Source organism: Pyxicephalus adspersus, chromosome Z, assembly GCF_032062135.1.
Source record: "Pyxicephalus adspersus chromosome Z, UCB_Pads_2.0, whole genome shotgun sequence".
NCBI classification, from domain to species: Eukaryota; Metazoa; Chordata; class Amphibia; order Anura; family Pyxicephalidae; genus Pyxicephalus; species Pyxicephalus adspersus.
Genome location: NC_092871.1, coordinates 52,694,553 through 52,766,641, shown reverse-complemented (window position 1 = coordinate 52,766,641; position 72,089 = coordinate 52,694,553). Strand labels below are relative to the sequence as shown.

Sequence of the window (72,089 nt, the reverse complement as noted above, 5' to 3'; positions counted from 1 at the left end):
CCTGGTAAGGCTCGGGCAGTTTTTTAAACACCTCAAGGGTCCGTACTGGCATTACTGGAGTCAGGCATCTAGCCTGACATTTGGTTCTCCACTGAATGATTTGACTTGACTCCCAATTAATGATAGGGTTATGGGATTTCAACCAAGGGAGGCCTAGAATCAGGGGGGGGTTTTACCATCCTGATCACAATAAGGTGGATCACTTCCTTATGGGAGGCCCCCACTGTTAGTTGCACTTCTGGGGTAATAGAGGGTGTAAGACCCTGTTGAAGAGGGATGCCATCAATGGCGGCAAAGGACAGTTCAGGCCCAAGAGGGGCGACTGGTATTCCCAGTTCAGAGGCAACATCTTGGTCCAGTAGGTTACCGTCTGCCCCGTAGTCAAGAAAGGCCATGACTTGGAGGGACTTCCCATCCCAGGATATGGTAGCCGGCAACAAGATTGGTCAAGTAGACTAGGCCAACGGGTCTGAGGGGCTCCCTTCTGCACCCCCGATACACTGGGACCTTTCAGGTCCTTTGCAAGGGCATGTCCTTGCCCTGTGACCAGGATCGCCACAGTAAAGACAAAGTCCACCTTGCAAACGCCGATTGCGCTTGACGGGGGCAAGTTTGGATGACCCAATCTCCATGGGTTCCCCCAGGTCAGGCATAGAGGATGGAAACTTTGCAGGTGGTGTGGCGTTGGAAGTATTCACCAGAGGTCTAGGTTTCTACTGAGGGGGAGAACGACTCCTGGTTCTACGGACAGCTTTTTCTAGACGGCGTTCCCGGATCCTCCGGTCAACACAGATGAACTGCTGTATCGCAAGATCCAGGGTGGATGGAGAAGGGAGACCCAACAGCAGGTCTTTGACTTGATCGCTGAGACCTTGATGGAAGCGATGGAGTAGAGCTGCGTCTCCCCAACGGCTACAGGTGGCCCAGCGCCGAAATTCTGCTGCATATTCTTCCACGGGACGTCTCCCCTGAGCAAGGTGTTCCAAATTTATCTCCGCTGTCCGGGTCAGGTCCGAGTCATCATAAATCACCCCCATAACAGCAAAGAAGTCAGTGATGGAACTGAATGCAGGATAAAATGGAGGCAAATTGAATGCCCTTCTCTGCGGCTCAACTTTCAGGATGACCACTCGAATGCGTTGGCGTGTTGTTCCTGAGGTAATAGGGCGAAGTTGGAAGTACAGAAGACAGGAGTCCCGGAAGTTGGGGAAGTCCTCTCTGTTCCCTGAAAATTTCTCTAGTAAAGGAATCGGGGGTTCCACTGGCACAGCTGGACTGGATACATTTGGACCCGAGTCTTGCGCTGGGAGTGACCGTAATTCACCTGCCATTTCCAGGAGGCGCTCACGAACCTTCGTGGGGTGACTGGTGGGAGCCCCTAATGCAAGCTCCTGTAGGTCCTGCTGGATTTCCTCCATTAGGGCTGGGTGGTGTGTGAGTGCCCCGCTATACTGTAATGCGCCTGGGCACACAACCACAGCCAACTCCAAAAGTCCTTTTATCGAGTTTTATTATAGTCATAAAACAAGACAGGGGTTATTTACAGATGTCAAGTCCGATAAGCGTAGTACAGGAGGGTAAGGCAAAGGCAGGTCAGGAACAATCTGAGGTCAGGGCAGGCAGCAGACAAGAGAGGTCACAAACAATCCGAGGTCAGGACAGGCAGAGTTCAGGCAAGAGTCAGGTATCAGACCAGGTCGCTATGATAATGACAAATTGGAGAAACATTAACCAACACAAAGAACGCACCCAAGCACACTGTGTACACAGAGGCTTATAGTGGGCAATGGTGTTCAGGACAGGTTCTCCTTAAATGGCCAGAGTGACCAATGACCTTGTGCCACCTGGCGCCATTTGATTGGAGGGTAACTGAATCGGTCGCAGGGAATTCAAACTACCTATGTCCCACCCCGCGGCGAGGCAGCCGAGTGCCATGCCCTCGGGGGGTACAAGAGGCACGCGTGGTAGCACGCGCACCTCTTCCCACAGCACCCCTGGGACGTGCCCTACTTTGCACTTCCTAAGGAGTGCTGAGAACAGGACTTTCTGTAATCACGTCCATAGAGATGCAAGGGATGCCGCCTGGCCGAACAGTAGTTTGGCCGGGACGGATCCCTCCGTCTGCAGAGAGGGACACGCTGCGAGCGGCAGAGTTCAGGCAAGAGTCAGGTATCAGACCAGGTCGCTATGATAATGACAAATTGGAGAAACATTAACCAACACAAAGACCACACCCAAGCACACTGTGTACACAGAGGCTTATAGTGGGCAATGGTGTTCAGGACAGGTTCTCCTTAAATGGCCAGAGTGACCAATGACCTTGTGCCACCTGGCGCCATTTGATTGGAGGGTAACTGAATCGGTCGCAGGGAATTCAAACTACCTATGTCCCACCCCGCGGCGAGGCAGCCGAGTGCCATGCCCTCGGGGGGTACAAGAGGCACGCGTGGTAGCACGCGCACCTCTTCCCACAGCACCCCTGGGACATGCCCTACTTTACACATCCTAAGGATGTGCTGAGAACAGGACTTTCTGTAATCACGTCCATAGAGATGCAAAGGATGCCGCCTGGCTGAACAGTAGTTTGGCCAGGATGGATCCCTCCACCTGCAGAGGGAGACACACTGGGAGCAGGGCAGCATCCTCGGCCATGCTGCCTGCTGCAGTAGCGTCTCCCTCAGCGGCTGGGATCACCAGGGACGCCGCGGGCTCGCAGGACAAGTACCGTATTTTTTGCCGTATAAGACGCACTTTTTCTTCCCCAAAACTTGGGGGGAAAAGTTAGTGCGTCCTATACGACAAATGTGTTAAAAAAAATATTTAAAATATTATACTCTACACATTTAAGTGTGTGTGTGTGCAGAATGCATACACATTTAAGTGTGTGTGTGTATGTGTGTGCACAATGCATGCATACACATTTAAGTGTGTATATGTGTGCACAATGTATGCATGCATGCATACACATTTAAGTGTGTGTGTGTGTGTGTGTGCAGAATGCATACACATTTAAGTGTGTGTGTGTATGTGTGTGCACAATGCATGCATGCATGCATACACATTTAAGTGTGTGCGTGTGCATAATGCATGCATGCGAAAGTGTGGGCACCCCTGTCCTAAAGCCTTGTTTGGAACAACTCAAAAATTACAGGGTACACAGAGTACCCTACTAGTTACTACTAATCAAAATTTCTTTGAGGTTGGTGCTGTTTCTAAAGCAAGTGCATCTATGAGCCCAAAGGTGAAAATGCACATTTCTCACCCTCTGGACCACTTACCTAGTAAGGATAATTGTGGTGGTGCCCCTACATTTATAACTCTATTTCAAGGTTTCATAATTTCTCTGGAATGGTGATGTGCATAAACCACAAAATGTAGGTTCAAGTTGGGGACCCTTGTTCCTTGCTATGTAAGTGTGCCCGGGGTGCCCCATTTTCCCTTACAGACTCCTTGGCCCACCTTGGCTTTGGAAAATGCATTCCCAATGTTGGATTTTCACAAGTGTTTTAGATTTTGATCCCCATATCTTAAAATGCTAGAAATCTGGTGGGCTGAGCTTTTTCAGATATTTTTTGGTATGAGGGTCCTCTGAACTTGTACACAAAGTTCGCCGCAGAATATGACATGCAGGATTCCCACACACAGCTATCACACTGTGCCATTGATGTCATTACAGATGCCTGCTGGGTGGCTATATTTTCCCTCTTTTTTGGGTGGTTTTTGGTTTAGATAGAATCTCATTCTAGCTGCAACTGGAATCCTCCGCATGGATGATAGCTGAGAATGGAACAATGTAACATTGGCGAATGGAACAAGGAACATTGTCCTTTCAATGGATTTGAGCTGGGTAGAGGAGGCATGGCAGCTGGGCGCTTCACCCACTAAAAGGTGGCTGGTGACATCATGCACATGTACATGCACATATTTAGATGTGTGTGTATCTGAATGGAAAAAATATTCATTATTCAACCCCACTAAGCTGAAGCCTAGCTAGATAATTTGAAGAACACTAATTAGCCTCCTAGCTATGCGGAGGGCAGTGGAAGCCTTCTGGGAGAATGTCCTCTCGATAGATGAGACCATCATTCAGTTTTTTGGGAAGGTACATTTTTTGACTGTCTCACATAGATAGATAGTGTGTTTGTTTATTATTTCTCCTTTTTTTTTGTTTGTTTTTGCAGTGTCCCAAAAATACGTAAATAAACATGTGCTGGATTTCCAGACATAATGCAACAGTGCCATTATTTTTGGCCTATATTGTTTGTATGTATGTCTGGCACTTCTGCTTCACTCAAACTGAAACAGGATGAAAAGAGTTTACATCTAGGAGACCAATTCTTGTTTTCCAATAATCTAGCTATGATATACCTTAGTGGGGTAGAATAATGAAGATTCAGTAATAGTATACACATACATATCTATACTAATGTCTCGGTCTGTATATACACACATTAATACCACTTTACAAATGCCATCAAACTATGTCAATTTGCACAACAAAATCAATCAATCATATGTTAGCTATATTTTTAAGGTTTAGAAGGTGTTTGAAAAATAGCTAATATTTGTTTTATCTTTTTCTTTAGAAACTGCTTTTTCGGCAGTACGATCAGTAGCCATTATTTATGCCAAGTGCCGGATTGTGGAAAGGCTGGCAGACAGGCTCGGGACCACTGCAGGTACGCGGCCAAGTGTGAGCCAAATCCATCATGTTTGCAGCGACCTGAAGCAGAGGAGACTGGATTTCCTCCGCAAAGTGGGGGACCGCATCCTGTCTGGTAAGTATTGCATTTTGTCTTCTCCTCTTGTTAAGGGGCGGGTTTTTCCAAGCTTTTTGATTGGGGAAAGTAGTATTGACTCCCCCTAGAACTGTTTATAACTCCCTCGATTTTAGGACCTTTATTAATTTAGGGTGTTTATAAGTTTCTTTTTTTTTAATACAGCCAACTCTTCATCACGCCGGTGGCTGCTGATCGTACAGCAGCCATCTAGACGTTTGGCCGTGTCACAGGAGGTGGAACAGGCGGGGTCTGCTGTTGAGGGCTCGCCCACCACGGAGGAGGAGCCCCAGTCCGAAGATGAGGGTGACCCCCAGTCCGAAGATGAGGGAGAGGAGACTGCTGGGGACACTGCCTGTAAGCTAACCTTTCAATCACCTTTTGGTCAAAATGTTTAAAGAAAACACATTCTCACACTACTTTCAGCATTTTTAGTTACAAATACACAGATTGAGCATGATTTCATGTAGCTTGTAGTCAATAATCAGGCGTCAAATGAAGGGTTTTTCTAGTTGTTGGCTAGCATTAATAAAAATAGACATAAGTTGTTCAATTGTACCTTACTGGTGTAGGCGACTGTCTTTTTCTATCTGGTAGCTGAGTTGTAACTTTATAAATTGCAAATAAAGTTGTTGAAGTGTTTCCTGCCCCTGATAGTGGCCTAAGAAACCCCACCAGGATATAAGGAAATGCAGGAAGTACAGGGGCAGAGATAAGAACATGTGCTCAGCCAGGGTAGGTGCCTGCATCCCTTCCAGAACACACTGACTGCTGTGTCTGTATGTAGTGCAGTGGTATAATATTTCCCTCTGTATTATTGGGGTGTATGTGATATCTGGTATCAGAGATCACTCTGGTAAATCCCTACTGTAAGTGTATGAGCTACATACACCAATATATATTTCCTATGCCCTTACAGTTTTCTTTGCTGATCTGCACCTTCTGTCTAGTTACATCTAGCATAGGTTAGGCATCCGATGGCCCATAGGTAGCAGAGGTCTGGTTGCATTGGCAGATTAGTGTGATTGCTAGGGTCTAAGTCAGGGGTGTCCAAACTTTTTTCAAAGAGGGCCAGATTGGATGAAGTGAACATGCCGGAGGGCCGAACATTTTTCTGAACATTCTTTGAACAATTACAATTAAATGCAAATGAATTATTTTATGCCAAGTTAATTGCAAATGGCATGCTTTTCATTTCATAACATTAAGATCAACTGACAGCTGAGTTTTCACAATGTATTTGAAAGGAGGACGACGCTGGAATGCGAAAACGACGCTGGATGAGCACAGGGGGACCAGGTAAGTAAGGATGGGAAAAATCTCGGGGTTAACCATCCTAGCCATTTTTTTTTGCCCGTACGAAGGTCGGGCTTAACAGCTAGGTGGTTAATACTATAGAAAAGGTTTAAAGCTAAATACGTCGTTTAAGCCTGGATAATGGTTGACTTTTAATAAAAAGATCCACTTCGTTTCTGCCTGTGATAGTTTTTTGTCCAAGGCTCCCCCTCTAGGATTCGGGGTTACTTTTTCTAACACTGCAAATGAAATACTATGTAGGTCAAAGGTATGTATTGTTCCTACGTGGTGTGACCATTTTACCGGTTTTGATCATGTATATATGTTCATAGATTGGTTTTCTCAGGGGTCTTTTTGTTTTACCAACATAAAATCTTTTACATGAGCACAAAATAATGTATGTTTCTCCTATTGCCCTAAATAAAGATTTGCGTATGATGGGGTACATTTGGTCCCCATAGGAACTCCTTGCGATTTTATGTAGTACTCATTGTTAAATGTAAATATATTACGCGTTAGAATATATTTGAGAAGTTTGACGATAAAGGTACTGTAAGAATGTAGAGTTAGATCGTTTGTTTGTAGGATAGATGAAATCGTTTCTAATCCCTTTGAGTGGGGAATACTGCTGTACAGAGCTTCAACGTCCACTGTGACTGGAGATGTGTTGGGGGGGACTATTTTGTTTTGTAGTATTTGGAGCAATTGAATTGTGTCCCTTAGATATGATGGTAATTGGGTCTTAAGGTATCAACTAATTCACTGGCTCTTGATGAAATGGTGTCTATGGTCGCCACAACTGGGCGACCCGGTGGGTTGATTGGATTTTTATGAATTTTGGGAAGACTGCAAAATGTGGGTATTACCGGATATTTAATCAATAAAAAGTCTTTAGTTTTAGAATCTATTGTTCCAGATGTGTGAGCCTCTCTAATGAGCGAATAGTATTCTTCATAGTAATTCTTGGCTTCTGCTTGATTGATGATACTATACCAACCTCTGTTCTGAAGTATGTTGAGACATTTGGACGTAGTTTTGATTGTCCATAATAACAATATTTCCGCCTTTATCAGCTGGTTTATTTGTACATGATTTATTTTTTTGCAAATTTCTCAGGGCCTGCTGTTGTAAAGTAGAAAAGTTAAGGGATGGTTGAGTGGTCATTTGATCTAGATCTAGAATATCTTTTGTAACTATGTTTACAAAGGTCTGTACATGCGTGTTTATGTAAGAGAGGGAAAAAACGTTGATTTATTCTGTTTTGTAGGTATGGTGGTTGTATTGGAGGTTGGAGGACGTTTGGGATTGTGTGGTGGTGATTGGTCACTAAGGTCACTTTTGTAACAGTTTTTGCCCTTTGCTATATTAATATGAGTACTAGGAGGGAAATGTTTGTGTTGATGTTGTAGTGGTGGTGGAAGATTCAGTGTGAGAAAGAGGTTCCTGGGTAATACTTCTACTTTTTTCCCAATTATAGGCTTTTTTTCTAATAAATGTCCACTTGTTGTTTTGGAATTTTTTGTCCTTTTTGTCATTTCATTCAATTTTGTTCAAATAGTAGATTTTGTTCAAAATAGTTTCTATTTCACAAAATTAATATACTATTGGCGTAATTCTCAAATAATTCTACTATATGAACAAAATTGAAAAAATATATAATTTTTGTAATTTTGAACATTGCAGTGTATTGAACCCTTACATTTATGTTTGCAAATTTAGATCACCTGAACCCCGTATGTATACATAGAGAACTTTTTATTGACCTATCACTACCCCTGAGGAAGCCCACTATGGCGAAACGTGTAGGGTACTACGATTGATATGAATGGGTTCATACCTATTTAACCATTGTATGATGATGTATATTTGTTTAATATTAGCTGAAACCTGTATAGTGCCACAGCAGGCCTGAAAAAAAGTTTGTATGTATCGCAAGAAACTATTGTGATATACAGAGAAAAGGTTGCAATTGTTTTTTGTAACTCTGTGAAAATTGATCAAATCCTGTAGTGGTCATAAGGGAATATTATGACTTATGGGTAAAAAGGATAAAATTCCTTAAATAATTTTGTATGTAAACTTGTACTACAAATTATATTTTCTATATTTGTGCCGAAAACTCTATCCTTCTCTGTCTTTTATTTAATTACCACAAACTCGTCCAGTTAATATATTCTTTGTTTTTTCTTCACCCACCAGGAAGTAAACGGGATAGTCTGTATTGGCTTCACAGGAAGATGTCTGCCATGGAGTGTCAGCTGAGGATGGCCCAGGCGGTACCGCTTTTAAAACTGGCCCAAAAAATATATTTTTTTTAAATTTGTAAATATGTTCTTAAAAATTTGTCATATTTTATATTTTTTATATTCATATTTAAATGTTGTTTGTTTAACAAAAGTCAGTTGGGGGGGAAGAATGTAAAATTATTTAAAAAAAAAAAACACACACACATTTACATAGCTCCACCCTGGTCTGCTGTGCCATCCATGGTTCTCTATTACAAAAGAAAAAAACAAAAGAAACCGTTAGATTTTACACAGTGGTTGTTTGAACAATAAATATCCAACACGCTCTTATCCTACACCGACCTGTTTGGAAGCTCGGCAGAGTTTCCACCATTCCTGCATTCCTCTCTGGTCATCTCTGTGGTCATCATGTGACGTTAAAAGTAACATAGTTGGGTATGTTAGATATGTCCTCTTCAAAATATATGTAATTGTAACATCAGTCAAGAATACATTTTGCATAGAATACACAGCTGAGCACGGTCGTATGTCAAATTAAACAACAGAAATGTAGCTGTCCAATTAGCAAGCACATTTATCTGTTAGGGGCAAGTGGTAGAGAAGTGAGGTGTGCCAGGTTTTGTCCCTGGACTTAACTAGATCTGTGCTCATTTAGTGAACAAAGTTTTAAGATCATTACAGCAATACTAGCAGAGTTGAGACTTCATACTTGAACAGAATCACTTTTCGACACATTTACAAACTTTAACATTCTTCTGGGATTAGATAGCAAAAATGAATTTGGAGCATACTTGGGCCACATACAAAAGAAATGTATATAGGTAAAGTGTCAAATAATTGTGAGGGACACTAGCCTGTGGACATTGGGCAAACGCAAAATAGAGATTAGGCCAGTTTATACAAACAAATGTCTTCACGCAGGATAACCCAAACACAGTAAGTGTCATGGAGACCTGAAAACATTTAGTGATGTTACTTTGTTGAAGAATAAGACAGTAATAATGTCTCACCTGGCACCAGCATCCACCTATCAAAGTCGCACAGACCAGGCATGGCTGCGGGCGAGGCACACATGAACAGCGTGGGTGAGGGCTATCTTAAGGAGCTGGGGAGCCTGCAGGAGCTGGTTGCCATAAAGGAGCCGGAGGGCCTACTGGAGCGGGTGGTCATGATGGAACCGGGGGCCTGCTGGAGATGGTGGGCATGAGGGAGCCGAGGAGCCTGGTGGAGTGGGTGGCCATGATGGGGCTTTTGGGATTTGCCAACCCAGCACGTGAAGTACCGCCTGATTTACTTGAGATTGTTGGCCAAGGAATACACTTAAAATGATACAGAGATGGTTAACTCGGAACATGTAGGCACCCAAAGTGACCAATTGTTGTTCGACTGATTCAATCAGACGCTGCATGGCCGCCAGATGTTGTTGGTTGATTTCTCGGTCCTGGCAATTCTGGTTTAGAGTTTCCTGTAGGAGTGTAAGGACCTGTCCCAAATTAGTGGAATTTGGGGCAGACATCCTTGACTCCGCCACTCTATCACAATGGCCAACCAGCCTCTGAGTGGGGCTTAGAAGCTGGTTGGCCACACTGGGTTCACCAAATCCACCTGCATCAACCAGGTGCTAAAAAGTGTGGAAAACAAAAAAATACAGATTAAAATAAATAACATAACTTTGGGGGTCACCATGACATTATGCAGAATCCAAAACATTCAACATGGTTTGCTTACAGAAACCTCAGGTGTTTCCTCTTCTGGTGATGAGCGGGATGAGCGAGAAGGACAGTCTCGCGAAAATGTCCTCGAACTTCCAATGGGTCCGCGAAATTTCGCCAAACCGATTTAGCCAATAAGTCAATAGGCCGACTAATAGCAAAGCCCCTGTACATGTTAGAACCAACAAAGTTTCTAGGTACATGTAGGAAAACAGTGGCAACAAGGGAAAAATACAAACATTCCAAAAGACCCTGTGGTTTTCTAGAAAATGGCTGGCAAAGGCGGTGAATAGGAGCAGGTATAAAAAACACTTAAAACATCTGTATTTATTTTACAGTAGCACAGAAATTTCACTGTGCCAAACGGTGTTTTTTGGTAAAAAAGAACAGGTATCAAACACTAAAATATCTGTATTTATTTTACAGTAGGCCAGAAATTTAACTGTACCAAACGATCTTCTTTGGTAAATTAGAACTGCAGTTGATTTTTTTTTAGCTTTAGTGAATGTACAGTGTGAAAAAAGATAACTAACAGTGTCTTCACTAATACACAATATAGATTACACTAAATGTGCTGACTGCTGACAGTTTAACAAAACTGACTAGTGATGTGTGGCACTACAAGTAGCTGCAACCACTATTGTACCTTCAGTCCATGTGCAGTCAGTAAACAGCACCTAAGAGTGTAATACACACAATATACATTGGACTAAATGTGCTGACTGCTGACAATTTAACAAAACTGACTAGCTAGTAGTTCATGTAAAAGAAAATGCCCTATAAAACACTGAACTATGCACCTAACAATAAACTAAGAAGGCTCCCACACTGTCCCTGTCACACTAAACGTCTCTCCCTGCGTCTATCCTCTACACAACTTGCATCTAAACTGGGTGTAGTACATTGTCAATGCCAAACCAAAGTGTATAATACAATTTAAGTGAACCGAGTACTGACAGGCGGCAGCAACAGCAGCAGGAGGAGGCGGTGGGCTCTGAGACGGAGCATAGACCGCATTGGTAACTGGCATCTAGAACTGGGTGTAGTGCATCATCAATGCCACCCAGAAGTGTACAATTTTAGTGAATGGAGTACTGATAGGCGGCAGCAGCAACAGCAGGAGGTGAAAGCGGTGGGCCCTGAGACGGAGCGTGGACCGCATTGGCAACTGACATCTAGAGCTGCGTGTAGTGCATCGTCAATGCCACCCTGAACTGTGAAATACAAGTTAAGTGAAAGTAGTACTCAGGCGGCAGCAACAGCAGGAGGAGGAGGTGGTGGGCCCTGAGATGGAGCGTGGACTGCATTGGTAACTGGCACCTAGAGCTGGGTGTAGTGAATAATCAATGCCACCCACCCAGAAGTGTGTAATACAATTCAAGTGAATGGAGTAGTGACAGGGAGCAGCAACAGAAGCAGGAGGGGGTGGTGGGCCCTGAGACGGATCGTGGACTGCATTGGTAACTGGCATCTAGGGCTGGGTGTAGTCCATCGTCAATGCCAGTGAGTGTGTAATACAATGCCATAAGTGTGTAATACAAATATCTGAAATTTGTAAAGGGCCAGATCAAGATGTTTTGTGCGCCAGCACTGTTGCTGTGGTCTGTGGTGCCGGAAGCCGTAGGAAGGTAGACGATATTGCTAGTTTGCATCATGAAGTGGATGACATGAATGCCAACCCTCAATCTTACAATACTTAACTGAAAAATTAGGCAAAGGCAATAGTACCTATCAGTGTGGCAGTACTGGGGGTCTTCATCTGCAGTTTGTTGGCCTCCCAGAAGCAGCAGAAATGTAAAGTATATTGCTAGCTGGCACAATGGCAGGCATGACACTGGCGATGAATGCCACTCCTGGACATTGCGATAACTAGTGGAAAATTGTAACCGAGGCAGGCTCAGCTGACAGGGTGTTGGTGATAGGCAGCCACAGACTCAGCACAGGAGCAGTGTGGGTTCACAGAGGCATCTTGGTTGGCCAGTGAGTCCTTTTGTCAGTCAATCAGTGACATCTGCAGTGGGGATATAATAGTTGTTAGTAACCCACCTTTCATTCATTTTCAAAAAGGTGAGGCGATTGACATTTTCTGGCGAGAGTGGTGATTGGTTGTCCGTGACCACTCCGCTAGCGGCACTAAAGGTTATTTCGGACAGAACACTGGATGCCGGACATGAATGAAGCTTGATGGAATACTGTGCCAACTACGGGCAGATTTCAAGCCTGTTGACCCAAAAATGAATGGAGTCACTACTGTCAGGACAGGCATCCTCCTCATAACTGCTGTCGTGAACACCACCACCACCAGCCAGAAAAGAGCCAACGTAATCATGCACTGTGCACTTCATCCATTCTCGATGGTTATGCCCCTGCACTTCACTTGTTTGAGGTGGCCCCATCAGGTTTCGCCAGGCATCCAGAGAATTCCCCCTGCCTTGGCCTAGACTTTTGGATGTGTGCGGCCTGCTGCTACTGCTGCTGCTGCTGCTGCCTGCCGCTGCTACAGGGGGATACGGTGGAGGCAGTGTCCACCTGAGCTCCTTGTGTGGAATGTGGTGCGTGGAACTACTCACACAGTCGGTCGCATAGTATTCTGCTCAGGCAGGTCACCTTTTCTTTCTCTTGTGCCAGGTTGGGTAGAACCTGTGACATTTTGTCTTTGTAGCGATGATCCAGAAGGGTGGCCAGCCAGTAATCATACCTTTTTTGATGTTCACGGGGCTCATCCTCCTCCTGTCCCTCAGTAGGCGCCAAAACATCTTTCTCCTCATCACCCACCTCCTCCTCTTCAAGCTGCAGCAGTTCCTGTTGTTCAATCGCCCGCTCAATGCCTGGTGTGTGACAGCACAAATGCGGGTTGGAGGGTCCAGCAGCCCCAACATGGTCTCCCTCATCATCATCATCATCATCTTCTTCCTCCTCCCCCTCCTCTTGAAATTCCTGATGCTGGCCAGTGTTCCTTCTTGCTCCTCCTGATGCTGGCTGTGCGCTATGGAGTGTAATGTCACCCTCATCCTCCTCTCCCATTTCTTCCAGCCTGACCGCTCCCAACTCACAATGTTTGTGGCCTGCTCAAAGGGGGCCAGTACCTTGCACAGCGTCTCCATCTGCAGCCACTGATCACTTGTAAAATAGCTCTGTACCAAGGGCCCCGCTGCCTCCATGCACCACGCTGACCAAGTAATGGGGGATAGCTAGCTTTTGCTCACCCAGACCCTGGAGCATGTGCAGGGAGGAGTTCCATCTAGTCACAGTGTCACAAATGAGTCTATGTGGTGGCACCCTCTGTTGGCGCAGTAGAGGATCGGCGTACATGGCTGCAGATATAATGTGTCTGTCTCAGTAAGTCCTGCAGTCCTGAGTACGTGCGGAGGAACTTCTGCACCACCAGGTTCAGTACATGCGCAAATTAGGACACATGTGTTATGCGGCCTATGCTCAGCACGGCCACAAGGTTGGCCCCGTTGTTGCACACTTTGTTGCCTGTTGTGAGCTGGGAGGGTGTCAGCCAAGCCTAATCCTCTCTGTGCAAAGCGGGCAAGAGTTCTCTGGCGGTGTGACTTTTCTCCCCCAAGGACACCAGTTTCAGCACTGCCTGGCAACACGTGTACTTGAGGGAGTGGTAGTGGCGTTCACTGCTGGCCTTTCAAGAGGAGTGTTGAAAAAGAGAGGGCTTGGCCCATTACATGTGCATGTAAACTGGGTACAGCTGTGCGGGGGAAGTAATGCCTGCTTGGTATAATTCACCGCCGCTCGGCCCAGGCCATCAGGTCATGTAAGGGAGCAGAGTTCACAATGCTGTACGGCAGTAGCTGCAAGGCCAATAGTTTGGCTAGACGCGAATTGGGCTCAAATACTCTTTTGTTGGTTGGGCCCATAGCCTGATGCCTTGCACAAAACTCCTGTAGAGTGGGCTGAAGGGACTGGGAGCTAGGGAAGCTGAAGGGGTCACTGGAGTACCCATCCTTCGGCGACAAACGTTGTCTGATGCCTGCGGTCAGAAGCTGATACTTCATCACCGCTAGAAGTCTGGCCGGCACCAACCTCCTGAGACGTAGTAGCAATGACAGTTGGAGGTAGGGAAGGAGACAGTGGAGGTGGAAGAAGAGACGATGACGTGGTTGCACCTCCTTCAAGAGAACGCAAGTACTGCTCCCACTTTTGTTTGTAGTTCTTGCACGTGGGAAAGCAGGAATGTTGTACCCAAATGTGTTCTGGCATGTCCTCTGCGGATCTGCCTGTGGCACAGGATGCAGATTGCTACACAGCCGTCATCGTCTTTCAGCGTGAAAAAGATCACACTGGAGAGGTGCAACAACTCTGCTGCTCTTTTTCTTTGCCTGCCACTGCATCCGCTGGGTGCCCTGCATCTGCTCCAGCTCCATCTTCCCCACGGTCACATCGTCCCTGACAGTTCCTCTGCTGGACTCACATGAGGCAGATTTGTGACCCCTTCTATCCCCAGTCCGTTGCTGCTGCCTTTCCTCTACGTCTGTTTCAGAACTGCTGCTAGCTGTTACACGCACTGGTGGTTCCCAGGTGACATCACGGTCATCATCATCCTCATTTTCATCTAAGACATCCTCTGAAAATGCAGCCACTGATCCAGAACCCTCACCCAGCAAGGTCTGACCACACTCTCCAAGGGTTTCAAAGTCTGTCAGATCCTCAAGCTGTTCATCAAACAACAAGGTAGAGTCATCGGGAGGTACAGGCACATTAGCCACGCTAACTTCTGTCTTTGCTCCTGTGACGGCTGTGCTGGTTGCTGCTGCTGTTGCTGCTTCCCCTGCGTCTACCGCTCATCTTTTACCTAGTCCTGCAAAAATGCACCTGTACTAAACTTCTAAAGTCTTCTTTGGTAAATAGCAAAAGGGATCAAACAAAATTTAATATCTGTATTTTTTTAGTGTAGGACAGAAATGTTTCTGTAGCAAACTGACTTCTTTGGTTAATACCAAGAGGTATTAAAAGACTGAAATATCTATATTTTTTTAGAGTAGGATAGAAATTTTTCTGCAGCAAACTGATTTTTTTTTTTTTTTGTAAATAGCAAGAGATATCAGACTGAAATATCTTTATTTTTTTAGAGTATGACATAATTTTTTCTACAGCAAACTTTTTTTTGGGAAAATAGCAAGAAGTATCAGACTGAAATATCTGTATTTTTTTTTAGAGTAGGACAGAAATTTTTCTTTAGCAAACTGGCTTTTTTTTTTGCTAAATAGCAAGGAGGTATCAGACTGAAATATCTGTAGTTTATTTAGAGTAGGACAGAATTTTTTTCTTCAGCAAAATGGCTTTTTTTTGGTAAATAGCAAGAGGTATCAGACTGAAATATCTGTAGTTTTTTAGAGTAGGACAGAAATTTTTCTGCACCCAATTGGCTTTTTTTAAGATAATAGCAAGCGGTATCAGACTGAAATATCTGTATTTTTTTTAGAATAGGACAGTAATTTTTTCTTCAGCAAAAATGGCTTTTTTTGGTAAATAGCCAGAGGTATCAGACTTAAATATCTGTAGTTTTTTAGAGAAGGACACAACATTTTCTGCAGCAAACTGGCTTTTTTTTGGTAAATAGCAAGAAGTATCAGACTAAAATATCTGTATTTTATTTTTTTGTAGGACAGGGTAGGACAGAAATTTTCCTGCATCAAAATAGCTTTTTCTGGTAAATAGCCAGAGGTGTCAGACCTAAATACCTGTAGTTTTTTGGAGTAGGACAGAAATTTTTCTGCAGCAACCTGGCTTTTTTTTGGTAAATAGCAAGAGGTATCAGAGTAAAATATCTGTATTTTTTAGAGGAGGATATACATTTTTCTTTAGCAAACTGGCTATAAAACTAAACTGGCTATAAAACTAAAATATCTGTATTTTATTTTTTTAGAGTAGGACAGAAATTTTTCTGTAGCAACCTGGCTGTTTTTGGTAAATAGCAAGAGGTATCAGACTAAAATATCTGTATTTTTTTATAGTAAGATAGAAATTTTTCTTTAGCAAACTGGCTTTTCTTTTGGTAAATAGCAAGAGGTATCAGACTGAATTATCTGTAATTTTTTAGAGTAGGACAGAAATTTTTCTGTAGCATACTGGCTTTTTTGGTAAAGAGCAAGGGGTATCAAACTGAAAAATTTGTATTTTTTTACAGTAGGACAGAATTTTTTCTGCAGTAAACTGGCTTTTTTTTGGTAAATAGCAAGAGGTATAAGACTAAAATATTTGTATTTTATCTTTTTAGAGTAAGACAGAAATTTTTCTGCAGCAAACTGGCTTTTTTGGTAAATAGCAAGAGGTATCAGACTGAAATAGCTGTAGTTGTTTTTAGAGTAGGTCAGAAATTTTTCTGCAGCAACGTGGCTTTTTTTTTGGTAAATAGCAAGAGGTATCCGACTAAAATACCTGTATTTTTTAGAGTAGGACAGAAATTTTTCTGCACCAAATTGGCTTTTTTTGGATAATAGCAAGCGGTATCAGATTGAAATATCTGTTTTTTTTTGAGAATAGGACAGAAATTTTTTCTTTAGCAAAATGGCTTTTTTGGTAAATACCATGAGGTATCAGACTGAAATATCTGTATTTTTTGAGTGAGACGTAAATTTTTCTTTAGCAAACTGGCTTTTTTTGGTAAATAGCAGGAGGTATCAGACTTAAATATCTGTATTTTTTTTTTGAGTAGGACAGATATATTTCTGCAGCAAACTGGCTTTTTTTTGGTAAATAGCAAGAGGTATCAGACTGAAATATCTGTATTTTTTAGAATAGGACAAACATTTTTTCCTCAGCAAACTGGCTTTTTTGGTAAATAGCAAGAGGTATCAGACTGAAATATCTGTATTTTTTTAGAATAGGATAAAAACATTTTCTTCAGCAAAATGGCTTTTTTGGTAAATAGCAAGAGGTATCAGACTAAAATATCTGTAGTTTTTTAGAGTAGGACAGAATTTTTTCTGCAGCAAAATGGCTGTAGTTTTCTACAAGAAACTTTTTTTTTCTGCCACATGGCTTATTTTGGTAAATAGCAGGAGGTATTAGACCTAAATATCTGTATTTTTTAGTAGTAGGACAGAATTTTTTTCTGCAGCAAACTGGCTTTTTTGGGGAAATAGCAAGAGGTATGGAACTGAAATATCTGTATTTTTTTGAGTAGGATAGAAATGTTTCTGCAGCAAAATGGCTTTTTTTTGGTAAATAGTAAGAGGTATTAGACTTAAATATCTGTATTTTTTGGAGTAGGACAGACAGCAAATGACCTGCCTGACTATAAAAGATCATTTGTATTGATCAGTTGCCCACAAAAGTACCCAAAAAACATAATACTCCCAGACAAACAAATGCGTGAAATTTAACATGTGGGGGAGCTGAAATATTACACATATGACTGAGGTTTTAAACATGATTAGAGACAGCTGCACAATGTCAAAAAATATATGCCATAAGGGTTCATCTTACCACGAGAAAGACCAGTGTCATCTTCTACATGCAAAGTGACATCTTCGTCATCCTCATCACTCCTAGCAGAGAGAGCAGGAGGGGACTGCTGCGTCTCAGGGCGTACTATTGACAAAAATTGCAGCATGGGAGGTCTGGGACTGCAAGCCCTCACGTAGTCAGGGAAAATGTTCTATGTAGGACTCCATGAGAGCTGCATTTTGCTCAGGAGTAAAGCTAGTTGCCTTGGAACCAAAATACCTGGGCTGGCTTAAACTGTCTGAGGTGCCAGGTTGAGGGCCCAGGGGCCTAGATGTTGCTTAGCCTGCTTCTCTAGGCATCCTAGCTTGCCTAAGGGAGCTGCCCGCTGGTCTATGGAATGTAGAATGGGGTGGTAGTGCCAGAAGTGGTGCTGGTGGTGGAGCTGGTGGTAGTGCCAGCAGTGGTGCTGGTGGTGTTGCCAGTAGTGGTGCTGGTGGTGGTGCTCCGCTTTAGGTCATACATGGTCCTAGAAGGAAAAAAGAAAACCAGTTATGGGACAACACACAAAACAAATTTTGTAGGAATAAAGTAAATGGTGGATTCTTACCTTATTTAAATCTTTTTTGGATTGTTTGCCACAAATCTTTTTTTTGGGGGGTTTACAGCTAAGGAAATGTTGTAAAACAGAAGGGCTAAGAAGTTCTCTGAAAATATATAGGGATGCAGTGCATGCGCATGTGCGGACCTAAATGTTACGCGCGGACATCAATATAACGTGTGCAATAGTACGCGCGGACTGTGGGTTTAGTAATTGTGGAGGACTTGGATGAAATTACATTACAGGCTAGTGCTGTTGTGGCAACAAATGCAACAATTTGGGTTGCTGCACAAGAGGAGCAGCAACAACCTCAGGAGCAGCCTTCCACTTCACTACAATTCCGGGAGCCAAGGGTTTTTACAGAGCGGAGCAACCTGGATGACATGGGGGACCAGGATGTCAAAAGGCAATTCCACCTGTCCCGTCATGTCATCCAGGACCTGTACAGTCTGCTTGATTATAAAAATTGCCCCTAAAACAAGGAGAAGCCAGGCTGTGCCGGGAATGGTGAGGCTACTTGCAACTCTGTATATATTAGGACGGGGCTCGTTCCAAACAACCTCAGCCTAAATTTGTGGACTGAGCCAGCCTACAGTTTCCAGAGTGTTTATGAAGGTCATAAATGTCAATGTGGACCTTGTCCCACTATAAATTTATTTCCCTCACACAGCTCAGCAGTGAAGGAATGTAAAGGTGGATTTCTTCAGGCGAGCAGGATTTCCTAATGTTTTGGGGGCCATCGATTGCACCCATGTGGCAATTCAGGGCCCTGCACGACAGGAAATATCATTTGGCAACCGGAAACAGTATCATTCGCTGAACGTGCAAGTAGTCTGTGATGCCAACAGGAAAATCATGAGTGCACGCACAGTGGTTTGCAGGATCATGCCATGATGCCTATATCCTGCGTCAGACAGGCCTCTACCAGAAATTCAACTTTGGACAAATGTCCGAGGGCTGGTTAATAGTTAATGTATAATGTCCTTACTGTAATACAACTAACAGTAGTTAAATCATAAAGACACCTATTATGTTGCTAAGTAGTTGCAGTCGTACAGTCAGTCCCCTTGCATTGTCTGAATGACAAGCTATTATCTATATTCTATATATGTAAAATGTTGTGCTAATATATAATTTAGAAAATAGTTTATAAATATTGTCCAATATTGTAACCATGGGGGAACCCTTGAACTAACTTTCAGATATTGTCGGAAGCCGTACCTTTTTTATGAAACTCTAGGGTTACACCCACAGAACACTTACTATTACAATAAACCTTTTTTTTAACTTTTTTTTACAGGCAGCTTCCATGGCTTATGACAACTGTGCGTCACCCCCGGACAGATGCAGAGCATAATTACAACAAGGCTCTGTATAAAACCCGAGGGGTTGTGAAGCACATAATCGGGCTGCTAAAAGCATGGTTTCTGTGCTTGGTGCGGCCCGGTGGTGAACTCCTCTACGCACCCTACATATGTTTACAATGTATGCATTACACATTTCAGCGCATCATGTTTGGGTTACAAAAAACCTGGGAGTAACTCGGGAAGTCATAACAAGCACACTTTAATCCTTTGGGAAATAAAATAGCAGACATATTTGTGTAAGAGATGGGCCTTTATGTGAAACTTTATAAAACACATTGCCAAACTGAGGCAGTGTGCAGTTTAGTGCAGATTTGGGCAAGCATTGTTTATGCAGCCAGAAAAGCATGAAAAATACCATCCAGCACCATCTAGTTGCAGACAAAACAAGATTTACCATGCTGCTTAACACATCCTAATAATGTAATCTATTTTTTAACAGGACAATAACATCCCTCTGCTGGGAATCTCTGCCAAGCCTCTGGAATGTCACATCACAGACTACTGTACATTCATGGATGACATTGCTTCCAGTTGAAGGAGGAGTGCACCTTTATGTGCTTCCACTACCAAGCTGATGTGAGGAAGTGAATATATAGTGGACCAAATTCTGAAAGGGCATTCAAACTTTCATAAACACCCTGGAAAGCTGTCAAAGCAATACAATCTGTTTTGCAGTAAGTAAATTTGTCCATGTAGGTGTTCTATACTAATATTATTTCAATTATGTAATCACCTAAATAATGCATACAGGTGCGCAGGGGAGTAACAGACAACAATTCACCTTGCCAAAAGTGAAACAACCCTTCCAATATCTATGCAATCGTGAAAAGAAACATTTACCTGTACATACACTTACAAATACACAAATACAATATATTTATAAAAATCACTTAAAAGCCTTTCAACTGCTGTTAATTTTTGTTTTATGTTTGGATTGAGTAGGGAGGAGCAAAAACTCACAGAGAGGTGCTAGACTGCCAATAATGAGCTGGGGGCTGGTATTTTTTTAATACCAAAGTGTAACAGCATGGTAAAAAATTCCAAGTTTTGATCCAAGGTCAGAATAGCTCCAATCTGAATCAAAATGATCAGAACTATACAACCACCCTTAAGTTTGTATTGGATGGGGCCCAAACATTTCTGATGGTGGCCCTGTGTCCAGTACCCATGTATTGTGACCCCTCTTCACATATTGTGTAAATTGTATATTCACTTGTAGTAGTGTAACAATTCATGGCATTTACCACTCCTGGATACCTACTGGCAAATGCTAAACTTTTTTCTGGCATTTGCAAAAGGTTGCAAAAATCTAGCAAAACAAATTGTATTTCCTCATTAAAATCTACTTGTATAGGACCCCAGGTCTAGGTTATGGGTGGCAAATCGCCCTTGGATGTTCCATGAGGCGTCTGAAAAAACATGCAGCAATTTTGTTGCTAAACTATTTATTCTAATGTTAATCATTAGATATTCGTGCCATTCAAACACTGACTGTTAGGGTAGGTACACACGTGCAATAATTGTCGCTAGAAAATGAACGACTAATTACAGATCAATGATTATTCACGATTATTTATAGCGATCGTATAGTGCGCGATTTTGTACATGCTGTAACAATACAATCCTTCAAATATAATCCAATAATATACACGCACTAGATATGATCGTTTGAACAATGCAGGAAGTGACTTGTTCTGCACAACAATCCACGATCACTACACGACCATACACACAATATATAGTGAACGATTGTCACCCAAACAGATCCGTCAGGGCGATCATTTGTATCCAGCGACATTCCTTGTTCATCGGTGTTGTTGGCTTGTCGTTGTGGATTTTTTGTGTAAACGACTATCGAATCTTTGGTTGTTAATTGTTTCTTTCCAACGACAATTATTGCAGGTGTGTACGTAGCCTTAGACTTTCTGATTGGCTGGCAGGGAAATCTAATGCAGAATACTGGATTTTAAAGGATTATTTTACTTTATAGAAATTCCAGACTTGCTGATAATTCATGGGCTGAGTAGCAATTTCACACATACTAATTTCCCCAAATATAATAATAATAACAACGATGATGATGATGCAGGGGTTGTACCTATGTGGGATATGGCGGCAAGCATGGCGTGTTAGTGCCATCTGCTGGTCAGAGATAAAAGTGCAGACAGCTGTAGAGGACATACACTAGGGATAGCTGGCGGTGAATGAAGTCTCCCTCCCCGCACTAGGTGAACGCTTCCTTGCCAGCAGGTGAGTGGGCAGTCATTGACTGCCAAGATGGCGGCACTTTGTTTCCTCTGCCCTGGTCAGCAGCACCGGCCTCCGCGTTCGTGCACCGCTCAGCTGGTCCAGGGGAGAAGTCGGCTGCTCGGCGCCTGGTTGGTGGAGACAACTCGCGGCTTCCAGCTGAACAGGCCGAAGCCTCGGACTTTCCTGAACTGCTGTACAGGCAGGGGGCACATGGAGTGGGAGGGAAGACATTCATAGAAGCACAAGAAACAAACTATGCCTGTGTGTTACTGAAACACGTGTATGGGGAATTGTCCTACTTCTGTCTCGTTTGGCATGTTAATGGTGTTTTAGATCATCAAGGTCAGTGCTGATCATAGATCAGAGACTTCTCTATGAAACACACAGCAAAAAAACTGTAGTTCTGTTGTATTGGTCTGCAGCAATCTTATAATGAGATCTTATAATGACATTTGTGATATTTTCTGATTTACACACATGCTATCCTCTTAATATTATTGCAGTGCAATGGCTATGGAAGCTGGTTTGTGAACCAGAATTAAGCTTCAAAAGAAAAGTAATGAGAATGTTATTAATAATAATAAACTAGATTTATATAGCATCAACATCTTGCGCAGCGCTGTACATTAAAAAGGGGTTGCAAATGACAGACAGATACAGACAGTGACACAGGAGGAGAGGACCCTGCCCCGAAGAGCTTACAATCTAGTAGGTGGGGGAATTTCACACACAATAGGATGGGCGATATGTAGTGGTGAGAAGTAGTGATGGTTTCAAAAGACAGAAGAAGACGAGTAGGCAAGTTTGAAAAAATTTTGGAATTTGAGGGGGGGATGATGATGAGTTCTGTTTTATCCAGATTGAGTTTCAGAAATCAGTCAGACATCCATGATGAGATGGCTGACAGGCAGCATGAGATCTTATCCAGGTCTGAGGGAGACAAGTCAGGGGTGGACAGATAAATTTGAGTGTCATCAGCATATGGATGGTACTGTAAGCCAAAGGAGGATATGAGACTACCGAGAGAGGAGGTGTACAGAGAGAAGAGAACCGGTCCAAGAACTGACCCTTGGGGAACACCAACAGGGAGGAGAGTGGGTGAGGCGGAATTACCATTGAAAGAAACTTGAAAGGTGCGGTCAGACAGATAGGAAGCAAACCAAGAGAGAGCAGTGTCACTGATACCAATGGTTGTATTAGAAGGGGATGATCAACAGTGTCAAAAGCAGAGGAAAGATCAAGGAGAAGGAGCACGGAAAAGTTGCCTTGAGACTTAGCTCTGAGGAGGCCAAGGGCTGTTTTGGTGGAATGGGAGGGATGAAAACCAGACTGGTGAGGGTCAAGGAGAGAGCTGGTGCTCAGGTAATAGGTGAACCTGTCTTTTATAGGCAAGGCGCTTAAAAAGTTTGGAGACATGGGGGAAGGGAGATAGAACGGTAGGTAGAAGGTAGAGAGGGGTCCAGTGAGGGTTTCTTTAGGATAGGGGCAATTATGGCATGTTTGAAAGCTGAGGGGTATTTACCAGTAGAAAGAGAGAGGTTGAATAGTTCGTTTAGGGCGGGGTCCAGAGTGGAGGAGTGGGCACGGAATAGATCAGAGGGAATCGGGTCAAGCAGACAGGTAGTAGATGGAGATGATGAGAGAAGAGGAGACTTTATCCACTGTAACAGGGCTGAGTTAGGCCGATGATGATTTACAGGTTGAAAGAGTGGATATGGTTGGAGTGGCCTGGTGAGCAGAGACATCATGCCTGATTTTGACAATTTTATCTCTTAGGCTTAGTTTACAGGGACGTTTTCCCCAGCGTTTAACCTGAGGCTTTTAAAGCCCATGTTTGAAATCCCTATGCATTCCAATGGGCTAATCTATACCAGGACGTTTCCTTGAGGCACGTTTATGAGCTTTATCTTAAAAGTTGCTTGCAACATTTAAGAAAATAAAAAGCAGGGTAAAGCTGGAAAACGCCCACAAACGCGGGTAAATGTTTCCATTGATTTCAATGTTAAAAACGCGTCGTAGACGTTTTCCAGTGTTCTAAGGGCCAGCTTTAAAACCCTAATAAAAAAGTGCATAAAAAACGCAAAAGGAAGGTTTACATGTGTTTTTTTTTTTTTTTACAAACATCCTTCTAGACCCAGCCCAAAGTAGGTGGCAATGTATTGGGCTGTGATAGTTGTTGTGGGGGGAGCAGGTGTGGGGTTTAGGAGGGAGTCAAATGTTAAGAGGCTTCATTGGTTGGAAGCTTGAGACGAAATGACAGCGGATAAATAATTTTGCTTGGTGACAGTGAGCTCTGTGTTAAAGTGTTGTAGTTTGGCTTTGTAGTCCATGAAGTCCCCGCTGAGGCTAGATTGCCTCCACTTACACTGCAGGATCTGTCTTCTGTAGATGTTTGGTGTGATTGTGCCAGGGTTGGGGGTAGCGGAAGGTGGCAGGGGAAGTGGGGGTGATGATACAATTTTAAGCAGACCTAAACTCAAATTTTTTTTTTTTTTTTTACTTTACATGAAAGGGTCTTTACTTTAGTTCCGCTTTAATGGTAAACCTGGTTTCTTGGGGATAATGAAAGGGGTGCAGTAAAAAGTCACAATGTATTCATTTTCTTTGTGTAATAATATATGTGAATATAGAAATTATGTTTTTTTTTTTCCTCCAGATTGCTGCTGACCTGTACAAGATGCCTTTGGTGGTAAAATGGCCGTTTCCTGCCCAGGTGAACTTCCGGAGGCACATTATCAGTACAGTTGTTACAGGACTTGTCGGTACCTACAGTTGGGTATGGACCAGTAAGTGTCCCTTTACCGGCACCTGAGTCTGAGGAAGGTGACCATAGCTGTCCTCACAGTTATATTTTGCCTTGGGTGGAAGGTGATGAGGTGTAATGCAATACCTGTAGCTTCAGCAGTTGTTCTTGCTCACTTTTAAGCCTTTCTTGTCATTTGCTTCATTTGTTGTCACCTCAGATCTTGCAGTAGGTTTTTATCAGTTAAGATGATCATATGTGATTGTCTCAGGTTGGTAAAGGATTACCCGAAGGATCACTAAAATGTTATTTAATATTGGGGAGGACACAGTGGTGGCCACCTGCTACTCCGGTTGTCTTGGTGTTCTCCCTAGACCGATTTGCAGGCATAGCTGGAATAGACCTGCAATCGGAGTGAGCAATCCTGCACAGCCCCCCGTGGCTTGAACTTTGTCAGCTAATAGGTGCTTGCATTGCATCAATGGTTCCTAAAGAAGTATGAAGAATCAACACCAGGTGGCAGTAAGTTCTGAACTGCTCACTACCTCCCTCATTAATTTTTCATTCGGCTACCACAGGTAGATTTTCCATGTAGCATCTCCCCCAAGGCAACAGTTCACTTGCATGAGGAAACTGTAACGGCACTGCGTTGTCACTGCCAGTCTGAACATGCCTATGGTTTATTTGGCACTAGCGGATTTTGCAAGCAGTTTGGGGAAGTTTTACTTGCAACAAATGAATAATGTTAGAATACGTGGTTCAGTGTGTTGTTTTTTTTGTTCGTTATAGTTTTCCCACCACCTGGTTGAAAACAAATTCTGGGAATAACAGGGACTCTATTTAAAAGAACAGGCTGCCAAGTAGTAGATGAGCATCTTGTCAGTCCAGCAATTGTTTGTTTCTGCTGTTACCTGCGATGATCACTAATGATCATTTCAAGCAAAAATTATTACTTGTATGGGAATTTAGAGGGGTGATGGCAGAAGGGAAGGGCAGCAACCGGAAAATTCAAAGTACTATATGTTCACCTCGGTACAGAAGAAAAAAAGTACCAATTTGTGCAAGTGCTACCCATACTGCCCTTCAGCTGTGTAAAGCTTTAACTTATGCTGATGTAAGGTATACAGAAAGCTAATTGATAACTTCCAAAATCAAAAAAGTACATTAAACTTTTAAGTTGGAACTCTCTTCTAGGTTAGTTAAGTGTATGTCCAAGAATTTAGCAAAGATTAGAAATCTTTATTTGCACTTGTTCTAATAAGATTGACCTAGGCCTTCCTAGTGTACTTACTGAATTGATTTAGAATCTGTAAAAGCATTATCAACCTTCATGTTTTGAGAGGTGCCAGGAATGTATTTAGGATAAATGGACTTTTTAGCAGCAACATATTAATGCACAAAATACTCCATGTTAATTTTTGTGTGGTAATGAGTAAATATGCATAAATCTTAACTAAGCTAACCATAATTCCTGCAGAATACATAAATCGCCTGAAAGTGCACAATAAAGAAGTCCTGTATGACCTGATTGAAAGGCGGCGATTGGATACACCTCTTATCACCATCTCCAACCACCAGTCATGCATGGATGACCCCCACCTCTGGGGTAAGCTGATATTATATGATAATTTATAATGCTTCCTGCACATTGAAGAATGCAAAAGCTCAGTCAGTAATCATTGCTCAGTGATTTCACATTGTCTTTAGTTGTGAAATTCTCAAGTCCTTTTTAAGCATCTTTTGCTTTTTGCAGGCATATTAAAAATGAAGCACCTCTGGAGTTTGCGCACAATGCGCTGGTGAGTTTCACGTTTCAAGAGTTTTATGGTTTGGTGACAGTAATATTTATGTTTTGGGTGTATCTGTAAAATGTTTTTGTGTTAATGAAAAATATGTTTTTTGTCCTGGCCACAGGACCCCTACAGCTGCTGATATCTGCTTTACAAAAGAGAGTCACTCATTATTCTTCAGCCTGGGCAAGTGTGTGCCAGTATGTCGAGGTAAGTTGGAAGGGTATGACTCTCTGGCCCAGAGTGGCCTGAGTTGTCATAGAGTGTAATTTGCAGGCCGTAGCAATGCTGCATTATCTGTATTGTCCCAACAAAATTAAAAAAAGCATTTAAAGTACACCTGTCATTACAGAAATACAATGCTGATCCAGACCAAGCATACTGCAAATGAAAGCCAGAGAAAATGGTGGTTCTTTCTTTATACACGTGGATGACACAGAAAGTAATGATTATAACTATAGTATCCAAACAACTCTCATTTCAGAGGGCGGTCAGCTATGCCAACCTGGGTATTTCCCATGTCAGGTTTGCTTCAAGATGGCATCACACTAACTGATTTAGTGCAGATTCTTTTTGTTAAAAGAAGGGCATTTCTGTATTCCATAGAATCTAACCCCCCCCCCAAACTGTATAGTTGCTGATATTCTGTAGATTTTGGATAGAACAATCGGGTTTTAATGTGGTATATTGGGCTATCTGATGTCTAAAAAATTATTTTGATTTTAGATTAAAAAAATCTAGTCAGTTGTAAAAGAGTTTTTTTCCTCACAAACTATGTGTATAACAACAATTATTGTTAATAAAATTTAATTGTTACAAGATTTAGGATGGCATGGAGGTACATCTTACTGTTATTGCCATTTACAGGAGATGGTGTATATCAGCAAGGAATGGACTTCATCATAGAAAGGCTAAATAGTGGTGAATGGGTGCATGTATTTCCTGAAGGTAAGAATTACCACATTCTACCCCCAGTAATTCAAACTCTCCTTGTCTAAGATACACTCGCATAAATCTACCAAGGTCTTAAAGGGTCAGTTTGTCTAAATCTGACACTTGATTTTTGGTGGATGACAATTTCTTTGTCTCTGTGGGTGAGATTTCTTCAAGACATTCCTGCACACTTGCTGTGAATGTTAGGGTCCTTGGTGGATAGGAGGCGCAGGAATACATAAAGGTGGGCAGGAACAAACAGCATTCCCAATATACATTTATATACATGCATACAGATTCATGAAAATACCCCGGTTATTTTTTGTAGAGGTTAGGAGTGATTTTTCAATTATACATCTAGATCAGTAACTCCATCAGATATGGTATTTTCATGTACCTTTTTATTGTTTTAGGAAAAGTTAATATGACTCAAGACTTTGTGCGGCTAAAATGGGGTAAGTAAATGTTGTGTGGGTAAAAGTAAAGCAAATGGTTGTTGGTGATCATTGTAACCCAAATTTCTTATTGTGTTTCCCTCTAGGCATTGGACGTTTAATATCGGAGTGTACTCTGAACCCCATCATCCTTCCTCTCTGGCATGTTGGTGAGTCCTTTATAATATGACACTTCTGTCTGATTGACAAGGCCTTAGCCAACTGCAATTCTTCTTTTTCTGTTTTCTTTTTATAATTCAGGGATGAATGATGTGCTCCCAAATGATCCTCCCTACATACCCCGCTGGGGGCAGGTAAGTGATTAGCAGGGTATTCTTGATATTGTTTTTTTAACCCTTTCTGCTATATTCCTATTTTTAATATTATTATTTTTTACTCTTGCATTGCACAATTATTTTTGAATGAATGGGCTTGTTGTGTTAGAGACCAGTCACTAGTTCTGTTTTGGTTTTGTTGATCTCCAATAGTGTTGTTACTATTCTACATAAAAAAAAAAAAAAATTGTGTAATGCTCAAACTATACCGTTACTCACCCAAATATTTATTTGCCTGTAAAGTGAACAGATTGATTGTCCATCATACATGTGCATAGTTCTCCCCAGAGGTTTTTAGCCGGTTGCTCCACCCGGCTGCTTTGAATACCCCGCCCAGCTCCCAGCAGCTCTCATCCTCGGATGCCCAGATCTCAGTGAGGCTGCTCTGTGCTGTGTGTCATCCGTTCTGAGGATTGCTGCCGATGAGAGGTGAGCACACACAGTTCAGCCTTCATGTGAAGGAGACACAGGCAGCCCCGCCCCCATCCCATCTCGGATTTCTGCCTGTGAATTGTATCCATCTCTAGCTCTGAGTGTGCATTCTGCATCCTCATAGCTCTATCTCCTAATATGTATGTCACAATGACCTGTAATTTTCAGGGTGTACAGGGGACCCTCATAGATACTAGTTATTACAATTTCAGCCCCCCAGCTTTAAAGAATTTTTAAGATATGGGAGTCACAAATGTAAAAAGTTATGAAAATTGAACTTTGGGGTTGCTGTTTCAGAGAAAAGTGCAACTAGGAGCCCTAAATTGAAAATGCAAATTGGGGACCCCGGAGCCACTAACATAGCAAGGAGCATTGGGGTGGGGCCCCTAAATATATACCTACCTGTCACAAATCTATACTTATGAAACGCCTGTCTGCTTCTCTTCTTTGTACTCCAATTTTTTTGAGGGTGGGGGTACAAAACTGAAAATATAGGTGCAAGTAGCGGGCACATTCTCCTCTTACAATCTTATTACTACAGCATCATTGGAACATAAAACACTCTGCCCATTAAAATGGGCTTCCCTGCCCTGTTACACATTCCTGTCCACTTATCTAACATTCTGACACAACACTTCAATTGGGGAATGGGGAGGTGTAAGAAACCAAAACCATAGGTATAAGTGGGGAACATCTGTGACTAACATCCCCTAAAACTTCATCACTATGGCATCATTAGAAAATGAACTCTGCTCACTAAATTTTATTGAGGTTGAGGTACTGGAAGGTTACAGTCGTGTGTAACAAGGAAGTGCATTTTGATATGAGCTAAGCCTAACTTGTTACACCACATTCATTATACTATTACACTACTACAAAGGATTGCACTCTTAAAACTTTGAACACTAGTAAGTTGGGTCACAATACACAAAATACATAGAATAGAAAAATTGGATATTCTAACGGGGCAGGCATTACAAAGTTGTAACAAATAATTGGGAGAAGGTAGAACACTGAAACATTAAGAGGTTACTGGATACCCATGGCATAAACAACTGGGAGCACTAAATTTGCCGTGTTTTGCCACACACCCTTTTTTACCACCCGGCTACAGCTTCCTACCACCCAGCTGAAAAAAAATTCTGGGGAGAACACTGATGTGGAAACAAGAATCTAAATACCTTTATAAAAATGACGGTTCTTTTTGTGTAGACCTTAAAATGATCATACCTAGCCAACATTTCTGGAGAAGTTACCTTGACTAGGGATGACTATACTCTATAAGGTGTGAATGAAGGATTTGTAAGTAAGTGTTTATTCAGTTATTGTTGTTTAATAATAATTTTTTTTCCATCCTGTCTTTGCAGAAGATCACTGTTCTAGTGGGAAGTCCATTCAGTATTGCATCTTTAGTGGAGAAGTTAAGAGCCGAAAATAGAACACCTGTAAGAACCTTGTATTTTTTGATATCTAAAAACAAGGCAGCACTTCAGGTTTTCAGTTTTACACAGTTGTACAATTTAAACCCAGCATATAAGTGAAACCTGCATAGGCAGAGGTTGCCTATAATGAAAATTTTATGAATGATGAGTGAATTCAGAGGGTCAGCACCTGGTGCTCTATGTAAACCTTAACTTCCTGTGCAAAAGTCAAGTTTTCCCGTCTTGACTTCTAACCTTCTAGTTGTCCAGTAAAGATACTCATGTTATGGCCCTTTTTTTTTTATCTAATGATGCGCATTGACCAATTGCACTAGTGACAATGCACTGACATGTGCTGTTCAGTGTCTGAATTTTTTTTTTGTCTTGGTGCATGTAATTTTACCTGCTTGTATCACACTTTTTTGAGAATAGAGTAGTAAAGAGCTAACATATCTAGTGAAATGATGCTATTGCATGTGACACTAATCTAAACAGGTGCAGTTGGCATTAGAAGGCACTAATGGGAAAAAAAAAAGTTGTATTGTGTCTCTGTTGGAAAGGTTTTCTATCGCCCTGTGTTTTGATTGGACAACATGACTTGAGGATGCACATTTGTTTCCACCTATGTTTTCCTTCATTAACATAAAACAACATGACCAAAGTAGTTTTTTTTTTTTTTTTTAACTATTATCTATTATGGTTAATCAGCTTGAAATTAAGTCTGATTTCAATGCCAGATTTTTGTTTTGAAACAGTTTTAAGATCATAAGATCTTTTAGGATTTTAGATCAGCTGAATTTTTGTCTTTCATCTGCAGGCGGAGATGAGGAAAGCCATTACTGATTATATCCAGGATGAGTTCCGTAAACTGAAATCCCAAGCGGAAACCTTACACCAAAATTTTCAGGAGCAGAGATGACGGCACGCTAAGTGATCATGGCGTATAGCCAATGATGCTAGCCTTTGTCCAGTCACCGGATGCCTTCCTGCCTGAAAACTTACAAATCCAGACCTCCTAGCAATGATTTTTTTTGGGGGTACAAAGACATTGATCCCAGATCAATCTTAGAATAATCATTATTTATGCTTGATTACTGTGGCGCCTGAGCCAGACTTGCTGCTAAAGGACATTGAAGGAGAATGATTTTATTTCTTGCATGTATAAATGTGTCCTGTCCGGTCATTGTACTGAGCATGGCACAAATAACCACACAGTGAGGTAATGGGGTTCAAAAATATTTCTAGAATCTTCCAGTTCCATTGATCTGTCCTGGTTCTAGCAATAGTATGTTTTTAATGGAGCCCTAATGAGGTTGCCCACCTACATTTTAATAGTGATACCAGTTTGAGGGAGGGAAAGGCTCTTCATACAAGCCATGTGACCTTAAAGAGCTACTACACACCTTGCCTGCACATGGGCCAGTATAAATCCAGGGTGTATGAAAGGCCCTTCTGCCTGATGACAAGCCAGTGACCACTTTGTCCAAGGTAGGAAGTAAACATCAAATCCTGAGCATACTACACCTTTGCTTGCTGCATGCCTTGCTAGCAGGGTGGTCAGTTCCAAAATATATAAGTAGCTAAGGCCAACAAAGAGCAAGACTGCAGGTTGCTCATCCTTGAATGGTTGCCCACTTCCTGTTATACCAGTGGTTGTGGTATCATTCTGGCTTGCTGCCAGGAAGTAAGGTCTCTGGCAACCCATGTGACTTTATGTAAAGTAAAAAAAAAAATGTGGAGCAGAGGTGAGGGTTGATCTTTCAAGGACAACATATTTATTAATACAGGACCTTTCACTTCCTCATAACTATACTAGTTTTTAAAATAATTCCAACCAAAACCTATTTCTCAATTTGGGATAAGTAGGACTTCATTTGGGCACACAGTCTAATCTGCCATGTAGAACTACCCCCGCCCCAGGTACAACCAAGCTGTCACTGTCTTTGGAATTTTCTATATAATTCAATAAGGATACCCTGGAGGGGCATGTTACAGACCTCAGCATTTCTGTGCTTGAGAGTATATGGAGTGGTTACTACAGTAGTTTGGTCTCAGTCTATGGTCATGCTGGTAGTAGGAGACTTTTTTTGCCAGCAGTAACACCTGTAAGAATTAATTTACCCAATCTCACTATGGATAAATTTGTTTTGAGTGGTTTGTCAGGTAACAACAGTCTTTAGTCCTAATCATGATCCAGGATGGTGACATTTGAATCTGGTGGATGTTGAGGAAGCATTGTAGATGTAGATCCTCGGCAGTGTCCCACTATAATGCAGAACCATCCCAGATGCAGCTTTTTTACCAGTTGCACACCGGATGGGGGGATTCCACACTTTGTACCTTGAATCTCGTTGTCTTAATCTTTTTATATTTATTGTAACAAAATAGGTCTGGTATCTGTTTCAGAAATAAAATATTTTATTTAATATTTTATTTGCTTTTAGCAATATGGTGGAAAACATTTTTTTTTAATTTGTATTTTTTTATACCCCTGATTTTCTGAATACCTCTTTCCAATAAAGAAAAATCAATTTTCATTGCAGTTTGTTTCTGTGTGGTTGCTTTAGGGCTCAGTGACACATTAGCTTGCGTTTTGTTTTGTCTCTTGTGTGTAAAGTCACACATTTATTTTTAAAGGGACTATAAAGGAAAGGGTCACACCTCTATTACTTTTGTGCAGCTCTCTGCTGCTGGCACCTTGCTCAAGAACTTGTAATGTGTGATAGCTGGCAGCAGTGGTGTGGTACTAGTATGACACACTGCAGCCCCTTTTTATTCCCTACGGAGCTGCTGCAGGGAAACATTACATATTGTGTCTCCCCATGTGGCAGTGTTTCCTGGTGTGAGGAAGCCGTAAATGCAAAAAAACAAGCCACATTATTTTTGACAATGCAGTGCCCTTCAATACATGCAATGTATTTGCTTTTATGTCTTGCGGTGCATTGTATGATAACGCAGGTGCATTTCTGTCTTGTGTGCAATTTAGAATTCATGGCAATGCACTGCCATGTGTCCATAAATAACTTTTTTTTGTTGGTTTATGTGTATGAACATGCACGGTCTCAAAGAAGACCAATCATTTTGAGTTTGATGTGATGTTTTACACTGAAAAGCATAAACCATAAAAGTACATGCCGATTGGCTCCACAACTTTGCAGGCCATCTCTGACTTTTAGTATATGTACATCATTTGTTAGAACCCCCAAATCTTCTGCAGTGCTTCTCCCAAGTGTGTGTGTGTATATAATATATTAGCGTGTGCCTTATATAAGGAAAAAAGTTTTTCCTTTTTAGTTTTGTCTATATAATTAATACTTGGTATTCATACTTTATAATGCGTGTAACTGCTATTCTTCCCCCACAATGTTCTGTGTTCCTCTCCCCTTGGTCCCCTACTTATTCCTGCCACTGCCTGACGAGGGCACTGGAGCTTTCGCAACCAGTGCATTTTTGGGATGAGACACATACCAGATTTGTCCCTATGTCTTAGTGCCACCCATCCCCCCTATGGATGCAGGTATTTCTCTGCATGCACAGCTTCGCCCATAAAGATGTAGCAATTTTTAGCTACCAACATCCCTTGATTGACCTGATCTGAATAATTTTCATTCCACACCTATCTCTGTAACTGGGGGTAAGGTTTTTTATTAACTATTTTAATGTTTATTTCCTAATGGTTTCAGCTACTTGTCTAATTCAGTTTTTGAGACGATAAAAAAGTCACTGTCCCATTGTCAGAGCCAGTCTGAAAAATATAATTAAATTGTAAACCATGAATCTTCCATATATATTTTTGATTCTTTCACACTAAGACATATTTTAATAATATTATATTTTATAATCAATGATCCACTACACTACCAGATTAAAAACAGTCATTGGAGATTCGTTAACACATCACCTTTCTTCTACTGGTGCCATTATTTACATATCAGTGTTCATATAGTGCACCTATTTTAGTTTAGGGATCTGTCTGCAGTCCCTGATAGCATGCCAACCACACTTGATTATCGCCCAAACGAGCGATAATAAAAGCGTGTACAAGGAGTTTGGTGGTCTCTGGGGACAGGTAGGTGCGGATTTTGGAAATGTTGTGTAGGTGAAAGTGACAAGGCATGGAAATGTTCTGAATATGGGGGGTGGTAAATGAGAGGGCAGAATCAAAGGTGATGCCAAGACAATGTGCCTGAGGGGAGAGACAAATAACAGTGTTGTTAACAGTTAGGAATATGTCAGGAGGAGATTTGGAATATGAGGAGGGTGGAGGGAGGATGATAAATTCACTTTTATCAAGGTTGAGTTTCATAAATCTGTCAGACATGCATGATACCTTATCCAGGACTGAAGGAGACAAGCCAGGGGTGGACAGATAGATTTAACCTTACCAACTGTAACCCCAAGTGTGACTCGGGGTAGAAAAAAGTTGCTAAAAGCTCGGCAGCTCAGAAGCTAGACTGGAGAGGGTCAAGGAGAGAGTTGGTGCTCAGGTAATCAGTGAGTCTTTTAAAGACAAGGCGCTCAAGAAGTTTGCAAATATATGGGAGAAGGGAGATAGGACGGTAGCTAGAAGGTAGGGAGGGGTTGAATGAAGATTTCTTCAGGATAGGGAGAATAATGGCAAGTTTGAAAGCGGAGGGGTATATACCAGTAGAAAGGGAGAGGTTGAATAGCTCGGTTAGGGTGGGGGGCCGGGGTGGAGGAATGGGCACAGAGTAAATCATACGGAATTGAGTCACCTATAGTCACCTATGAGTCACCTTGCGGACCTATAGTAGATGAAGATGATGAGAGAAGAGTGGAGACTTCATCCACAGAAACAGGGCTGAGGGAGGCCAGTGATGATTTACTGGTGAAAGGGGTGGATATGGGTGGAGTGGCCCAGTAAGACATTGGCCCTGATTCATCAAGCAAAATCGGAAGCTTGCTCGCACACTCGTATTCGCAAACCAAAATCAGAAGCCGTTGCGCTATTCAACAACTGAATGAGCTTGCTGCCGGAGCCGCTCATCCCCAGCACTTTTACACTGGCAAGCTTGCATTAAAAGTCACTGTTCCGGGGCGTGGCTTGGCAATGGCACTGTGAGCAGGCACTTTCCTGGAGCAATGTGTCCACCGCGGCTTTAACAGCTAATACTTCAGATCACACAGCTTGTTTCCACCCCACTCAGTGATGTCTAAGCAGCGGAAGAATAAAGAAGCAGGGAAGACCCCTAAACGGGACAACTTGCACAAATATTTCCCTTCAGACTCGGCAGCTTCAGCAGGAGGAAGTGCTCCCAAGATGGCCCCCGCATCTGCAAGTGAAGCTGACCACGTGGAATTGGCTGATCGGGTGAGTGAAGAGGGCACTTTCCCCCCAGCTGGGATCCCTGCTGTTCTGTCTCCTACACACTCCTGTCTGTCATCTGATTCCCCAGCTGAGTTCTCAGACACAGTATCTTCCCCTCAGCAGCTGCTCAGAGAATTACAAGCCCTCCTGACATTCATACCCACTAAAACAGAGCTAGAATCCTGGGCTCATTGAACAGATATATCAGTATGTGCAAGCAGTTGATATTAAGGTTACTTCACTGGAGTCCTCCTCCTCCCAAACTTCCCTTAGATTAGACACGCTTGAACATACCCAACTGCACATGAAGTCTGTCCTTTCTAACTTGGCTCTCAGTTTGGACGATCAAGAAAACAGGGGCCAACGCAACAATTTTTGATTAAGGGGACTCCCAGAAGCTACAGCTGGGCCTGACCTGGAGCACACTGTGATTGCCATTCTTAACACCCTTTTAGACCGACCCCCCTCAGAGTGCATAGAATTGGATAGAGTACATAGGGTTGGTGTGAGGAGAGATGGAGTACCTGACGGCCCAAGAGCTGTTCTATGCAGGGTGCACTTTTACAAAGTTAAAGAGCAGATCGCTCAGAAAGCATGGCAGAAGGGGCCGATTGATTTTGATGGTGCAAGTATTCAGATATATCTGGATCTATCTCCTCTCACGCTACAGATGAGACGCATACTGAAGCCACTTTTGGATTACATTACCACACACGGTGCCCGATATAGATGGGTATATCCACTACATCTCATAGTGATTAAACCCAATTCTGTGTTTACATTGCACAATCCATCTCGGCTACCGGCCCTGTTTACCTTCTTGGGCGCAGATCACATTGATGTTCCTAATTGGCTGGAAGTCTTAGAGGTACTACCAAGTATCTGCTTGAGATCGAGATCATCTACCTCCGCCCGACGCAGACGGTGCTCTCCCACTCCTCAGCGCCCCTGAGAAGGAATACCTCAAATTCACATGAACTATGATTTCTCCTGCTGCTGAATATTTGGACTCTTGTTACCACCACTGTCTACCTCCTACATATATTACAATGCATATCTATACCCCTCAGAAACGTTCCTGTGTGATGTATCTATGTCCTGATCTGAGCACACCTCCTATGCCGGAAGAGGATTCTTGTTATTGCAGTGACATTGGTGCACATTGAGTATGGGCGACGGCCCATCATGGTCTCAGTGGTTCTTTGTTCCCAGATGGCTGCCTACCGCCAGTACTATTACTGTTATTATTATTGTTCTGTTTACATGATACCTTGCGCTTTGAAGCTGGGTTATTGTTTCGGCTCCTGTAGTAGCCTGCATTGTGTATTGCTGTGCACTTTAGTATGCCTGATTATTGGTATGCCCTTTATTTAATGTTTTTGTTAATGTCTTTGGGATCTCCAGTCCTGTGAAACCTTTCTACTCTTGTAAGTTTAGAATTCTATCTCCTCTCCTTGTTTTTTGGGAATGGCATATCTTCCTGGTTTCACTTACTAGAGCTGTGTGATTTACTTATAGTTATATACGTGTTTTATGTTGCTGCTGCTGGTGAGCCAGCGGCTCATAGTGTTCTTGCCTACACTACCCCCCACATAGGTACACCCGGCATCTTGTAGAGGTCGGTGTTGTGGTATATTGTTTTACTTACCTAGGTTTAGGGCCTAGAACTCTATTTCTTCTTCCTTTTAAGTTGTTTCGTTTTTCTCGCTGCTTTTTCTTCTTTGTGTACCCTATTTTATTGATTTCCTAATTTCTTCTTTCTTTTCTTTCCTCCTATTCTTTACTAATTTCCCCCACCCTTCCCCCTCCCATACCTTACCGTTAGACCACAGGAATTATGACTACCACACTCACATCTCTGAGTGTTAAGGGATAAAACCTCTTTGGGCACCCTGGCACACGCCACCCCTGACATTGCTAACACCTTCCATGACTATTACAGTCTACTGTATAATTTACGAGGAGACTCTAGTGGTAGGTCATCTCCCGACCGCCAGATCGCAATACAGGAATATCTCAGTGCCTCCAACTTACCTACATTGTCCTCAGACATTATAGAGATATTAGATAAACCGATAACACTGCTTGATTACTACTATATACTTGATTAGCCTACTATAAGAAATTCTTCCCAGTACTAGGCCCGCATTTAATTTTAGCGCTGAATGCGCTCACTGATGATCACACTCTTCCTCCTGACACATTAGCGGCCCACATATCAGTGATACTCAAACCAGACAAGGACCCTCTCCTATGCTCCAATTATAGACCAATATCGTTGCTTAATTGTGATTTGAAACTTTTTGCCAGCATATTAGCGCATAGGCTGACTCCAATACTGAATGGTATTGTCCATCCTGACCAAAGCAGTTTTCTCCCGATAAGGGAAGCCAGGGACAACACGATCCGTACCCTGAATATTATTAACTATGCACATACTCACAACACCCCTCTAATGCTCCTCTCCACTGATGCTGAGAAGGCATTTGATCGGGTGGACTGGGCGTTTCTGCTCTCCACATTGACACATTTGGGTCTTCCCCCTCGTATTCTGTGCTGGATAGAAACGTATTCTTCCCCCAGCGCCAGAGTACGGGTTAATGGTGAACTCTCCCACTCCTTTTGTATTACCAATGGTACGAGACAGGGATGCCCATTATCTCCCTTACTGTTTGTGCTGACCCTGGAGCCCCTCCTACGAATAATTTGTGCCAATGGAGATATCAGGGGAGTCCAGATTGGCCCCACTGAACATAAGGCAGCTGCTTATGCGGATGACCTTTTATTTTATGTTGCAACACCGGTAACTACTTTGCCGGTTCTTATGCAAGAGCTAGACAGATATGCCTCGCTCTCTAACTACAAAATAAACCTGCAAAAGTCGGAGGCACTGAGTGTTATTCTTCCCAGAAAAAATAGAGAGGCTTTGGCCCCTTCTTTCCCCTTCAAGTGGTCTAACTCAGCTATCTCTTACCTGGGCACACAGATTCCTGCTAATCTAACGCAAATTGTAGATCTCAATTTTATCCCTCTATTAAATAAAATCCGAAGTGATCTACAGAGGTGGAGACAGATGGCATTTACATGGTTTGGGAGGTGCAATGTGCTTAAAATGAATGTTATGACTAGACTGTTGTATATGCTGCAAGCACTCCCAATACACATCCCGCTTTTTATCCTTCTAAAATTCCGTTTGGAATTTGTAAAATGTATCTGGCTTAATGGGGCGCCCAGGCTTAGGATGACATTACTGAGACTCCCCAAAGCCAACAGAGGAATGGCATTCCCTGCCCTTAGTTTTATACCATCAGGCAGTGCACTTGTCTAGACTGTTGGATTGGTGCACTAATGGCCGCTCCAAACTGTGGGTTGGGTTGGAGGATGCATGCTCTACTGCCCCCATTGCCGCATTGGCATAAGATTTTCCCGGGGTCAGATAGCACCTGCTGGAGATGTGGCGACACACAGGGTACGCTACTGCATGTTTTCTGGGAATGCTCAAAATTGCAATTTTTTTGGAGTTCAGTAGCTATTATTATCTTAAAGCTTACCGAAGTGGATATAAGGGGCAATCCGGCCCTGGCACTTCTTCATGTTTCGGACACGTCCCGCAGGTGCTATAGTAACTCTCTCCTGAGACACCTTCTCAATGCAGCTAAGGCCTGTATCCCACCCTTATGGAAGAATACTGCCCCTCCAACGGTAATACATTGGTTGCAAAGGGTTGCTGATATATATCACATGGAGGATATGATATCCACTGACGCTAAGAAAGCGGAAAAATTCGCACAGACTTGGTACCACTGGATCCACTTTATCATTACTGAGGAGGTGTTTGTTACGACCACCCCCCTAGATACCTGAGTATTCTGGGATGGATGCCTAATTGCATTCTGCCACTGTTTCAGAGATGTGATTGATTCTATAGCTGGTCAATGCCCACTTTAACCCCCCCCCCATCTCCCCCCCCCTTCCTTCTTCCCTTTTTCTCTTTCTTTCTTTTTTTTTTATTCTTAACTCTTATTTTTTTAATTATTTTGTTTGTTCTTCTTTTGTTTTTCTTTTCTTATAAAAATGTTTTTGAAAACTTTAAGATATCATGGTTCCTGCTACTGATACAGCAAAATGGGTTGGTTACAATGTTTGTATTTCTATACGGTTTGCCGTTAAGCCACAAGCTTGAAGATATGTATTGTTAGAACCTAACCTTGCTGTATGTTCTTTGTTGAACTGTATGTTATCATCACTTTATTTTATTTTCTCTGTATGTACCTTGATATCTTTTATTAAAAATAATAAAAAAAAAAGTCACTGTTCCCCTAAAAAAGCATTCTTTCTAATGGCACACATATTACCCTTAGCCCTAAAAAAAATGTTTGTGCTGTTCAAATGTTTAATACATCTATATGCACTAAGAAAAAAAGCATATTTTAAAATCACTCGTTTCTTTCCTGTTGGGTAAGAGTTAACCGAGTTCAGCTCCTCTACATAGGCGCCTATATAAAGGCGTACGATGCCTGATCGGAGGACCGGCCTCGGGGAAGTTCTTGCGACTTTCCGCGGACAAAGGCTCGGCTTTGCCATCGGACTAGATTTTCCCACAAAAGTCACAAGCACACACACGTTCTTGTTTGCTTCTTATAAATATATATATATGTGTGTGTATGTATATATATATATATATATAAAATATAACTGTAATTACTATAGTTATTATAATAATAATAAAAAAAACTATTTTATATATATATGCATATAGAAAATACTTTTAACATGAAATCCTCCCCAACTTTTTTTTTTTTAATTAATAGAATATCTGTTTACTGGTGTACAAATCTAAAGGATCATATCAATCAATGATAATGAAATGTCCAATCGCAAAAAAAACAGCCAATTTTGACAGACTGCGCAAGTGCTAATTGCAAGTGAATTGCTATCACCTGTGTGCATAACTATGTGCATAAATTTGAGCATATATAAGGGTGTGGTTTAACTTACTTTTTCCTTTTCTCTTTTTCTTTTCTTGAAGGGGCTGTTGTTTTGTGTGTTATCCTAATTATTCTATGTTGCTGCATTTGATACTTTGCTTACCATTTTAGCTTTTTTTTTTACTTTGCAACCAAAGGAAAAAGTAACAAGAAGTGCAACAAATGTAACTACAAATGAAGCAAGTTTGTGATGGAGTAGAATGTAACATAAAAAAATCAAGCATTAAAGATTTAAACTGACCTGTAAAATGGACTGGAGAACACAGAACAGCTCGCAGGTGTGCGCTAATCAGTTGCTATCACCTCATCATTGAGGTTAACATCTCCTGAATTGCGCAGCTGAAAATTAATACCCTTAGTTGGCAAATTAGCGATCTTTGCGGGGAAACCAGCATGCGAGTTCACTAGAACTCGAGCCCGACTCGCGGTAATAGGCTTCGCCGTCCGGCGCATAAATATGCATGTCGAGTGTACGCGCATTTCATTGATAAATCAGGGCCATTATGTCTGATTCTGTCAATTTTATCTCCAAAGTAAGTGGCAATGTCTTGGACAGAGAAGGTTTTTGTGGGGGTAGCAGGTGTGGGGTTTAGGAGGAAGTCAATTGTTGAGAAGAGGCTGCGTTGGTTGGAAGCCTGAGAGGAATGACAGTGAGCTCAATGTTAAAGTTTTGTAGCTTGGCTTTGTAGTCCATAAAGTCAGCGCTGGGCAAGATTTCCTCCCCTTGCGCTCAGCTGCATGAACAGTCTTTTGTAGCTGTTTGGTGTGATTGTTGTGTCAGGGACAGGGGTTAGCAGGATGGGGGTAGTGGAAGGTAGCAGGGGCAACTTTTTCCAGAGCCACCTTTAAAAACACCTTTAAAAACCCAAGTATGCTTAAAAATAACACAGTACAAGACAATGTGTGGTGTCTAGTCTGGTCCAATTTTAATTGCTGTGTATTTTAAATGGGCTAAAAAAAATGCAATGTGCACCTGGCAGGTGACACAAAGTTACCAGGAACATGGAATCTAACCAACTCCTGGTTGTCGCCAAATTACCCAAGGGGTGGTGCACCAGTAACAGTAGTAGCTGCCGGACTACTTTGCTGCTGGGAGATCACCAGGTCAGAGCAAGTGGGTAAGGAAGACTTTGATGAATAGACAGCCAATGAGTGCAAACCAGGTTGGCTTGGTAACAGCAGAAGTTGTAGAAGACACCCAGCCGAGGTCTAGACCACCAGTAGTCATGGTTGAGATGGTCGGAGGTCAGGGCAGACATAATCGTTAAGATGGTTTAGAGTCAGGACCAGCAATGCCAGTCAAAAGCAATTTCAATCCAACACAACAGGAAACAAGGTCAGTGTCCTAGAAGTCTAACAGGCCAGATCCAATATTCTGTGTCTAGAACTGGAGACTAAAATAGCCCTCACATATGCAAGCTAGGAATGTACATGAGCAACAACTGAAGGGTACACCACAAAGAGGGAAGCAGAATGGTAACAGTGTATCAATTTATGCGTTGAGATGTGGTATGAGTAGGCCCCTAGTGTTTCCTTCAAGACAATAGGAATAAGACCAACAATAGAAGTTTACCTTATTGGAAATAAATGGCACATTGTAGATCAGCTAATCTCAGTCATGTGTGTTATAAACAAATTATTTGAAGTATGACCTGAAAAATATAACAGAAGATATACCAATCATTTACTTGACCCTACTATACAAACTCAACTCCCCACAAGAAAATGAAACCTTAAAGGATAATTGGTTTAGGGTTAGAACAGTTAACACAAACATGCAGAGAGTTGAAAAACAGCAGGCTTCTAGTCATTTGCAGAGGTCACTAGGTAGGTGACAAACACAAAGTAAAAAGTTTAACATTACACATTTACATGTATAAAAAAGTATTTCATTCTTTCCCCTCTGCTGATGGACCTTATCGGGTACATCTTAGGTAATGGGATTGTCACAAAGTTTCCTTCCAGGCTGTCTTTTGCAGTGGTTGCCATAATAGTATGGTATTAATAAGGTTGTACAAATGAGAACATGTTTCAACCAGCCCTGGAATAAACCTAATATTATCCAAACTGCAATGTATTTTTTTTTCACATAAATAAAAGGATTCTGGGCCATCTGTAGTCCACTAGAAAGCAGCTACAACCACATTAAATTGAAGGTTATTGCATTTGGAACACTTCCCTACAAAAATAAATGGAAGCAAATGGCAGTTGAAGGGCCTTCAGGAGCTTCAAGTCACTTCTAGGGACCGCACCATAATCTCCTACAACCACAACACAAATGCAACTGATTGCAAAGTCTGACTTCAAGTCTGAAATGGTACTTTAAATTGACAATGTGTCCTTCCCTGAACGATACTCCTATCTATTTACCACTGACCATTTTCGGTACAAGAAGCTCCCTGTGCTCAGTAAGAGACTATGGAGTATTTTATTATTGGATGTTTAACATAAAAACATATCACATTATGTGTCATTACTGGTAAGGAGTCCGTTGGTCCAGTTTAAGCATATGGCCAAAAATGAAATTCGTTGAAGAGTAATGATTGTGTGTCTTATTCTGTGACAGATTTTCAGCCAAAAATTTACAAGCCTGCCCACCATGACAGGATAGACTTTTTAGGGAAGGTCCTACACTTCTTCAATCATCATTCCTCTAATATTGGATGTGTGTTCGTATTTGAGATCATCTAATAACTTCACATAGGTATATGTTTATGTATGTGTTTGTGTGTACATTATTATTATACTGTATTTATAAATCATCAATATATTACGCGGCTCTTTAGAATAAATAGGGGTTGCAATTGACAGACAGATACAAAATATAGGAGATGGACCACTGTGCTGAGAGCCCTGACAAAGCAGGGTAGAGTAAGTCAGATTATTAATAACCTACCACAGTCATCCCATCCACCGCTCTAACCATATAAGATCTAACTGCTTATGTTGGTCTTTTCTGCTGACTGTCTGCTTTCTGGGGATGTGCAGATCGTTAAGAGGAACCAGTGATAGATAGAAAGACACTCCTGGAAGTGTTTGTTTGACTTCAAAAAGACTATTTCTATCTAATAGAATTTTGCAAGTAAAGTTTGGCTTAGAATAACTACAAATTTGCTTTAAAAAAAAAAATGGAACAGTTTCTTACTGTTGTTGTTAACAAGGACACTGTCTGAGTCAGTTTCCTGGGGAATTATGAAAAAAAAAGCAGTTATATAAAATAAAATTGCATATATGTTCAAGCAATAAAGATCCTTTATAGACGAGTACAAACAACAGCTACTATGACTCCTGGAAATGCATCCTTTGAATCCAATGCAAATCAGTTTCCAGAGAAGAAGATTGGTCTTCTGGGTAATGCCAGATTTTGGGGGTCCCCGGCTCTGGTCGGTGCACCCCCAGTGGGGAGAAGGACCCCACTGGGGGGACGCACCAGCCAGAGCCCTGGACCACGTCCCCCGTGAAAATCCCTGGCTCAGGGAAGTGGGCGGGCTGTGTTTCATGACACAACCCGCCCACTCGCTCATCGCAGGCTCAGATCTGTGATGGCAGAGTGGGCAGGGTTATTGTGTCACTATGGAGGAGGTTCCTCCCCTTTGATTGACAACTGGCTCCTCGCACATGCGCGTTCAGGAGCCGATAATTTTAGTGGTCCGCGGGACCAAATAGGTTGGCCACTGCTGTTCTAAGTGATGATGTACACTACAGGAAACCTAATAGAACATTTGTATCACTAAAACTTCTCTCCTTACTAATGTAACCTGTGTACCGGGGGCTTTCTAGGATACAGCGAAGTCACAAACAGGGAAGACAATGTGGACACCAGCTCAAATAAAACAAAACGTATTTTACTGAGTACTATAACAATAAACAAACTTCCAAACAATAAGACAAAGAAAATACATTACATAGTACTGTAGTCTTCTTCATGGAAAAATAAGACATCCCCTGAAAATAAGACCCAGGGCATATTTTGGCATTTCAAAAAATATAGGAGAGTGCCTTATAATCGGGGAAACGGTATAAACATTGAACAGTAAGTGCTGTTTCCCAATCTCACACTAATAACCCTTTTAAAGGGCTTTTTCAATGCCATGAAAATCCTTCTCCTTTTAAGGAGAAAACATTGTGAAATATAATGGTAATCAGACTGTATTCAGTTTTTAAGGTAGAATAGAGTTTGAATACACTTGTCCTGCTATGTTCTTTTCATAATTTCTAAAATATATTGAACAAAAAAAAAAAATACATATACCTAGCAAAATGAATGTAATAAATTCTGGGTTTATGGTGCAGAAAGGAAATAATCCACCAAATTTAAGGTGGTTGATATGGGATATGAAATGGCATATGGGGTTTATAGAAGCTATTTCTACTAATCACTAATTAGGTTCATGTTTAAGAAAGTAAAAAGACAGTAAAAAAACATTTAATTGACAAGACATAAATAACAAGTTTACAATATAATTAAGAAAAACACCAGAATTACAAAGAACACTAAATAAACTAATAAAAAATTTACCCAAATTACTCCACTTATCCTCTACTTTCTCCTAGTAATTATTATACAAGTTTATATTTTCTATTGGTACAATGAATGTCTTTTACAAAAAACTGAAATGCATTACCTTCTGTGGAATGATGGTACAGCCACATCTTCAAACTCAGATTCATTTGCTTTGGCACATCCATAGCCATCTGAGTCTAAACAAACATGGAAGACAATTATTTTGTTATTTCTTCTTATATTCCTAGCAGCCAGTCAGACATTGATCTACAACATTCACTGCTCTGTCCCAACTAAATACTAACATAAAACACTATATTCCTACTGCACCCACAACATAGATCTTAGTCTTGTTCTGTGTTGCTCCTAGCATAGATATAGGCCCAGATTCATCAAGCAAAATCATAAGGTCGCTCCCGTATCCGTATTCGCGAGCCGAAATCGGAAGCCGTCGCGCAATTCAGCAACTGAATGAGCTTGCGGCCGGAGCTGCACATCCCCAGCATCTTTACACTGACAAGCTTGCATTAAAAGTCACTGTTCCCCTAAAAAAGCATTCTTTCTTTTTTTTTTTGAAATTGTATTTTTATTGAAAAGTTTTATAATAGGGTACAGAAGGGAAAAGGAGTTACACAAAGGGAAGATAACAATCTCAAACCAGAACAGAACGCATCTAAATTTCAAAAAGCCAATAACCATATCACAGACATAATGTATAATATTAACGTTTTGAAAATAGATAGGAGGTAGGAACAATGAAGATAATGTGACATTAGCCAACAAGGAGAACAAATGGGGGATCGATTGGACAAATTAGTACAATATTGGTCCCAAGCCTCCCAGACCACCTCAAATTTTTCCACTGTATTTCTCAGGAGCGCCGTAAGGTACTCCATTAGGCGGATCTTTTGGATCCGTGTATGAAGATCACCCATGGAAGGAGGTATAGTCCTCTTCCATCTGGTGGGGATCAGTGTTCGCGCTGCAACTAGAACATGAGTTGCTAGTTTGCGGTACACATTCGGCAGTGTTGGGGAGGGTTGACCCAGGAGGTGGGAGAGGGGATCTAATGGGACCTGGTGCTGGACCACAGCCGATATTAAATCATTAACTCGTGACCAATATGGCTGGATAAGAGGGCAGAACCAAAATATATGTTCTATCGTACCTGGGAGCACAAACAATATGTTTAGGTACCCTATGTCTTTTGTAGGCCCAGATAAAGCGCATAAAGTCAGTTTGAATTTTTTTCAGTACATGAGACGGGACTCTGATTGGTAGTGTCTCAAATAAATATAAAATTTTAGGGAGAAGCATCATCTTCACAGAGGCTATCCTATCCAACAGCGACAAAGGATGTGCTTTCCATTTAGATAGAAAATTGTTCACCTCCCTTAATAAAGGAGGAAAATTGTGTGAGTACAGTTGAGAGTATGTGGAGGTAATTTGGGTCCCCAGGTAGCTGAGAGAGCCCACAAAAAGCATTCTTTCTAATGGCACACATATTACCCTTAGCCCTAAACCCTTAGCCCTAAAAAAATGTTTGTGCTGTTCAAATGTTTAAAACATCTATATGCGCTAAGTAAAAGCATATTTTAAAATGACTTATTTCTTTCCTGTTGGGCAAGAGTTAACCGAGTACAACTCCTCTACATAGGCGCCTATATAAAAGCTTACGATGCCTGATCGGAGGAGCCGTCTTCGGGTAAATCTTTCGACTGTCCGCGCGAAGCCTTGGCTTTGCTATCGGACTAGATTTTCCCACAAAAGTCACAAGCACATATATATATATATATATATATAGGATTTGCCATTGGAAGATTTACATTGGATATTGCTTACATTGAATAAACATCCTGACATTACCAAAAATATATACAAAAAGTATTATTTATCTAAAATATATGCGCGTAACTATGCGCAACAACGGGCCACTGACTACATGCCGGTACGGATGCGCATACAGCAGGCGTACGTGCAAATGCGTGGTGTGGCCTGGCCATGTTTTCCAGTAGGCGGGAGTTAATCAGGAAGTTGGAGAGAGGGACATCATGCCGCGTCCGTTGTTTGGAGAGAGGGACCTGCACTTTATTATTAAAGTAAGTGATTTTTTAGAAAAGTTTTAGGGGGGGCGGGGAGGGGGATTCTTTTTACTAGAATAAGCTTTTTTTTCTCCATGTTTGAATGTGTTTTCTGCATCATGCATGTTTAAAACACATTGCAATGTGTTTTCTGCATCATGCATGTTTGAAACACATTGCAATGTGTTTTCTGCATCATGCATGTTTGAAACACATTGCAATGTGTTTTCTGTATGTTTGAAACACATTGCAATGTGTTTTCTGCATGTTTGAAACACATTACAATGTGTTTTCTGCATCCTGCGTGTTTGAAACACATTGCAATGTGTTTTTACACTGCTTCTTATATTTCTCAGCCTAAGAACTCGCCATCTTTAATCCTTCACATGTCCTAAACCCTTGTTTGCAACTACTTGAAATGTTGAGGATCCTGCTAGCTACTAATCAACCACATTTCTTGGAGGTTGTTGCAGTGCACTTCAAATGCTTTTATTTGGTTGCCTGGGATTTCTTAGATATTTTGGGACTATTATCTATGAGTGTTCTCATAGGCTGCAAGATATGACATGCAGAATTCCCACACACAGATATCACACTGTGCCCATGATGTGGTTACACATGCCCACAGAGTGGATATATTTTACCAAGCAGTTTTTTTATATAGAAGCCACAGCACAGCTATAGAATGGGGGAGGGACAGACTGTGTCCCCAGCTCATTCTAGCTGCGCTCACTGCCCAGCTCTTATCGGCAGCTGGAATCCTCTGCATGGATGACAGCTGAGAATGGAGCGTTTTCTACTGTTCTTTCAATGGATTACAGCTGCAGATGAGAGCTGGGTAGAGGTACACACACCTAAAGTTGGCTGTTCACAACTATGTACATGCACATATTTTGATGTGTGTATGTATGGTTTGTAAGAATCTTCAGGATTCTACCCCATTAAGCTCAATCAATCAGAGGTAGATCATTTGAAGAGCACTAATTTGCCTCCTCTCTATCACGCAAGGCTGGAAATTATCTTTCTTTGTCCGGAGGACAGTGGAAGCCTTCTGCTAGAATGTCCTCTGGCTAGCTGACACCACAATCCTGATTTTGGTGAAGGCACATTATTCTACTGTCTCACATAGATATTCCAGTGTTTTGTATTTCTCCACTTTTTTTATAGATCTTTTTTTTTCACGTGTCAATAAAACAAATCCACATGTGCTGCATTATCTGACCCAGTGCGACAGTGCTTACATTTTGCCCCTAGATTGTATGTATGTATGTCTGGCACCTACTAATGCTTCACTAAAACCGGATAAACGGTGTTTACATCTAGGAGCACAATAATTGGTTTTACAATGGTTTAAACAGGATTAGGCTTAGTGAGGTGGCAACTGGAAGCTTCTTAGTAATAGTAATAGTATACCCATATATATCTACACACAATATTAACAAACAGTTTACATTTGCAACCAAACTATGTCAATTTGCAACAGAAAATATATAAATCAGTCAATGAATTAGTTCTCCCATTTTTTCTTTTTAACAGGTGTTTGGTTGTTGTCAAAATAACTCACATTTTGTTTATCTTTTTCTTTAGACAATGATTCGCAAGAGATACAACCAGCAGAGGTCTATCTTTGTCAAGAGACAAATTGCGGAGAGGCTGGCAGACAGGCTCTGGACCCCTGCAGGGAGGCGCCCAACTGTGGCCCAGATCCAGCATGTGTGGAGCGACCTCCAAATGCGGAGGAGACCCGATTTGGTGTGTGAAGTGGGGGACCGCATCCTGTCTGGTAAGTTTGGCATTTTGTATTCTCCTCTTGTTAAGGACTGGTGTTTTAGAATGTTTGTTGTTTGTGTAAAGTAGTATTGTTTAGCCTAGAACTGTTTGTTTTTCACTTCCTATATTTTACTACTCTTTTTATTTTGGTATAATTGATTTTGTTATTACAGCCAACTCTCCATCACGCCGGGTCAGAATAGTCCAGCGGCCACACAGGCACCTGGCCATCTCCCAGGATGTGGAGGAGGAAGAGGAGGAGGAGGAGACGACATCCCCGTGGGAGGAGGAAGTGCCGATGCCATCCCCAGAGGAGGAGCCGGTTGTGGAGGAGGTGCCATCCCTGGTGGAGGAGGAGCCTTTCCCGGAGGAGGAGCCATCTCCTGAGGAGGAGCCCGCTGCACCACATCCGCAGCCAGAGTCCTCCGATGAAGGAGAGGAGGCGGCCGAGGCCGAGGAGATTGCCTGTAAGCTAACCTTAGAATCAACTTCTGTAACATATGTTGAAATTCAAAACATTCTCACACTACTTTCACCATTTTTGGTTACAAATACAAAGAAAGATCTAGCAGGATTTCATGTAGCTTCCAGTCATTAATCATGCATCAAATGAACGTTCTTTCTAGGTTGTTGGCTAGCATGACTAAAAATAGACATGAGTTGTTCAGTTGGCCATAGTTGTGCTGACAAATGTTTGCTTAAAATTTTTGGATGTAGGCAGAAAGTATCATTTAGAAGTTCAGCAATCATCTATTCACCTTAACTAACCTTACAAATCTACTTTAGTCCTGCCCACCCACTTTTACTTATGCTGTTTGACAGGAAGAATGTGAAGAATGTTCTCACCTGGCACCCGGCATCTACTTATATAGTTCGCCCAAACCGGCCACAGCCCACTTCTCCAGCCCGGCCACGGGTGCGGCCCACCCTAGCAGCCTGGCCAGGGGTCACCTACACCTCCTGGCGTCAGCCACGGGACACCCCTGCAGCATGCCCATGGTGCACCTGCACAGCACGGGCGCGAGTGCGGCCCACCTCCAGGACATGTCTAGTGGTTGCTCGTGTGTTAGGAGGTGGGCGGGCAGGGGCATGGGGTGGCCAGCCAGGGGCACTGGGTAGACTGCCAGGCGCACTGGGTGGGCTGCCAGGCGCACTGGGTGGATGGCCAGGGATTTGGGGTGGACTGCCAGGCGCACTGGGTGTACGGCCAAGGGCACGGGGTGGAGCCAGGGGGAAGAATGGAGCTGGCTGCTCTGCAGGAGATGGGGGGGCAGCAGGGCTTATTGGGATTTGCCAACCCAGCCTTTGAATAATCGCCTGATGTAGGCGAGATTGTTGGCCTAAATAAAGTCAATGGTGTATTCTTACTTGTTCTTGTTCCTTTGTTCTTTGTTCTTTTACCGTTTTTCTTTTTTTTTCAGCAAGTTTTGGTTTGCATGACCAGAATGACTAAGAAACTTTGTGCAAATTTATAGGGATTCAAACACGCACGCACACACGTTCATTAAAATGTGTGCAGGTTCAAGGATTTTGTTTGCTGTTGTCATGGATCCAAATTTGGAACTCGACTTGCTCTTCACAACTGCTGTTGTGGCATTAAACACCACATATCTGATCCTAGAAGAAGAGCAGCAGCAACAACAACAACAGCAGCAACCAGAAGAGCAAGCTAAGACCTCACAAACAGTACGGGCGCCACGCATCTTCTTAGAGCGTAGCCGCCTGGAAAGTTTGCATGACCAGGATGTCAAAAGGTGTTTCCGCCTGTCTCACCAGGTCATCCATCATCTGTACAGCTTGCTGAAAGAGAAAATTGCTCCAAAAATTAGGAGAAGACAGGCAGTGCCAGGAATGACCAGGCTCTTGGCCACTCTGTATATTTTAGGAAGGGGTTCCTTTCAAACCTCCTCGGCCTTAATTTGTGGACTAGCCTACAGTTTCCAGGGTTTTTACGAAGGTCATCAATGCCATTGTGGACCTTATCCCACTATAAATTCATTTTCCTCAAACAGCTCAGAAGTGGAGAAAGGTCAAGGTGGATTTCTTCAGGCGAGCGGGATTTCCAAATGTTTTGGGGGCCATTGACTGCACTCATGTGGCCATTCAGGCCCCTAAATTGCAGGAAATCGCGTTTCGCAACCAGAAGCGATATCATTCACTGAATGTCCAAATAGTCTGTGATGCCAACAAGAAAATCATGAGTGCAGGGCACAGGTTTCCCAGAATAGTGCCATGATGCCTATATCCTGCGTTAGACAGCCCTCTACCGGAAATTCATCTTTAGAGAAATGCCTGAGGGCTGGTTAATAGGTAATGTATAATGTCATTACTGTAATACAACTAACAGTAGTAAAATCCTAAAGACACCTATTATGTTGCTATGTCCCTTTGTATTGTCAGAATGCCAGGCTATGACCTATATTGTATATATGTCATATTGCGGTAATCCGCGATCGATGGCCGCGCGTACTTTCGCGCTTCCAGCGAGCGCGGATTTTATTGATGAATCAGGGGCAATGTCTCCTAACAACCAAAAAGCAATAAAGTGACTGAAGAGCACAACCCTTAGCAACCTTCGTAAAAAAAACTCTAGTGTTACATTGCATTCACATAACACTTATTATACCAAGAAGTAACATGTATTATGTTTGTCTTTTTGCAGCTGACAAAGGATACGGGCAGCTTCCATGGCTTATGACACCTGTGCGTCACCCCCGGTCTGAAGCTGGACATATTTACAACAAGGCTCTGCAAAAAAGCCGGGGGATTGTGGAGCAAACCATCAGGCTGCTAAAAGTACAATATTTTTGCGCTTGGTGCGGCTCGGTGGTGAGCTCCTGTACGCACAGTGGAAAGCTGCCCGAGTCATCATGGCATGCTGCATCCTGCACAACCTGTGCCTGCACTATGGGGATTCCTGGGACATTCCAGAGGAACTCGAGCCAGAGGTACATCAACACCCTGCCTCTGGCTCCCAAAGCACAGCAGAGGTACGTCTAGTCAGAGCTGAACTCATCGCTAATGTCTTTACACTTGAGTACTTACATTTGTTTACAATGCATGTATTACATATTTCAGCACATCAGGTTTGGGTTAAAAACCAACCTAGGAGCTAAGATCAGGCAGCACAGCACAATGACAACAAAGAGATAACACTACCACAAATGAACAGAGGAGTTGTGTGGCAGCAAATCAATGCGAGTGCAAATGTCAGAGTAATAAAAATGTACATAATACGTTCAAAAACCAATATGTGACATTGAAAATGGGACAAAGGCAAACAGGGGGTTCAAGTAGTAGTTTGGAGTGGAAAGCATGCAGACATTTGTCCTGAATTTTAGTTTAAAAAAAAATGACAAAACATTGCCGAAGATTTGCTAAACAACAGAAACCAGGCACAAAAACATTGCAGCAAAAGATGAATAATGATGACAATAATCCTTTTTTTCAATTATTTGATTTCTATCAAGCCAAACTAGAATGACATTTTAATTAGATCACAAATGCTTGGTGACAATTTTTTACAATTCATACTATTGTGAGATGACATATTACGAAGTGTTAACTAGTATATATACAGCTTGATCTAAATTAGTTTGAAGTGTTGCAAATCAAACCAAAAAGTATAAAAACAGTGCAACAAATGTAATATTAATTTATTCTTTTTGTGAATAAGTACAATGTAACCTAAAAAAGTAGCACTTACCCAAAAGAAGATGAAGCATTAAAGATTCTAATTGACCTGTAATGGACTGTAGATAGCACAGAACAGAGAGCAGGTGTGCGCTAATTAATTGCTATGATCTCACCATTGACAGCTTAACAGATCCTCCTTGATCGCGCAGCTGAAATCTAATCGCCTTAATTGGCAGATTCGCGACCCCTATTGCTCATTATTATCAACGCAGGAATCCGGCTGGCAGTGAAGGTGCGTGTACGAGCGCACTCGGCTCCGGACTGCGGGAAACCGGCTCCCTGGAAGCGCGAATGTACGCACGTCCAGCGTACGCGCATTTTATTGATGAATCAGGGCCATAGACTCAAAATATGACAGACTGATAGCTATGTATTTGTATACATCCTTTACACCCCACCTTCTGATTTCCCTAAAGGCAAACATAAGTAACATAAGGAAACAGTAAGGAAAGCTGAAAGTGTAAGCACACAAGATTTCACTATCCAAGAAACAAGACACTGATGTGTGCTGGGTTAGCTTCTACCAGAAGAGGGTTATCCTCATGTAGGAATTTAAAAAGGTGTACTCAGTGTGGGGATACTTTATGAACAAATTTCTTGTACAGTAGTAGGAATTGTAAAAAACCCCTGGGCCAGGAGCACCATTGTTTTTAGGAACCTTGAGGGTTTAACTGATGGTAAATGTCTCTTCTAACTGACATTATACCATACTATTGTGAATTCTTCCTGTCTCTAACATGCAACAGGAAGTTAAAGGATATCCTCAAAATTGAAGGTAATTTTTCTATTATACAGTGTCAGCATTGGAAGATTTTCTGTTACTTCCTGATCTAGTGAAAAGACAAGACAATACACTTATAAAAAAGCACATTGCCCCTGATTCATCAATAAAATCCACGCTCGCTGGAAGCGCGAAAGTACGCGCGGCCAGCGATCGCGGTTTACCGCGGTCCGGACTCCAGTGTGCGCGTACACTCGCCTCCTCACTGCCAGCCGGATTTGAATTCGGTTAACTCTTGCCTAACAGGAAAGAAATAAGTGATTTAAAAATATGCTTTTTTCTTAGCGCACATAAATGTTTAAAACATTTAAACAGCTCAAACATTTTTTTTTATGCACGAGCGATCATCCGATCCTGCTTGATGAATCAGGGGCATTGTCTTTTTTTTTTTTAGGAAACAAAATAGGACACAAAATCATGTAGTCATCCAATTGAACACATTGCCACACTTCCAACACATTTTTTCCCATCACAGGCTTGTGATTCAGCCTATGCAAAGCCATTATACTGCACGCCAGCCAAGTGTCTGGCAGGATGACATTATGATTTTGTAAAAAAATTATTTTGGGAAAAAAAAGCATCAGTAAGGTGTAGCTGATGAAATATTTTGGTGTATGATTATTTTGCATTTTTTGCTGACAGTGGTCACCAGTACAGTTGGTATGACTCCACAGAATGGGGCTATAGACAGCAGTTTGAGGGAGACTTTTTCTCCAAAAGGAGAGGCCCAAAATGAACGTTACTTTAACGAACTTTAAACCCACCACAAGATTTATAATTGTGTTTAGAAAGTTCTGTGACCCAGACAGCACAGCCAGGTGGTGATCATATTCTTCTACAAATAAAACAGACTTTGCATCTAAAATGTAGGATTTGTCTATTCATTTAATTTTAAAAGACTGCTTAAAAAACAAAACTGTATTTCACAATCCTCTCGGCCCTCATATTTCCATAAGAAATTTCCTCAGATTTTTCAAGCTTGTTTTCAAGAGAAGAGAGTTTTGATAGTCTTTAATAAAAATATGTCCTTTCAATGTACAAAAGAAATTGCGGACCCTACTGGCTGTTATCTAGTATTACAAGGCTTTCTGTTTGACATAGAGTGAACCACCTCGCCCCTAATATTCACCAAATCCATTTTTAAGCATCTTTTTAATGTTATAGCTACACACTAAAGGTACTTTTTTATTGATGGGTGATACTAATATGGTTCTTGATGCCAAATTAGATAAGCCACATGTTTCAACCCAGGGACATTTTAGTTCAAACCTTCTGAATTCCTAAAAGTTCAAAGATTTTTTATCAGATCAACAACTTTTTGATGTATGGAGAGAAATCCACCCTACAACAAGGATTTTACTTATTATTTTCCCTTTCACAAAAGCTTCACTAGAATTGATCATATATTCGTGCCACAATGGCTGCTACCCTGTGTATCTACCTCCAAAATTTTGGCGACCCCTTGGTCAGACCATTCTCCGGTTTTGGTAGCCTGTAAATTTTTGATTCCTAGATATTCTGAATTTATTTGGAGACTAAATGATGCTATGCTGTCCTATCTGGTGCAGTTGTTAGAGAACCAAATTACCCACTATTTTGCAAATAACGCAGTACAATCGCCCATAACTTTGGGATGCCCATAAGGCTATTATTACGGGATACCCGATTCAGATAGCGTCCTGTAGGAAAAAATTGAGAAATTAAAGAAAAAACTCTTTATATAGTTCCCCAGATGCTTTTCGAAATTCCCGGGCCAACGAGGATATTTAAGGATGTGCATCTTCCCATGCTTAATAGTGAGGTAGGTGAGCAGCTAGCGGACAAATTTGCTACAGCAGAGATTTCTACAGCTATTAAATCATTGAAAACAAATAAAACCCCGGGACCGGATGGTTTTTCGTCACTTTATTATAAGAAGTTCCGAGACCAATTGGCACTTCACCAAGCCAATTTTTTCAGTCATTTGAAAAGTGACCCCCTACATCCTCACTCATCAATATTAGCCCATGTTTCAATGATACCTAAGCCAGGAATAGATCATTTAGATTATCATAACTACAGACCAATTTCGCTACTTAACATATATATTTAAATACTGACAAAAATACAGACGACAAGGTTAAATAAAGTCCTGCCTGTTCTTATACCTAAGAACCAGGTTGGCTTTGTACCTGTTAGACAGGCCCCTGATAGTACAAAGAAAATTATTGACTTATTGCCCCTGATTCATCAAGCAGAATCGGATTATCGCTCGCGCATTCGTATTAGCGATCCGGAATCGTACGCGGTCGCGCTATTCAGCAACTGAAAAAGCTCGCGCACGGAGCCGCGCTTATCCGACAGCTTTTTACTGGCGATCTTGTATTGTGAAGGCTGGAATCCGGCTGGTAGTGAGGCGAGTGTACGCGCATACTCGAGTCCGGACCGCGGTAATCCGCGATCAATGGCCGCGCGTACGTTCGCGCTTCCAGCGAGCGCGGATTTCATTGATGAATCAGGGGCATTATATCTAGCTCATTCTAAGAGTATCCCAAGTATGCTACTTGCTTTGGATGTTCATAAGGCATTTGATTCCCTTTCCTGGGATTACTTATTTTATATTCTTCCTAAATGGGGTTTTCAGACACAATTTATGGCTTGGATGTCTGCATTGTACTCCTCTCTATCTGCTAGGATTCGCTATATGTCTTATTGTTCTTCCTCATTGCCAGTGAGACGAGGTACGAGACAAGGGTGTCCATTATCACTGCTACTTTTTATTCTAGCCCTCAAACCGCTAGCCCATTTAACTAGATCCAACGTTATTATTTATGGAAATCGGATAGGTGGGGAGGAGTATAAATTGAACCTTTTTGCAGATGAGATCCTGTTGACCATAACCCAACCTATGGTTTCACTACTGAACTTGATGTGAGTACTAATAGAATTTGCTCAGGTATCTGGCCTGGTTAATAATGAGGAAATATCTATGGCAACGAATGTCACACTTCCTACTGTCATGCTTACTAGTATACAGAATACATTTAAATTTAAATGGTCGACACAGCACCTTGATTATTTTATTGCAAGCTTTAAACCACTCTTTGCTAAACTTAAAGAAATGCATTTTAGATGGACGAATTTGCCACTTTTGTGGATTGGGAGGTCTAACTCATTTAAGATGACATTCCTTCCGAAGATGTAATTTGTATGGAATGGCAAACAACCACGAATATCTCAGAAAACATTATTAGCTAATAAACAAGCAGGGGGTTTGGGGGTTCCCAATCTTTTAAAGTATTATCAGGCTAGCCATATTGCTCCCATTTGTTCCATTTATGCTGGATCAAGGGCACCTTTATGGGTCCAAATTGGACAGTTTCTTTGTTGCTCAACAGATATATGGGCACTTCCATGGATTCCTGAGTAACTTAGACCGCCTAATATAACTCCACATCTGCGACATATGTTTCGCTGCTGGGACAGAATTAGATACTCTAGTGGATTGATGTCCCCATCCTTACCCTTACTTCAAATTCAAAATAACCCATTATTTATTCCAGGTTGGGAATCGCCGTCTGCCCTAAATTGGTGGGCAGAGCATAATTTTTCCATGGTGTATTCATTATTGGATAAATCGGGAATTCTTAGCTCGGATACTATCCGTGGTAATCATGATGTTCCAGGTAGGGAATTTTTTAGATACTTGCAGTTGCGTCATTGGATTTTACCGCTAACCCAACATAAAGATCTCTCAATGCAACTATCGGTACTGGAACATATTTGTTTAAGGACTCCATTAACTTCTAAATTGATTTCAGTACTATATAGTCAGCTTAATAAGGTGGGAAATCCTCATGGGTACAAATATGTACTTAATTGGGAACATGATCTGAAAAAGACACGATCAAATGAGGAATGGATCCGGGATTGGTCTAAAACAGCAACATACTCCAGGAGTGTTACTACTCTGTAGTTGGCATTTAAAGTCATGATGCGTTGGTACATGGTACCTTCTAAGTTGAAACATCTTCCGGGCCATGGCTCAGGGCTATGTTTTCGGGGTTGTCAGGAGGAAGGGTCATTTATACATATCTGGTGGACCTGCCCTTTTGCAGGTAGATTCTGGGGCAGATAGTATATTTCAAACACATATTCCCAGGGATCCATGGATGGCCCTATTACATTTTAAACCAGCCTGGCTCACCAATAAACAATTTCAATTGTGTATGTATGTTTTTTTGGCTGCTAACCAAGTGATAGCGAGTAATTGGAGGAAACAGTTAATACCCTTTCATGAGGTGAAACTTAGAATGGATAATATGTTGATTAATGAGAAATTAATGAGTTCTCTTACAGATTCTCTACAGAGATTCCCTGTATTATGGGATCCTTGGATCCAGTATTCTGTGCCTCCCATGCCTCAGTTGTTGCTAAATGGCTGGTAACACTGGACTACTGGTGGAGGGGGTGACATGTCATGAGTGTTTGGTCCTTTCATTATTTTACTAAAGGTCCGAGGTGCTACCACTGTACTGTAATGGTATTATATTTTGTTTACTGTATTCTGGGCAAACTTAGTTTTGTTTTAGTTTTTTTTGTTAAGTTTGTTTTTGTTTGTTTTTTTTGCATGACCGTGCGTTACCGCACTTTTTTTTTTTCCTCCCTTTTTTTTTCCACAGCATTTTTAATAATGCATAAGCTGTATTGACTAACTATTTTGGATGTTTGTATGGTATCATTTTAGCTATGTAATGTTCCATGTAAAATTGAAAATTTAATAACAATCACTGAAAACAAAAACAAAACTGTACAGGGAGAAAAAGTTAGATAGTATACTTACCTTTACCCTGGCACTCAGGCCCTCGCCTTCCAGCCAGATCTGAGAAGATTCCCCTAGCCCTGTGCTGCAGTTTATTCTTGTAAGATCTGGAGAACTCCACATCCAGAAATAAGATGACCTCACAGCCTGCACAATGGATGCCGAAGGACAGGTGAATGAAATATCAAAATATGTCTTCAATTTAAATCCATGGTTTTAGCTGAGTATTGAAACCCCCCAAAAGCTGACAGTGTTGCTTAGATGATCCTCTTTTGGGAAATGGATTGTCACTTTATTGCTGCCACTCAGTAAGGCTATGTACACGCGTTAGATCTTTACTGATCAGTTACAGCAACACTAGAACAAATGAGTGCTATACAAATATTGCTGTTCAGTTTTATGGAGAGGGGGAGGACGAATGAGAGGCACCACGCTGCATTCTCCTCCATAGGAAAATACAATAGTCATCCCTGCTCATTAGTGCAATAATGGACTGGGGAGCATTGATGAAAGACGTTGGGGGTTGCTAATTTTTGTCTTTTGTTTGTACCTCTTCCTAATTCAAAGGGTCTTGTGTCACTGTCAGTCACTGATATAATTTGTCCAAAAACAATGTCTTTTTACAATCGTTTTTGTTGTCATGAGCACTTGATTAGAATCTTTGATTGTGGTGATTATCACTCTATAGCACCCTTTCTTGACCTGTTTAGCATGGGGGAACCTCTTGAAATAGTTTTTATGTTTTCAGGGAATCCTGGATATAATTACTATAGCCACAGCTCACAGTACATTGTGTTGTGGTCAGTGGGAAGAATGTCACCCCTTCAAATAGACAAACAGATCATTGCTATCACCAACATTTTTACTTAAAATGGCAAACAACCCTTTTATGTAAAGTTTATAATTTTTTCCTTCTGAAGCTCCCCAGCTTCTGTATTTATTGCTGCGCAGAAGGCAGAAGGGGCATTTACATGCATTGGGGATCTCACACATGCGAGAGATCGGCATTAATTTTTTCTCCCCTTACAGCAGGCTACGTCACTCAATTGTTTTGCCTGAACAATGAGAGACATAGACAGACAAAGATGGCGACACACCGTACTTCCAAGGCACTAGGACGAAGGAGGTTTTCCAGGATGGCATGGGACCCAAATGAGGAAAGCTACAGCAGGATGAAGGCATCCGCAAAATTAAAGGTAAGCGTAATATTTTTTTTTAAGTTTAGTTCTGCTTTAAACTGACCTGAGAGTTACAAATTGCTCTTTGCTCAAGGAAACCCTAGCAGTGCCTGGAGGAGCAACACTGCTCTATAATGACATGTTTTTAGTACAATGTTCTCAGGTGTGTGCCTTTTTATGCTGGTGAATAGCCAACTGCTGTGTACATTCGAATGAAGGACTCCACTTTCAGACATTCATCTAAGCCGCTCCCTTCTAGCGTGTACCCTGTCACAAGCTGGGCGAGGGAGGGGCTTATCTCCCAGAAACGCACTGTCCATTATCCAATTATGTCTTCCGTTCTGCTTCTCGGTGACTGACAGTAGTGGCATCCAATGGCCGTAGCGCTTGTCACCTGATTGCTTCTAGTCACATGACAGAACTCTGTGTCAGAGGGAAGAAGATGGCGGGCGGAATGGTTGTGCTGCAGTTGTTTGTTGTGCTGCTGGTGGATTTGCCATGGCTGGTGACCCCCTCCCAGCAAGTCCCAGTCCTGCTGTGGTCCAGCGAGAGGTAAGTGTTGGTCCCATACAGTGGAGGCTTCTCTAATATAGAAGTGGGGGATGTGTGTCAGATAATGGATGATGGGAGGGTCTCTGCTGAGGACATTTCATCCATCTTCTCATATCGTATAGCAGGCCTGGAAACTGGCTCATCGCATCATTGTGTCATGTGACTTCTTTAACATGTCAATCATTGTGCACCATACACAATACAATCTGATGACAATTTTGTGTGGTAATACTATGTAATATAAGGATAATAATAATTGGGTGTGGCAAATATGGCGTACCAATTTTCCACTGTGCTGCATAGTATGTGATGGTTTATTTCCTTTACAGTGTGACCATGCTTTAAAATGCCCCCTCTTTGTGTGCTGGAATGGTTGAGGGGGCAAGTTCAGTCAGGAGGAAGAAGTGGGAGAGGGGGCAGCTAGGATTTGATGGGTCAGGTGGGATAAAGAGGGGGGGGGGTCAGGTGAGATGAAGGGGGGATTAAAAGAATTAAAAGAGGTGCCAGTTAGGGCAGGGACAGCCAATCAGGAAAGAGCTATTTACCCATGGTAGGCCTATTGTTGGCCTGGTTACGATGGGATCAGGGTTCATGGGAAGCATGGCAAACTCACATCCATCTGTCAGTGATGAAAACATTGAACATTTTGTAGCTGAGGACGTAAAAGTGCAGGTTGCCCTTTCAGCGAATGGTGGCCAGTCGCTCTTTGTGGTAAGGTTTGAAATAACTTGTGTATCTTTTAAGCTGATGTTTAGTAGTTGCCCAACCTTACTTTATCTCAGTATGGTGCTATACAATGGAGAAGTCCCATGTTCCTGTTTTCATCACTTCCTAGTATTTGTTCCTGGAACCAGTACATGTTGTGGAGGTGTCACGTGACCACTATCTTTATGATTGCTAAAACATCGGAGGTCAAAAAATTCAGCAACCACTGAAAATATATCTGCACTTTAATACACTTACCTAACTCCTATCCACATATTTACTATCTGCAGAGAGGGGTACCTGACATCCTCCTGGTACCTTCTCTGTGTTTTTCCAGCAGCTGATGGCTGGAATCACATAACTGACTTCTGGTATGGTTGGTTCTTTGTATTTTGGCCAAAACTTTATTACAGTCTCATTTTGATTGTTTAGCTGTTTTTAATTTTTTTATAATGTATAGAACAGAGAAGGAAAATGCTAACAGCGCTAGATCCCAGGTTCGAATCTCAGCCATGACACTATCTGCATGGAGTTTGCAGGTCCCCATGTTTGCGTGGGCTTGCTCTGGGCACTCCTGTTTCCTCCCACATTACAAAAACATGCAGTTAGATTAATTGTCTACCCCCCAAAATCGACCTTAGACTGTATAAAGACAAATGACTATGGTAGGGACATTAGATTGTGATCCCCTTTGACGAACATATAGTGACATGACTATGGACTTTGTACAGCGCTGCATAATATGATGGCGCTATATAAATACTGTATAGTAATATTAATAACATGCTAACATGCACAAGGACCTACCCATCGACCAGACTAACTTATTTGGCTAGTTTAAAAATATGCAATTGTGTTACTTTGGTTTTGGTAGACCCGAGCACCAGTCTGTTTTCTGTTTTTCATCTAATCTGAAAATACATTTGTGGACTGACTTAATATCTTAATAGCAGTTTCTATGATAACACATTTTGTGTAATGTTTTTCTAGTTTTCATGAGTGGAGCTACAAAACGTCAAACAAACACTGCAGGCGTTGTATCATTCTATAGCCATGACTTAAACATAGGTTAAATGTCCAAAACTCAACATTCCATGCAGTCTATAAATGTTTTCCATTGTCTTCTGGTGGACACAACATAGTCTTTGTAATAATCTTGTGATGTGGCCCCTTGATTTGCAGCAGTTCCTGGAAAAGGAATGGATCTCATGACATGACTATGTGCTGCACAGCCTTTTAATACACTACTTTTACAATATGTACGTTGTGAAAATTTTCCTTTATTAGTGTTCAGGAATGCAACACAATAAATTAAAAATGGTACACTTTTATGGCATTGTTCAGATTAGAAGTTCATAACGTCACCGTCTACTGCTTAGCAGTTACGACCACAGGGATTCTTCAGGCAAATGGTTTTGTATGCTGTTGTTCAGTGGGTGTTGTGTTTTGGATGTATGTCATCCATTGAAGCAGTTGGAGAAGCAAACCACTCTTAGAGGCTGCATGAAGCATCTGAAAAACTGCATGGCAACACAAATGCCTAAGAAACAAACCCACATTTTGGGGAAGGTTGAAAAATGGTTCATATCTGTCAACTGCAGTGGTACCATTTAAGCACAAGTCTAAACTCGGCTTACTGGTGCTTTTTGTAAACTAATAAATAATACTTCTACATTATTTGATAGTTCCTTGTGGACTGACGGGCCCAGCACCCATGGAGGTCACGTGACAACTGATCGTCATCTGGGTCAGTACTTGGATTCTGCGCTGATGAGTGGACCCCGGAATGTCTTGCTTTTCCTCCAAGAAAAGGTAATCTATATACTGTACCCTGTCACAATAGTTTTCTGCTTTACTGATGAAAATTGTGCTTAAGTAAGATTTTTCTTAGATTAGGTGCCTACACATAGGTCAGTGTGTTTTGAAGGGGGGGCAGGTGGTCACTGGAACTGATCATGCAGTGATAATAGAAGAAGCAGAAACTTTTCTGGCTGTAGCATACCACTCCTTCCTCATACCAATGTATTCATCCTATTGACCTATGGAGAAAAAAGTGGTAGACCCTAAATTTAAAATAAATATTAGAAACTCACTATAATAATAATAAACACACCTTGAGTATTAAGTAAGTTGCTTGTCAGGGTTTGTAAATACCTTTTGACATAAACTTCAATTCCCACTCTTTGTTCTCATACTGCAATTGGAATACTTGTGTTTTAAGCCTAAAAAGTGAAACAGATATTTTGTGTGTTGATTCCTCAGAGTGTACTTGTAAATTTTGTGGCAGGTCTGATGTTTTTATATAGGCAGTGTGAATGGCTGAGCCTACCTCTAACACTCCACTGCTATGTTTATGTTTAATTAGCAGTCAGTTCCATCTCCCAGCTGTTATCACAGATATTTATTTTTCTAGCTGAGCATGGAAGATTTCACAGCATTTGGAGGTGTCTATGGCAACAAGCAGGACAGTGCTTTTCCCAATCTAGAAGTAAGTGCAAACTACCTGTAAGTTTGTGTTGTTACAGCGTAAAAGTAAAGATTTTAAATATTGTTGGCCAGTGTTAGTAAAAAGTGCTGCAAGCCAATAAAGGCACATGGAGGCATGTAGGAGCTTTGCTAGTCAATGCATCCTTGACTTCATCTTTCATATTAAAAGTATACTGGAGGTTGCTATAGGTATGTTTATAAGTTAACTGTTACAGACCCCAAGCATGATCTGTGTACAAATAGAATACCATGATTTAGTCCTCTTTACTATGTTGCTGTTCGTTCAACTCCTTTGATGGTGTAAATGTGCAACAACAAAAAGCAGCTGAAGTTTGGTAGGCTAATATCTCAGGATGTAACTGTTGTTTTTTTTTGTTTTGTTTTGTTTTTTTTTGTAATATATCTATTTGTCTAGATCCCAGTATAAAAGTAAGAATCCCCCACTTGTGAGTGCTTGCATTAGGTAAAATGAGAGCAGTATACATCTAGGTTGTTTCAATAAAGTGGCAACATGTTTCATGCTGGGTAGGGAAATTGAGCTTTAGAATTCTTGTATTGGAATACAGCGTCATTCTAGTATGCACATTTTCCTTTGGAGTAGCTAGTTATGTTCATAATACACTAAACTCTCAACTAACATTGTTGGAAAGGGGACCTTTTATATTTTTAAAAAGCAGGAGAAATCTAGCAGTTGCTTTGTTGTGGAACTACATGTCAGAAGATAGCATAACAACCTGGGATTTGTACATCCACTCTAACTTAAAAATGTTGGCTGTCTGACTTTGGACTGTGGTGGGGTGGTTATTCGCTTTAATGCCCTGTTCCCCTAAATTACAGAGCATTATGGAATCCTCACCATCTTCTCTGGTACTGCCCTCAGTAGACTGGTATGCTGCAAACATCCTTCCTACATACCTAAAGGAGAAACTGGGTGTCAGCCCGCTTCATGTGGATCAGTCCACCTTACTAGAGCTGAGACTCAATGAGAGCATTCCATCGTTGCTTGTAGTTAGGTTACCCTATGCTAGTAGGTAAGTCTTTTGGCATTACCATACCATAATCTCTTTTGTCGTTTAATTAATTAATATTACATGTCTAGATTTATGTATAGGGTGTAAATAGCTAAAAACCACCTAACATGTACACTGTGAAATCCGTTTTAACATATATATTCATTTTATATTCTGTATTCCTGTAGTACTGGAGTAATGGCAGTCAAAGATGTCCTCCGAGCCAATGGTAAGTCTGCATGTAGAGAGCACAGTCCTGGTGTGTCTGCTGGAAATGACCTGTGCCAAGATTCTTAAATTCTGTTCGAAAGTGAAATGGAAATGTACAGGAAAATTGTGGGAATGTCTACTGCATTGTCAGCTCAGCTTAGGGGAGGGAGGCATGAAGCACGATTTAGGTGTCCCCGGAGCTTAGTTACCAGGTGGGAGGGTGTTTTACAAAGTTCAGTAAATGGGAGAGAGCAAAAGTTGCCTGCACACTAAAATGTACAGTATTTGCACTAGTAACATCCAGGTTGACGGCTGAGCTCTAAAAAGCAGTAGGGAGTTCATACCCTGTCTTCTTTCACTTGCACATTCTGCCTCTGAATAGTCTTTTTACTCCTTCTGGCTCCTGAAAATAGACTTTAGATTTTTTGCAGCCCTTGTAATTACCTTACCCGGGTAAGAAGATGGTTACACTGTACAGGGTCAAGATAATAAAAATGTATTAGGGGTCCTTACATAGCTGGCATGTAGGGGGTGACTGGAGGGTACTTTTAAGGTGCTAACTAAAGTTCAACTTTGAAAAGTAGATTAAACACTGTACACATACCCTGAACCCTAAACCATTGATCAATTCATGTTTTGCTTTTGTAGATGAAGTCATTGGACAAGTCCTGAGCACCCTGAAGTCAGAGGGTGTGCCTTATACTGCTTTTCTCACAGCCCTCAGGCCCTCAAAGGTATGTAATATCACAAAAAGCAGACCTTTAAAAAAATACACGCAAGTCGCACCATTACCCAGAAAGATTATTTTCTATAGTTCATAGTGTTTTCTTGTTTTAAAGGGGTTGATTTGCATCATCCTTGTTCTTGCCCTGTTTGGGCTAATAGTATAGTGTCTTCACTGAAATCCCAGAGAGGATTGTTAGTCCTGGCTTTTGGACTAGAGAACTTCACCTGTCATTGGAAGCTGTAGTTCTGCAGTTTTTCTCATGTGAATGGAAACTTCGCTCCCAGCAACTTGCTGTAGAGGGAAAGAGGTCACTGCCAAGGATGTCACATTAACCCCCCTAGCGTTCTAATTCTGTCCGTATTTTCATGCAAAAAGCATTACAGTTTTTTGCATGGAAATTTATTTTACATTGTGGGCCTATATTTCTTAGGCATAACTCACAGAAATATATCTAATATTTATTAAATTTAATTATAAACTTAAAAAAAAAAAAAAAAATAATGAAACCTGTATTATAACTGTACAGTAGCATGTATAGTATAATATAATATAATTATATATATATATATATTGTAAAAATTTCTTTGTATTGTATCTTTGTATTGGACTCAATACAGCTATTTTGTATTGAATCCAATACAAGAATAATTTAAATTTCCTGCCACTCCTCCCGTGTCCTGAGGACCTACAGGGTGGTACCAGCAGGATGCCGGGGGACATCAACGGAACAAGGTGAGTGTTTTTTGTTTTTTTTAATGTTTTTAGCAGCTCCGAGTGTGACCCGGGATTACCGCTTTTGGCATGAAAAAAACCACACTCAGGAATACCGCTAGGGGGCTTAAAGGGTAAAACGAGTAACAAAAGTGGTTAGTTTATTTGTAAATCCGGCTTTGGGCTTTTACTTAAAAGAAATTTCAGTTTGGTCACTTTTACTTGACTGCTAAGATGCCATCCACATCTACAACCCCCACTATGGTTTCCAGACTTATAAAAATAAAATACACCCTTACAACTCCCGTAGAAATTAGGAAACACCAGTGCTGCTGAAATCAAATGCACTTAAACTAACTGTTCATTAGGAAATGTGACCTATATATATTTATTTGGTAAAACAGTTGTGTTTTTATTCTACAGGGTTTCTGCTTTCAGAATTTATTTACTAAAGTACTAAAAACTTTTTGTAGCCAAAAATGCAAATTAGTTTTGCATGTTTTAAACAAAGAGATGGGTTAAAAAAAATAGTCCACATTGTATGTAATGGTGTCTGATAAGGAATGATGAAATTGTTACATAAAGTGAGCACAGGTAAAGTCAACCTTGGAGGAGTCAGGATTTCTTTTCTGCTTGTAGGTATTGTCAGCATAGGCTCCAGAGTTTACTGTGAAGAAACAAAGGTGGCATTACAATATGCCCTCAACATGCCAACTCTCCCTAATGTTAGTTTTATTATTTTGTTTTATCAATAAACCTGATTTTCTAGGGGAAGTAGGGATCTTTTTTTAATAGAATATTCCATGCCTTTCTTTTAGGTGGGCACAGATACAGACTTTGGGGTGGCTAATCTGAGACGTCAGCTACTCGCCTTAAATACTCCAAACTACCAGCCTGTGTCTTTTAACTCAACAACGAACATCCCATGTATACTGTTCTGGGCCTCCAACATCACCCTACATCTGGAACAGACTGTATTGGATCTCACAGATAGCACCTTCTCTAGTAGTGAGGCTAGTTTCACCGATGGCTCTTCCTGCAATTTTACTGACTCTATGTAAGTTTAAAGCATTCTGGTTAGTAAAGAAACATTACACTTTATTTTCGAACTCTGTACACTGCTAGGTGTGTGATGGCACTAAGGAAGCCATACATGCAACAGCACTGTGCAATCTAAATTACAAGGAACTGGCTCTTGTACTTTCTTATTTATTTATTCTCTCTGGTAAACTTGTTCCTTTCTTTCTCACTCTCTCTGCCTATTTATATTCCAGTGTTGATGTGATGATAATCGTTAAGTTGATAATCGAAAACTGCTGGTATAATAAAATTATTATTTCTTTTTGTTTTGCACGTTTGCAGCCTTGTCCTCAACTATGCCAATGGATTTAAAATAACGTAAGTATTAGCAAAATTAGAATTAACCAGATTCTTTGATTTGTGTTCTCATATTTTCCTTGTTTGCTTTTTTTCATATCTTGATTTCCTATACAGGTTTTTCAATTCCCTTGTCTTATCTGTGTTGTCTCACAAGTTGAGACCATTTACTAAACAGCTGTTGAAATAAATCTAAATGCAAGTTAATCTATACAGAAATTGTATTGCTTCTAGTTGGCTAGTAAAAACTGGTAACCTACAGTCATTGTGTTTCACTACAAAGCAGGTAGTAGAATTTGCATGTGTAAAGACCAAAATAAATGTGTGTTTTTCTTCTTGGATGTCCATGTAGCTATTACAGACCTGGATATTTCAGTCTGAACATATAATGAAAAATTGCATTGGCAAAGGTTACCATTTAAGAATGTGGTTTGTTGTTACCATCAATGGATTCATTTAGATATCTACAGGTATAAAAGGAAATCCTAAACAATTAAAGTGGATACCGCTCTCCACTATATCCACTAAAGCTTGACCTATAATTGATACTGTTCTGTTCAGGAACTACTGTTCATTCAGGAACTTTTTATGCACACCAAGTATGGTAAGGCATTGCTGTAGGAATTGATCCTGAGATTGCAAGACCTGATTTTACCTGAATTCTATTCAGTCTATTTCCACTGTGTAAATGCACTGTACACTGTGGGAATATTTCTACCAATTTCTACCAAAATTCTAGTTGAAATCAGTCACATTCTGTAGAAAACATGGACTGTATGTAGATGTACATTACTGTACCATGTGTCTTTGTTGTTGTAAGTCTGGATTCTACCATAATTCTTTGATATTATGTTTTTTTTTTTTGTTGCTGGAGTCTGAACCCCAGCCATTTGATTTCACTGTAATTCAGCCTAAATGGGTTTATTAAACTAAACTAATTAACCCTTTTATTGTAATTCCCCAAAATTGAATTTGGTGGAATAGATTTAAATCTTGAGTGAATGTTTATTCAATTGAATTTCTACAAATACAAATTCTACAAACCATTCCATTAGCCAATCCGCAGCTATTTTTTGTGACTAATAGCACGTCCAGGCACTGTGTGTGTCTCTGAACAGTCCTACTTAAAAGGTGAGATGGCTGACAACCCTTGGCCATGTCTGTTGTATCCTCAGTGTTAGACAGTTGCAGCCGTTAGAATCACAAGGAGTTTTCTTGAGCTGTTCTGAAAAGCTGTTATACTGCACTTTACTATTTTAAAGGAACATAGCCTGTAGGAGATTTGATTTGAATGTTGTGGTAAGGACCACCTTAATGGCTAAAGTCTCCCCATCCACAAGGGTATAGATCCTTTATAGACAGTGTCAGTACGGTTAGCTCTGTGGCTTGTACTCTTCTTTTAAAGCCGACCTAAACTCCAAATTTTTAAGGAATTTTTAAAGGATAGACAACCCTATAAAAAAAATTAAAAATGTATTTGTTTATTTTTTTTTTAAAAGGGTGCAGTACCACTCCTTTCTGTCCTGATCACCATGCAGCCTCCTGGAATAAATACATCCCGGGAGGCTCTGGTATAAAGGTCGCTCCTTCTGCACATGCCCGAACCTCCTAATAGATCAACGGATCTTCAAGATTATTTTTTTCTTACTTTAGGTCCGCTTTTTACACTAAGGTTTCAGTTTCCAATCTCATCCAAGACATATTCTACATGGGATTTGTATGTTCCAGTGTTTGCATGGATTTCCTCCAGGCAATCCGGTTTCCTCTTGCATCTCAAAAAATACAGTTGGGTTAATTGGCTTACTTTGAAAAAATGGCCTAAGACAGTGGTAATGGCATATGGCTTTGAAGGACAGTTAGTGACAAGACTATGAACTTTGTAAAGCACTGCATAATATTCCAGCCCTATATAAATAATTATCAAATGACACATCAGTGTTTTGTAAGTGCTGCTCCTTATAGGTGCACCGTTTCTATGGACTGATATCCAAGAAAAATTTTAAAGCAAAACATTTGTTGGAATTATTTGCATTTTAAAGGGTTTCTGTCTTCTGATTTAAACTTTCCTATTTGTCCTCCTCCACCTTTGCCACAGATTCCGCCTACAAAACCGTTGGTACAAGGTATCGGCACGTTACTGGTCCACTTTAGAACAGGTGGAGGTACATAACGGAACACACACTGCCGTATTCCTCGCTTCCCAAGCAAGCACTCCCCGCAACTATTCGTTCCATTGTCAGTTTGTCAGCAGTTTACCTGCATATGGTCCAATTCTAAATAATAACAGCAGCCGGGACTCTGCTACATCAAAGTGGAATCTCCACATTACCGAATTTCAGGTAAGCCAAAGCTGGAATCACTTAACATAGTAATACTGTTTGTAATGATTACTTTGCCATGAAAATCCAGCATGTCTTACATGTATTACTACCTACCTAATCACTTAGTTTATCTTCTGCATCTTTTTGCCAACAAGGGTATATGTGATTTCTCATATTTCTCATGCCAGATCCAGGGCTTCAACGTCACCGGCCTCAAGTTTTCCTACGCCAGCGATTGTGCCGGCTTCTTCTCCCCCGGAATCTGGATGGGGCTCATCACCACGCTGCTCTTTGTCCTCATCCTGACCTATGGGCTTCACATGGTTATGAGTCTGAAGACCATGGATCGTTTCGATGATCCTAAAGGACCTTCCATCTCAGTACCACAGACTGAGTAACCATTCTGCTCCCACACAGGCCACCAGCCCATCAAACAATCTGGCCATACCCAAATGTCACATGACTTCCATCCATCTCTTCATCCCCACTGCCTCTACATTCCAAACTTTTTTGGGCTCCTGTGCCTGTGTACCAGAGCTTGTATGCGAGTACGTATATTTCCCTGCAAAGGCTAGTGAGATGTTCTGTGTTCTTGTTTTCTGAAAAATAAAAACCTCATTAGGCAGTAAGTGAGTAAATGTGAACAGACCCTATTTTCTTTACTTTGTTAGATTAAGCTTCTTCCAAGAGTTTTTTTTTTTGTTTTTTTTTTTGACATAGTGAAAGAGGCATCTCTATACATGAATTAATATTTAGATTGTTGATTGTCACTTAGTAGAGTCAATACTTACTAAACTGTCAATAGCGTTCATAATATAAATATATGACAAGCTAACAAGATGGCTGTCACTCTGCTGAATATTGGGGAAGAGGAAAAATAAAAAAATAAAAATGCCAACACTGGGCTTGTACAAGAGCTTGAAAATTCAGGCTTAAGATATTTATTTTTGAGGAGAAGGCAATTACTTACAGTATGAAATGTGTTCTCTTTACTGAACATTTTTGTAAAACCAATCTCTAAAATATTATATAAACTTTAAACATGTTGACGGTAATTTCAGAGTTTAATTTTGCAGTAGTTTTCAGTTTTGCAGCTTTCATTAAATTAGAACCTAGGTATATGTCCAGGTAGGAACTTCATCAAGCTCTTATTGTTAAATGGTGATAATGTTCTTCCCTGGCCTCCCTATTGTGCATTTGTGTTGTTTGCCTGTTGAATAGGCTTTTGATTGAGTCTACAAGTAGCTGTTTATTAAAAAAAGATTTTGCAAGCATACCCACTTGTGTCACCATAAGGGTACCCACCCTGGGGAAATGCTATGCAGCCATAACTTCAATCCTTACATGGGACAAGAATTGGCTGCAGGAGGTCAGCAGTAAATGATGCAACATAGGATTTAAGAAAACAAAGTGAACATCTGTATTTTATTAAAAAAAAAAAAATGACAGTTGTTTGATTTAGAGTTTACAGGACACTTTGCTTTGCCTTTTGTCTGGCAGTTTGCATCCTGAGCTCACTACCTTAAACTTGGAGATGGTAGTACAACAAATATTAGGCTTTAGGTAATATTTGATTCAAGCTAAATGAAGCAGGCTAAGTTAATAATGTAAGTTAAGTTGAAATATTAGTAGAAAAATAGCCTGGCATTTATATTTGACTGAATATTCAGACTCTTACAAGCACAGTTCATACTTGTCTGTTTGCAGAATGTGTACTCTGTATGTGTAATATAAAATATTGAGGAGCCAGTTCACCCAAAACAGATTTTTATATTTATGAATGAGTCTAAATTGACCCACTGTCCTGTTCTATCTCACAAGCTCTTCCAGTTGGACTTCCTAATGGAATTTTAGAATTTGTTCATCCACTTTCGGAAGGGGTTTGTAGAAATTTAATTCTCCACATAAGGGAAGATTGGTGTTTAGTCAGTGTCAGATTCACTAAGCACACTATGTCAATCTTTTTAATGACTTATAGTGAAATACAGTGTCAGTAAAAATGCCCATTTGATTTCTCTTTTTATGATTCATGTAACCTGACTCTGAGGAGGCAGAGGGTGTCGTTGTAACTGTATGTCCACCTCAATGAACCCATCTGGTGCTTCCTCTGTACATGATCATTTATCTAACGGAAGGTTCAAGACTCTACTCATTGGCATGGCATGGGGGACAGAGATGGAAATGCACACTTTCAACTGTTCGTAACCAACCAAAACAGCCACTTTAGTTTGGGGAGAATATGTTTAGTCCATCCATTAATCTGCACACATACGTGGCTTGGTCTCTACTCTTTCCTTGTAAACGGTGTTGTTATCCCCATATTACTCAGCAGAGGGCAGTAATTTGATGTATAAATTCTTTAAATTGTGTATATATTATAAAGTGAAGAAATCTATTTATTTGTGTTCTGGTTTAATGCTGGATAGACAACCCTTGAGGTTAGCAGCTGATGTTAACAAAAAAAAAATCTGTATGTTCTACAGTGGCCTCCAAACCTGTATTTGTTGTGTAGGTTTGTTGGTTAAATGCACTGTTGTGCAGATGACAGTATCTGCAATGCAAAGTGTTCTATGAGATCTGTGCAATTACCTCTGTAACTCTTCACTGTATAACTTATAATGAATGGAATAAAGTCTTGCTGTGTACTGGTTACTGTACTGGTTTTGTCTTTGTTACTTTTACTTTATGAAGGCTAGGCAGGATAAAAAAAAATATATATATACCGGTGTATATATATATATATATATATATATATTACTGTAAATACTGGTAGTAGACATGCCCAAAATCTTTTCATTCATTTTAGCTGTATGTTATCCAGTGCACAGCAGAATGGAATTGGAAGTAGGGATGGGTCATAATGTGGTCCTGTCAGGTTTAATTTCATTGCAGTGATGTCAGTGTTACATCGGAAACTTGCAAACAGAAGAGATATTAACTCTACTGTGGTAATGTGCCATCCTTATCCAATCAGTAGGATGGTGATCAGTCTCATGGTTAATGAGAAAACCTCATTAACTTTCTCTGCAAGGGGTGCCTGGGTCACAACTCTTAACTAAAACTTTTCTCATGTATTTCAAGCGTAAATTCAGACATTTACCTGGAGCGCAGCTTTAAGA

At 41.2% G+C, this 72,089-nt stretch overlaps 2 protein-coding genes and 1 long non-coding RNA gene across 6 annotated transcripts; all 3 read left to right on the top strand.

The window, feature by feature from the left end:
- The first annotated feature begins 4,592 nt into the window (after positions 1–4,592).
- On the top strand, positions 4,593–8,401 carry LOC140344243 (uncharacterized). The gene is made up of 3 exons (XR_011923526.1): positions 4,593–4,778; positions 4,944–5,135; positions 8,274–8,401. It is a non-coding gene; the product is annotated as an uncharacterized lncRNA (long non-coding RNA).
- A 13,168-nt stretch (positions 8,402–21,569) lies between these two features.
- Positions 21,570–32,279, top strand: TAFAZZIN (tafazzin, phospholipid-lysophospholipid transacylase). Of its 4 annotated transcripts, none has more exons than XM_072429970.1 (11): positions 21,570–21,654; positions 24,311–24,367; positions 25,875–26,003; positions 26,151–26,196; positions 26,312–26,397; positions 27,055–27,135; positions 27,534–27,575; positions 27,662–27,724; positions 27,816–27,868; positions 29,689–29,766; positions 30,560–32,279. In XM_072429970.1, exons 2-11 carry the CDS (start codon positions 24,349–24,351, stop codon positions 30,659–30,661), a joined length of 699 nt encoding a protein of 232 aa, XP_072286071.1. In that variant the 5' UTR covers positions 21,570–21,654; positions 24,311–24,348; the 3' UTR covers positions 30,662–32,279. The 4 variants fall into 4 exon arrangements, with proteins under 4 accessions (XP_072286071.1, XP_072286069.1, XP_072286072.1 ...); XM_072429968.1 differs by having other exon boundaries at positions 24,311–24,440; XM_072429971.1 differs by lacking the exon at positions 21,570–21,654 and adding an exon at positions 21,661–21,996.
- Positions 32,280–59,265: 26,986 nt separating this feature from the next.
- On the top strand, positions 59,266–71,620 carry ATP6AP1 (ATPase H+ transporting accessory protein 1). Its single transcript, XM_072431484.1, has 10 exons — positions 59,266–59,422; positions 61,813–61,939; positions 62,541–62,615; positions 63,452–63,645; positions 63,813–63,853; positions 64,483–64,568; positions 66,091–66,329; positions 66,635–66,670; positions 68,745–68,988; positions 69,159–71,620. The coding sequence occupies exons 1-10, from the start codon at positions 59,283–59,285 to the stop codon at positions 69,366–69,368; spliced, it is 1,392 nt and encodes a 463-aa protein (XP_072287585.1). The 5' UTR covers positions 59,266–59,282; the 3' UTR covers positions 69,369–71,620.
- Positions 71,621–72,089: the final 469 nt, after the last annotated feature.

Excerpts from the sequence above, each read along its gene's own strand:
- ATP6AP1 (XM_072431484.1), top strand. The coding sequence starts at position 59,283 with ATGACAGAACTCTGTGTCAGAGGGAAGAAGATGGCGGGCGGAATGGTT. Across the intron at positions 63,646-63,812 it reads AGGTTACCCTATGCTAGTAG|TACTGGAGTAATGGCAGTCA; the intron begins GTAAGTCTTTTG and ends GTATTCCTGTAG. Across the intron at positions 64,569-66,090 it reads CAGCCCTCAGGCCCTCAAAG|GTGGGCACAGATACAGACTT; the intron begins GTATGTAATATC and ends CCTTTCTTTTAG.
- TAFAZZIN (XM_072429968.1), top strand. The coding sequence starts at position 24,332 with ATGCCTTTGGTGGTAAAATGGCCGTTTCCTGCCCAGGTGAACTTCCGG. Across the intron at positions 26,398-27,054 it reads GTGTGTGCCAGTATGTCGAG|GAGATGGTGTATATCAGCAA; the intron begins GTAAGTTGGAAG and ends TGCCATTTACAG. Across the intron at positions 27,725-27,815 it reads CCTTCCTCTCTGGCATGTTG|GGATGAATGATGTGCTCCCA; the intron begins GTGAGTCCTTTA and ends TTTATAATTCAG.